The 72,089-nt window shown below is 37.2% G+C and overlaps 1 long non-coding RNA gene across 1 annotated transcript; it reads left to right on the forward strand.

Moving 5' to 3' along the window:
* The first annotated feature begins 7,028 nt into the window (after positions 1-7,028).
* On the forward strand, positions 7,029-43,901 carry LOC134477543 (uncharacterized). The gene is made up of 3 exons (XR_010049560.1): positions 7,029-7,261; positions 42,658-42,860; positions 43,432-43,901. It is a non-coding gene; the product is annotated as an uncharacterized LOC134477543 (long non-coding RNA).
* The last annotated feature ends 28,188 nt before the right edge of the window (positions 43,902-72,089 follow it).

A 72,089-nucleotide genomic window follows, 5' to 3' on the forward strand; every position in this document is an offset into this window, starting at 1 on the left:
TGTTGTTGCCCACCTGCTTCAGATTTCTAGGTGCTGAGATGACAGGTGTGCACCAGATTAAGATTATCTATGTGAGCCATTTAATTTTATGATTCTTCTGCTCTAGGTATACACAGAGAGCAACCACTCTACATGCCCTCACTGTGCAGAAAATTCAGTTTGCTTTGCACTTCGATGGTGATGCCTACGTTACTGTCTTTCCAATCTTGGAGAGTTTGTGTAGCCTACTTATTGGTTTAGGACTCATGAAAAATCAGCAGAGAATGTAGTGAAAATGTGAACATCAGGAGAGCAGATTGAAAGATCCACAGAAAAGGGTGATAAAGGAGGATCAGATTGAGAAACATGTGAAAGTCGTGAAAGACTTGAAGGGACATGGTGAATAATTCCAGATGAAGGAACTTTGTTTGTTTAAAGCTGGCTGTTGCTAACCAGCCTCATCAACATGGCGGAAGGGAAGAGGCATGAGGAGGGAGAGGTTGCTGAGGCACAGGGGCTGCTGTGAGTCCCGCCTCCCTGCCCTACAGTCCCCCTTGTGCCTCCTGCGATAGCAGCTTTAGTGGGGCTGTCTTGTCTTCTCCCCAGAGCGATTAGCAGGCCTTGCCTTGCACAGGAGGGATGAAAGGGAGCTGAGTCCCAGGGGAGTCTACGCTTCAAAAACACCTAGTGACAAACAGCCCTTGGAGGATGGCTGTGGGGAAATAGCGGAGAAGACTGAATTATTCTGATTTACCTTCTCCTGTTAATCGGGTCTCTTTGCAGCCACTGGAGATTTTCACAGAGGGAAATCAGCTGATTTCTCTCCTTTCATATGGAATGTAGTTTTTGACATCTCATTTTATATTCCTTATGTATCCTTAAAGGAATACTCCAGAGGTAAGACCTGCTTCTGGAAGGTGTGATGCTCAGAGTCTTCCAGGCATGATGAGTTTAGAGGGAGAAACAAATTCTTCCCTGATCAGGAGAACATAGCCCCTTCTTTTCTGGCTCCTACAAAAAGGTCTAGGGTCCAGAAGGCACATCAGATTCATTATCTTCTAATGATCTGTCCTCTGAGTCTGTCTCTACCAAGAAGATGGCTGATTTGTGCCTCACAAGGATTCCGCACAAAACTGATCTAAGGAGCCACGTGGTCATCTGAAGCTGCCCCCATGTTGGGGTGATGGCTTAGTGACTCTGTTCTCAGGGTGAGAGATTTATAATTCCACCGGTGACTGGGGCATTTGTTTCTGGAACATAAACGTGCTCCACAGTAATCTCTCAGTCCTTTTTGAATGCATTGTATTGGTGCAGTGTCTGTGTCAATGCCCTGCCACCATCTCTTACATATGGATAAGACCTTATTTTGATGGTATTGATCATAGAAGTAGAGGACAGAGTTTAGTGAGAAATGGGCTTGATTTAAGCTCCCCTACCCTTGAATTTTCACATTTTCTTGTTACTATTTATTTATTCACTCATTTGGTTCTTTATGTTTCCATTGGTAATTCTCTTGCAGTTAAGCTTAATGACTGATTAGGATAGAGAAAAAAGGAGACAATAAACAATTGATTCCCAACCTCCAAATTCATGAAGGTAATCAGAAGGTCTTTGATCTATATTTACTATATCAAACATGAAAAAAAATATACCTTTGGGGGAAAAAAGATAACAAGCTAAATAAAATGCATACTTTTCTTTTCTCTTGAAATTAAATCAGTCAAATGTAGCTATTCTAGTTATCTGACAATACCCACAGCTGTGACTGGCTTCCATATCATTGCTGTTTATTTTTCCATAGCACTTAGGTCTTTTACTATATTGTAATATTTACTTCTTTATCATGTTTGTAATATTGTGAAGTCTTCCTACTCTCAAATGGAAATAGTGGGGATAGGAGATTTTAAAACGTTCTGCTCACGGTTCCTACCCAGGCCTTTGGGACAGTGCAGGAAGTGCGATATTCATGACACAGAGCACTGGGTGGGTGAACAGGTATCTGCGGAAAGTTCAGTCGGTGATTTGGTGAGGATGCCCAACTGTGCTTCACTCCTTGTTCTCATCACACAATAGACACGTAGGATGAGTACAGTGGACCTGCAAATCCTCCTGTCTTCCTAGATTAACTGTGCTGTGTGACATGGCCCAGCAAAGCCACTTATGAAGATGGCAACATGTCAGAGAAAGACACAGGCTAGGTAATTTGGGCTGTTTCACGTACTCTGTGCGGGGTACCCAGGTAAGGTGCTTATGTCCCCTTGAAACTCAGTTTCTACATCTCTAGTGAATCCCAGTAATCTTAACTTTCCCAGGTCTTTGGGCAGCTAAGATGAAATAACACACACAACAAACATCTAGCTTGTCGACTGTCTTCTAACAAGCACTCAATGAATGTTAATTTCTCTCTTCTTGCTTTGATGAGCAACAAAACCAAGGGGTGAATAAGATAGAAATAATGCATTTTCATAGCAACAGCTCCTAGGAGATAAGTAAGATTTTTGGGGGGAGAGGTGATTTCTTGACAATTTCTTACTTCTGTGTACTTAAAGAAATGATATCATCACTAAAAATTGCCTTTGAGGACATTAAAGATTTTATCAGGGCAACTAGACAATTGATTATTAAATGACTGCAGCTGTTCTTTGCATTATTTGCATGCTATCCTCTCCTTGATAGGGTTATAAAAACTACCTGTGTTCCCAGAAGTGCAGAAGTGTTTAATATATTTTGTTCACAGATTGGACAGTGAACAGTGCCATTTTGTTACACTTTATGCACTGAGCTTCACCGAGGGAAGTTCCTCTTTATTACAACACATCCAACCCACTGGGCTGGTATCTGCCCCCACAGAGACCTGAGTGATGTTTGCACAGTGCAGACAGAAGTGGTTGCATTTCTGCACATTGGCAGTGCCTGGTCTCTGGAGTCACTCTTTCCATTTTTCTAAGGAAGCTCCTTGGGAGCCGGTGCCAAAGGACTGTCAGTGTATCCGGGCATCTTCCCAAATCTTAAACACAAGTGGAAAAACATAGGCTCTTCTGGGGATACAATGGACTAGATGACATTAAGCAAACTGCTTGGGAGCTGATGTGTAAAAGGGGCCTTCAGGAACCAGCTCGGGCATAAAGAGGGAACTCAGGAAGGGAATAGTCTCACAGTGACCCGGTTTTCCTTCGATGTTGTCTTGATCCCATTTCCAAAACAATCACCCAGAGAGCTTAAGAATTCATCGGTTTGGCTCTAGGCTTGCTAAATAAAATTTTGTATTTACACAAAACAAAAAGGAAACTCTCTCATGCCATGTATTTCAAAATGACTACAAGACATTGTATATATTTTCATTACAAAGAGGTGATAGATGTTTGAGGCAATGGACATGCCAAACACTCTGATTGGCTCATTACACAATGTGCACATGGGTAGAAACATCATGATGTATTCTATAACTATGGAGTTACGATGTGTCAATTAAAAACAAAATAAAATTTAAGAATACCACAATGACAACAATAACAAGCACAACTTCCTCAACAACCAATTCACACTGTTAACAGAAGAATCACTCAACTGTTACCCACCACTTTTTTTTTGACCAGAGTTATAAAAGCAAGAGTGTGTTGTAGAATTGTTTCCCCCAGACATGCATTACATCCTTAATTAGATGGAAAACAGTGCGCCTTTACACCTCCTTTGTTCGTCTTTGTAGACTGCCTTTTCACTCTCTGGTGAACTCTCATTATTATCAGAGGTCTCTGCTTGTCACTGATCTTTTATGTGAAAGCCTCTCCCAGCTGCCCTGGAGAGAACAAAGGACTCTCTCCATCACTTTTCATTTGTATTTCTGCACTTTTCAAAATATTTGCAATTATTTGTTTGCCTGTGTTTCTCCTCACTAAACAGCCAGCAATTCAAAGGGAGAGATGGCATCCTTTTATCCTCACGGCTCCTCCAGTGTCTAGCACCGAGGTTAGTGTCACTACTTACTGTTCAGATGGATGAATTGATGAATGATTGAGTTCTTGGGTGAATGTCTCATTAATTAGGGAAATAATTATTTTTCCTAAGAGGAAAGAGCTCCAAGAAAAGTACAGGGCTGCTTTTCCTACTGTAGCTTTTTTTTCTGGCTGCTGCTGTGTTCCTCCACCCACGCGCAGGCAGAGCACCAAGCGGTAGGCACAGAGAATAGCAGGGTCAAGAGAAGTTGTGCCAATCCAAAATCAGAAAATTTGCCTTCTGTCTGTGAGCTGGAGCTGGTTACCTGGGGAACCAGATTTATCTCTGCATCCTCAATACGGTACATCTCAATGAGGGCACTTTTAATAACCAATTGATGTGTAATTGCCTGTATAAATTATGTATCTCGTGTCCAGCTCTGGTGCATTGAGTGAATTATGGAGAAAACCTCCTCTCATGACTATTATGTGACTGCCATGATGCAATTGTAGGGTTCTTCAGAGAGTTTTAAAGGGGCCCAATTCACTTACTTCAGGCTTTTCAGACGTTCTTTGAAGGGAAGATGAAAAAGAAAAAAATAGTCACTGGAATCTGCACCACATAACAGAGAAGCAGAAATGGAGAACCATTGAATTTCAGTCTTAAAAAGACCTGAGAGGCCACCCAGTCCTCCTTCCTATGTGAAGTCTTAATTAACCCAAAACAAGACATGGAAGGGCTTGTTGGTCCCTGTTAAGTATCTTCAGTAGTGTGCAGTGGGGTTGTGGAGTGGAAGAAACAAGGTTTTTGTAGTCAGACAAATAGTAGTCAATTACTATGTGACAGAGACAGGAGAATTAATTTTTCTAGGATTCAGTTTCCTTTTGAAATGCAAGAGACTGCTTGTTTCATTGGGCTGCCATGATTATTAAGTGAAAAAAAGTATGAAATGAGAATAATAAAATAACAAATTCATGATAATTTTACTCCCCTCTCCCACCCATTCCTCCAGCTCTTCATTTGGGATTGGGACCCTTAGGAAGGGTGAGGTGACAGACACTTCTTGAGGAGGACCCAACATGGATGTCACCGCTACTGATGAGGAAGGATGGGAGCCCTTCCAGTTTCAAGAGAAGAGGGAGACAGCCCAGGGAGGCAGGCATGTGCAAAGCATGCCTTTCGATATTTGTATCCCTTCTTTTTGGAAAATTCTGGAAGGTAGAGTCAGGTGAGTTCAGGGGAGAGCTGAAGCCCAGAAAAGAAGTGCCCTCCTTGTGTACAGTGTGTGGGGAGCCTGTGCCTCCTTCCACAGCTTCATCTCATACCCTCACTGGACGTTAGAGAGCAAATGTAGTTAGAGAGCGAATGTAGAGATGCAGCCCATTTGAGTACAGAGAAGACTCGAATCCAACTGCCTGGGCCTCTGTCTCTGTAGGCAGCTGAATGTTTGGCAGGGAAATCAGAAGTGACTAATTTCAGGGCCCTTGGGATGGTCAGGGAGATACTGAGTCCAGCTGTGAGATGTCTCTATCACCACTCCAATGACTGATGTTTAGTGTAGACACCAGGCAAAATGCAGAATGTGGCCAAAGCTGATGGGGCCATCAGTGCCTGGTCAGCCACAGTGGTGTAATGGATCAAGACAGAGCCAGAAAACAGAACATAAAATCGCCAGTGGGACTCTTTAAATAGGAGAACTCTAGGTAGGCTTAGTGCACTTGATCAAGGCTACACACATAATATAAGTTATGAAGCCAGAACCCAACCTTAGATCTGGACTGCAGGTGCCTTGGACAGAACTTGTAGGCATAGGAGATTTCCCTAATGAATTAAAAGCCATCTATTTCCTGCTGGTTCAAAGGACATCACAGGAGACTGCCACTCTACATCGCTTGGACAGAAGACAGGCTCATTATCTTTCTCTTGTCCCTAAACCATGCTCCATTTCCTAAATGGCATGAAGACACCAAGTTGGACAGAAAACTTGTTTGATTAATCTCTTGGTGTGTGACATTATGTTAACTGGTACTGAAGGAAAATTCCATAAGGCCCATCCACGCTCTGCAAGAACTCAGAAATCAATAGTGTTGCAGTTAGAGATCACATGGAAAATTGAAACAAAACAGAGCAAACTTGGATGGAGAATATCCAATGACTAACTGAAGATGCATTTACCAAATAAAACCATCATGTGTGATAAGGTAGAGACTGACTGTGTAGCAGGGAAATCGATGATGAGAACCAGAGGGCGAAGGATAGGATACAGACAAAGTGTATGTTTGGGTGATAATCCGAAAGGATTGTTTGCTGGCTGTGGAAACTTGAGGAATTCTCTTCACTTCACTAAGCTGCAGTTTTCTCATGTATGAACAGGAGCACTTTTAGGATACTATGGGTTGTCTTATAGATTAAATGAAAAAAAAAAAAAAAAAAAAAAAAACCTGTCCGAATCTTGCACAGTGTGACCCCAGGAACCTGCTGATTATTGTTAATGTTGTTCCAAATGTTATTTTTCCTTAGACTTTTGTGGGCTCCATGAAGCCCATCAGTTCTTCCTTGACCCATCAGATACAAAAAGACATTCAAAGGAAGCCTGTGTTTCTTTATGGGCTCCTTTGAGGGAGACCAGATGTAGAAGAATCGTAATGCCAGGACTCAGTTCGTAGGCACTTGCAAACTGACCAAAACAACAGTTTTGTGGGAGACACTTGACTATGCCATAGGGCAGGGCTACACGACCCTTCCAGATCTGCAAATTTATCTCCTTATGTGCCACTTCCACAGTAACAGGGAATTTAATTTTCTCTACATAATGTCCTGCTTTGTTTGAAATAATGTTTCAATAATTTTCTGACTTACTTCTACTCTCTTTAAATAGGATTCCTAACGTAAGATACCAAGAATTAGTGAGAGGGGTAATTTGCTATGCCACGTTTCAATACAGTAATAATCTAATTTTATAACTAGTTAATTTGAAAGGAAACTGAATTCGGTGTTGCCTTAATTACAGTCATTCTAACTCTCAGATATTCATGTTTTATTCTAATTATCAGGATTTTAATATGAATAAACAAGTGATGGCATGGGCTCTTGATCTTTCATGCTTCAGGTCGAAATGGTCTTTCTTCTTGAATGGCTCTAACAGGTGAGTCACCAGCCAAGGAATCGTCTTCACACTGGGGCTGTTTCCAAAGACCACTCCATTCCCATGGTAACTTGCCGGGACATTGACTGCTCCCCGTAATACCCTAGACACAAGGAGGATGACTGAAAATTGTAAAATGAGTGAAGATATTTGAGCCACAGGTGCCGAAGTGGCTAGGGGTTTCCTGTACAACTGAATTTGGAGGTGAGTTGGAAATGGGCCTGGTAAATCCCTTAGAAGATAAAAGAGCTGATTAGCGACTTCTTGGCTCTGTCTTTCTCAATTAATTATTTATACTTTTACACCACTTCTTGGTTTCAAAATTCTTTAAGGACTTAGAACTAAAATGTAGTAAGTAATACAGAGTCTAGTTGGAATCTTTTCTCTTAATACCATCTGAATGGGTACTTATGAATATTAATAGCTTATTTTAATTGAATGCTAGTTATTTGCAGAGATTTTTGCACATAGTATCCCTAATTCCCATAAAAAATTATTTGAAGCAGATCGTACTAATCCTATTTTGTGGACAAAGAGACTGAAACCCATAATTATTAATGCACATGCCTTGTAGTTGCATATCTGATAAAGTATGAAGTTAGAATTAAAAACTAGAGCTCGGTCTTTCTCCTAGTTTTCAACTTGTGCTAAGTCTCCATGCAGCTGAATCTCCAGCAGGAAGCGGTTTAGGTTTATGGAGCTCTCAGAGAGGACCCTGGGCTTTGGGAGGGGCCTGCCCTGGTTAGTGAAGGCTGGAATAGACAGGCACAACAGCCCCTGCCACACACACGATGTTCTCTCTCCTTCATGCAAGCTGCTCTGAGGCAGGAGGAGGGCTCTTCCTCAAACAGCTGAGTCCAGGGGGAGCCACTGCCATAGCTGGCTCCTCAGTACAGCAGGCAACTGGCCTGCAGCAGGGGAGGGAAAAGTGTTGTTTAGAACAAGCTGGCTTACGTTTTTCTGTAAAAGACCAGTGGGGAAATATGGCTTTGTGGACGACACTCACACACTCTCCACCATTTTAGAAACAATAGGCGTGGGCAATATGGGTTTAGCTGTGTTAGAATAAAGCTTTCTATGTAAATGCTTAAAAGTTGGACTTCATGCAATTTTTATGTCACAACACTATTCTTCTTGTAACCCCTCCAACTCCCCGCTTATTTTAAATGTAAAATCATTTCTGTCTCACCACCATTTACTTAGCAGATGGCGGCCAGATTTGGCCTCCGACTACAGTTTGCTGACCCCTGTTTTTGAGCCAAATGATTTTTTAATCACCAATTTATACTAACAGTTAATTATTTTTAGTGCTTTTTTTTTTTTATACCACGGGCTATGCTATGCACTTGATTTTTTTCTAGGTTAGGATCTTTAAAGTTTAATTATAAAATAATTCCTAGATATAAAATTATATACCCAACATATATAAAAGATGTAATTTGTAATATTATAATGAGCAAATGGGCAAGCAGCATCAATTTAAGAATAAATTGTGAATACCTTTATGGCCACTGGTCTCCCCACCCTGTGCTCAACCTCAAAAAGGAGGTAAATTTTGTATCTCACAGAATTGTTTTTTTCTTTTATGGTATAATATAACACAAGTGCAGAAGAATAAACATATGCATAGTTTAATGTATAATTATACAACCAATATCTATTTCTTTAACAGGAAAGTTAATAAAAACAAAACAGTGCCAGCACTTTCCTCACAGTACTCCTCAATGAATACAATCCCATTCTGAAATTAGAGATTCTCTTAGCCTGTTCCCTTTTGGAATTATATTCTACTTGTGAATGCAACTCTTAAAAAGTACATATATATATATATATATATATATATATATATATATATATATATATATTTCATCATAGTATCATATTTGTTATGGATTAAATATAATATTTGTTATGGATTAAAAATTGGTGGCAATTTACCACCAGCTAAATTAAATCAGCATGGTGCTTGAGTGTAGATGGCCCACCTAAGGAAAGTTAAATAAAAAAAAGATTTGGAGAAGATGAAGCTAGGCATGTGGGTTCTCCTGAGTGTTGCTGTTTGGAGCCATTGGTTCACCTGGAGGAGCTCGTCATGCTGGCTTCCTGATATGAATTCAGTCATTATTATCGAAGGAGCTTAGGACCTTGTTGCTAAGACTGGCTGTGGTTCACTTTAGGGGAGCTCTGCTCCTTACATGGAGCATACATAGCTTCCTGGCTCCAGAGGGGAAGATGTGTGTTGTTTAATCTCCAGGAGAGGTTTGTCACGCTGGCTTTCTGGCATGTTCTTCACTGTTCTCATGGTTGGACAGAGCTTGGGACTTCCTTGTAGCTGAGTATATCTGTGGTACTTTTCAGGGCAGCCCTGGTCTTTATTCTGAGCATGACTTCTCAGCCCCAATGTAGAACCCTCAACCTAGTGGCGCATCTCCTTCATGTCATTTGCATAGACTTTCTGGTTTCCAGCACTGACTTTTGGGCCTTTCTAACACAGATCTGTAAAAGAGACTGGCATGAGTCCTTCTCATGAGCTCTAGATCTCCAGTTGGACTTGTGGGAGGCATTGTCATGCATTCTAGTTCTTCAGCTTAGACTCATGCAGGACATGGCTGTGGGATCCAGGCTCTTGGCTGAATATTCTGGGTCTTTAGTGTTGTGGACAGATTTCCTGCACTTTCTTGTGCTTAACTCTGGGTGACCATCATAAAATAATACTATAAATTCTGTGTCCTGATTGTAATCATTTTCCTCACAACTCTTGATTACAACAATATTATATGTATTATTTTCAGCCTGATTTCTTTCATGAAGTTCACGTTATCCTGAGATGTTTTGATTTGTGGCAATTTGGTGCTATCTTACTGTGGTTTAGCGCTAGTTTGCTGTGGTTTTAATTTGCATTTCCTCACTGCCTGTGAGATCAAGCACTTTTTCATAAGTTTCTTAATCATCTGGGTTCCTGCTTTTGTGAAATGCCAATGCATGTCTTTTACTCATTTTGCTTTGTATGTTCTGTTTTACTTTACTCTGGACATGTGTGCTGTCGGTTGTGTGAGGCAGACTTTGTGAACATGGAAACGGACTTCTGGAAGTGGGGGAGACAGAAGGGACAGGAGTGACAGGGGGAGCTCAGAAGGGTCAAGACGTGATCTGTGTATGTATCGATGCCCGTAAGGAACATATCCATTAGGTGTTGCTGACAACTACGAGTAAAGGTTAGAGAAAAACAAATCAATAAATACATTGAAAGAGATTCTCTGTTTTTATATTGATTTTTGTGCTATCTTTTAATGATACAATATAATTTCTTATTGATGCTGTTTTCTTTTTAATCAATAAAGTCTTTCCTTTCTTGAGATAATGAAGATTTCTCCTATGTTACCATTTAAAATCGTTATAATTTAATTTTTTTTGGATTAACTTCTTTAATTCACCTGTGAATGTCTTTTGCCTAAGACGAGATAATCTTCACCTCTCTCCTCTTCCTTTTTTCCTTCCTCCCTTGGAAATATCCAGCAGTTTTGTAAATATCTATTAAAAAGTGTATACTTTCCTAATGATTTAAAATGACAACTCTGTCAGAAGTGGCTGTCTTTTTTAATCCCTGGATCATTTTTCTAGGCATTTTATTCTGTTCCATTGGTCTGTTTGTCTACTTTACAATACTTCACTTTTGTTATTTAAATTAATATAACTCTAAAATAAACCTTCCTACCTAATAGAACTATGTGTTTTAGATTGGGAAAATGGTAGAAAAGAGATTGAAGATCAAAAACTAGAAACTAGCTTCTTTCCATGTTGATTTATGAACAAGGAATATTTCTCTACTTATGTGGGTGTACTTAAGATTTCTTTAATAAAGCTTTATAATTGTCTATAATATTTTCTACATAATTTCTTACATATAGATTCCTGAGTCACATTTTCTGCATCTTGTTTAAATTGTATGTTTAAATTTAATGTTCAAACTCACACATATAATGATAGGATTATTTCTTCATGTTAACTTATATTTAGCAATTATTTTTACCTCTAACATATATATAAATGCATAATGTATTTTCTGTGAGCACATTCACTTCATTTACAGAGAATGAAAGATTAGTTTTTCTTGTTCTATCCTTATATGATTTTTGGGCTGTTTTAAGTGATTGGTTCTACTTCCAGTAATATGTCACATAGAGATAGTGACAACTCAATTATTAATTACTTTTCTAGTATCAAAGAGAAAAGTTCTCATAGGCTTCAAAGATGGACAACAATATTTTCTGCCTCCTAGAATTCAGACATGTAGTCCACAGGCTTTTAGGGTGAATTTTTTAGAGGTCTGTTTCTGGAAATTTGATGGGATAAGCTTCTATATTTAGGCCATAGAGGATTGTAATGCTCACTTACTCTTTATTGAGATACAGTTGACATACTGCAGAGTTTATTTATTTAAAGAGTTCACTTCAATGATTTTAGCACATTGAAAAAAAGTTGTGCAACCATTCCCACAAGCCAATTATAGAACATTTTCTGTCTCTCCAGAAGAAACCTGGTACACAGCAGCAGTAATTACATATGTTTCCAACTACTCCCATCCTAGGGAACTGCTAATCTACTTTTTAAAAATAAATTTGTCCATGGAGATGTATCATAAAGATAGAATCACATGACATGTGTGTTTTGTGATTAGCAAGGTTTTTTTTTTTTTTTTTTTTTTTTTTTTAATTTTTTAATGTTTGGTTCCAGAGATCGAACTCATGACCTTGCAGCAAGTTTTGATTAGCGTAATGGTCTCAAAGTTTGTCTGTTCTGTAGCATGCTAGTACTACTGCATTTGTTTTTATTAGGGAATATTTGGGTTGTAAATCTGTGTGCTGATGGGTATAGCTTTTTTCTACTTTTGTTTATCATGGAATATTCTGCTGCAGACATCTGGATACACAGCTTAGTTGGTGTGTGTGTTTTTATTTCTCCTGGGGATATACCTGAGAGTGGGTTTTCCAAGTCATATGGTTACGCTATTTACCATTATGAAAACCCGCCAACATAGTTTGCAAAGTGGCTGTCCTGTCCTGTACTATTTTACATTCCCAACAGAAACACAAGAATTTTGAGTTTTCCACAGTTTTGCAGACACTCATTTCTGCCTATCTTTTCAGGTGTAGCTCTGCCAATGGACATGAAGAGGTATCATACTGAGGATTTGAGGTCCATTTTCCTAGAGGACTCACAAGTCTGAACCTTGCTTTATACTCTTGTTGGCCAATTGTTTATCTTTTTGGATGTGACTAGGCGAATCATTTACACATTTTAAAATTGAATCATTTGGATTTCTATTACAATAACTCTTTGCATATTCTAGACCAAATCCCTTATCAAATATATAACTTACAAATATTTTTTTAAAGTCTCTGGTTTGCCCTTTTGTTTTACTGAGGCTATTTTGCACAATAAGCCTTAACTTTTGTGTAGACTGATTTGTCTATTTATTCTTTTGTTGCTGTGCTTTCAACACACTAAAAAATCATCAAACCCAAGGTCACAAAGATTTATTTTTACACTTCATTACAATACTTAGTATACTTTAGCTCTCAGTTTGAGCCCTTTTATCTATTCTGAGTTGAGTTCTTTTTCTGTTTGTGGATATCCAATTTCCCCCACATCATTGAATAAAGAGACTATTCTTTCTCCACTAAATTATTTCACACCATTGTGGAAAGTTAATTGGCCACACATCTCAAGGTGTACTTCTCTATTGTCAAGTTGATTTAATTAATCTGTAAGTCTATCTCTATGCTAATTGTTGTCACACTGTCTGATTGATGTAGTTTTTTAAAAATAAATTTTGAAATTCAAAACATAGGTTCTTTAACTGTTCTTTTCCAACGATTATTTGGGTATTCAGGGTTTCTTGGACTTTCTCATAAATTTTAAGATGAGTCAATTTCTGCCAAGAAGGCAGCTGGTATTTAATAGGGATTATATTGAATCTGTTGGTTATTTGGGGGGATATTATTATTTTTGTAATATACTCTTATAATCTATGAACATAGGATACTTTTTCATTTACTAAGATCTTCCTTAAATTCTTCTAACAATATTTTACAGTTTTCAATGTATGATCTTCGGTTTTTGTTATACTTAAGTGTTTTAGTGATTGCAAGTATTATATTATTAAGTTTATATCCTTAATCTTCATTTTATTTTTTTCTAATGAATCTTTTAGTAGATTTATTCAGATATTCTATGCATTTGAAAATGCATAGCTTATTTACCTTTTCTGGGCTGGATACTATTTGTTTTTCCTGCCTAGTTACCCTAACTAAAACTTTCAGTCTGAAGATGATTACAAATAACAATTAAATAACACGCATCTTTTGTGAGGCACATTTCAAATACTGTACTATTTATTGTCAAAGAGAACCAGAAACCATACTTTCATCATTAAGTATGATATTAATTTTGAGTTTTCTTATTGATGCCTTAAAGCAACTTGGAGAAGTGTTTGTCCATTTCTATTTTGTTGAACATTTGAACAATGCATAACTGTTGAATATCTTAAAATCTTTTTCCACATCTACTGATGAACACAGAGGTTCTGGCTCATTATTGCCTAACCCTAATGTATCACATTAATTGCACACTGAATACTAAACCAACAAAGTATTCTGGGGACAAATATCACACGTTTAGACTGCATAATCCTTTTTATATTTTGCCACATCTTGCTTTGGAAATATTTTATTGAGTATTTTCTCAGTCATGCTGGTAAAGGATACCATACTACAGTTGTTTGTGAAATCACTGATCTTAGGAGAGTACAAGTCTTACAAATGTGGTGGTATGTACATATCTGTTCAGTTTAGTTTATCATGGTCTTCACTTTTTCTATTTTCTTGTCCATATTATGTTTAGTTGTTTTATCCACTACTGAAATTGAGATACTAGAGTCATCAAATATCATTATTATTCATTATCTCTTTCCTCTTTCTCTTATTTTTTTCTTTCAATTACACTGGTTTTGCTTCATTCATTTTTGACACTGTTGGTAAGAGTTAGTGTATTTATAAATGCTGATATTACTGATGAATTGAAATGTCCTACTCTATATTAATATTTCTTAGTTACAGTTTATTCTGTTTGCTGCTAGCCACTCACCTGCTGTTCACTGTGTTCTCTGACTGTTTGATAATATCTTTTCCCAAATATACTTTGACTCTGTCTTTGACTCCAAAGCATGCCTTTGGTATATAATTTGCCCTTGTTTTATAAATCCAATGTGGAAACATACATCTTCTGATTGAATTATTTGATCCACTCACAAGTAATTTTAATATTAATGAAGTCTGGTTTATGTCTGCCATTTTGCTTTTTGTTTTAAGTGTATGTTATTTTTTTTTCTTTTTGTCCTCTATATTTTCATTCAGTATACCATTGAGTATTGTGTAGTCCAACACTTCAATTCCTTTAACAATGTCAAATCACTTTTAGAATTATTTTCTTAATGGTTGCTCTCATGTATACAGAACACATTTTAAATTACCATAATTTCAAAGTCATACTTAGGTCTTCGGTATAGATCCATTTCTCTCCCACATTTTTCCTGTATTATTGTTACACATTAAATCTGAGTGTGTTACAAATACAATACATTCCTGTAATTGTTACTTTGTATATTCTTCTGCCCTTTAAAAAGACAGAACCAGGAAATGAAAACAAGTATAAATTTATAAAATTTGCTATATTAGTTTTATTTTTTAAAAATTTGCTCATTCCCTTAATTTCTTCCCGTGGAGTTAACTACTTCTATATAATTTTGTTTCTACTCACCTTTTTTGTGCTGTTGTTACAGAGTATCTTGCATTTGTATGTTTTATAAGCAAAAGAATACAGAACAATGCATTGTTTTTAAATCAATCAAAAGTGAAAAGGAGAAGAAATAAGCAATTATATTGTCATTAGTAGTTGCCTACATAATTATATATTTGCTGAACCTTTTTGTTATAATACATACATTTGAATTGCTGTCTGGTATCATTTTGTGTTCTGTGTGAAGAACTGCCTTATTTTTTTGTAAGGGTTTGTATCAGTAATTCTTTTAGTTTTAGTTTATCTGGGAGTTTTTTATTATTCTATTTTTAATTGAGATAAAAACGGTGGTGTTTTAACACATGTACACATTATTTAATGCTTAGGTGAGGAAAGGCATATCTATTGTTTTAATCATCACTTCTTTAAGTAAAAGCATTTGATAAAACTGCTCTTTTAGCCTTTTAAGTTATGCAGTAGTTTAAATATGGGTCCTACAATAAAAGTTTACTTTATCTATTGTCCCCGTCTGTACAACAGAACACTGGAAACTGTTTCTCATATCTCACTATAACTTAATGCACAATGACTGACCTAGTACACTTCACCCCGCCCTACCTCTACTCTCCCCAGCCTCTTGAAAATTCCATTTTACTATCAACTATGTCAACTTTTTAGGATTCCATATGTGAGATTCTGTGGTATTTTTCTTTCTGTGCCTGCATTTTTTTTTTCATTTAACATAATGACCTCTAGTTCCATTCATTTTCTTGTAAATGGCAGAATTTCTTTCTTTTTATGGATGAATAGTATTTTGTTGTGTATATACTGCATGTTCTCTATCTAGTCATCAATGAATGAACAGTTATGTTGCTTCTGTTTCTGAGTTGTAAATAACAGCTATGATAATAAACGTGGGAGCCTGGGTATGTCTGCAGCATACTGACTTGGTTTCCTTTGTTTACCTCACAATGTGATTGCGAGGAACAGATGGAAATCCATAGGATATTGGTAGTTTTTTGTATCATTTCCTCAATTTTTCATTCCTTTCTCACCTTTATTAATGATGTTTCTAGTATGTGTTTGCTGATGTGCTTTTGCCTCACATTTCAATAAAATTTCTTCATTTAAAAAACACTGATTTTATATTTTAGAACAGTTTTAGGTTCACAGAAAAAGTATTTAGGATGTACAGAGGGGCCCAAATACCCTTCTGTCACCCCTTCCTCAAATCCCTATTCATTTATTACTGGTATCCTACACAAGATTTATAAATTTGTTATGCTCAATTAACCTACATTGACATGCCAGTACTGCCCAAATCCTGTAGTTTGGGTACATTATAGTATCCAAAATAGTAGTACCCAATAGTACCCAATATAGTATACTAATTGTAGTACCCATATAGTACTCAAATCCTGTAGTTTGGGTAACACTCTTGCTGTACCTTTTATGGGGTTTGACAAAAGTGTAATAACATGTATTGCTTATTATACTATGGTACCAAATAGTTTTATAACCCTAAAATTCTCTGGGCTTTACTTATTTGCACCTTATCAATATCTACTAACATCTGGCAACTGCTGATCCTTATTTACTCTTTTCCTAACTTTGGCTTTCCCAGAATGCCATATAGTTGGACACAAAAAAATAGGTAGTCTTTCAGATGGCCTTTGTGTCACTTGGTAATATGCTGTTAAAGACTATGTCATTTCATGGCCTGATAGTTCATTTCATTGTAGTGTTTAGTAATAGTCCACAGCGTGAATTGCCACAGATTATTTATTCATTAACCCGCACAAAGACACCTTGCCTGCTTTCAAATTTTGGCAATTATGAATAAAGCTGCTATAAATATCCAGGTGTAGGTTTTTGTGTGGACAGAAGTTTTTAATCAATTCGGGTAGGTTCTAGGAAGCACAATTTATGGTCTTACAGCAAAAGTTTGCTTAATTTTGTAAGAAATTGCCAACCTATCTTTCAAAGTGTTTGTACCATTTTGCATTCCTATCCACAACTAATGAGAATTCTTCCTGTTACCTTCTTCCCGGCATTTTGTGTTGCCAGTATTTTGAATTTGGACCAATTTAATAGCTCTACAATGGTATCTTATTCTTTTAATGTGTAATTTCTTAATGGTACATATGTTAAGTATCTCTGCATCTGCATATATTCCATGTACACACATTCTTTGGAGATGTATTTGTCTAAGTCTTTTATCCATTTTAAAATTGAATGGTTAGTTTTCTTACTGTTGAGTTTTAAGAATTCATTGCATATTTTTCATAATGGTCTTTTATGAGCTAGGCCATTCATACATTTTCTCCCAGTCTTTGGCTTATCTCACTCTCTTACTAGGGTTTTCTGCAGAGCAGAAATCTTTAGTTTAATGAAATCCAGCATAACTATTATTTCTCCATAGATCATGCTTAAAAATTTTTCTGCCATATTCTTGGTCATTTAGATTTTGTCTATATTATCTTCTAGATGTTCTGTGGTTTTAAATGTAATACTTGAATCCACAATCCTCTTTGAATTGCTTTCTATGACGTTTATAAGGTCTTCTCTAGGTTCACAGAATGCAGATGTTTGCTCCAGCATCTTTTATTGAGGAGACTATCTTGCCTGTATCAAATCGCCTTTGTTCTTTTAGCAAGGATAAATTGACGATTTCTGCAGGTTTATCTTTGTGCTCTCTATTCTGTTACTTTATTTTTCTAGTATTTCACTGGTATTGTACTTCCTTGATCACTCTAAATTCATAGGAAGTTAAGAGTTCAGAAAGTACTAACTTTATATCTTTCTTCTTTGTTTTTCAGTATTTCTTGGAATTTTCAGTGTCTTTTGTCTCTCCATGTAAATTTAAAAAGCAGTTGGTCAGCAGTCACATGTTAATTTTCTGAGATTTTCATTTGGTTTGCATTGAATCTTTGTGAAGGTTGTGAAGAACTGACACATTAACAATTCTGTGGGTTGCTACCAATGAATACGGAATAACTCCTCAGTTATGTATTTCTTTTCCAGAGATTTATTTATTTTACCATATTCTTTGCCTGCTTTAGTAGTTTCTTTGATTGCATAATATTTTTTATCTACTTTCAAGTTTGTTGATTCTTTTTTATCTCATCTCTGAAGTGAGTTGTTTCAGTTTTTGTTAATAGCCTTTATTAAGTCCCTTGCATCATTTCTGATAGTCTCTGAATGCTTGGATGGCTGAACTCTAGGAAATTCTTTCTTAGCTGGCCCTGTATGAGCTGGTCTCCATGGGGCTCTTAAGACAAAACCTTTCACTTCTGTACCCATTGAGACTATGAGTCTATGAGTGATAGAGTCTTGGTGGTTCCTGAGATATCCTCAAGCCATCTTTCTTATTATTCTGATACAAAGTACTTGAGTTCTTTACAAGGCTGATATTATAAGCATGTTAATCCCAATTTAATAGATGCTTCCTTTTTGGCAAAACTGAATATTTATCATATAGGTTCTTTGCTCCTATTTCTCTCTGTAAATCAAGCTAAAGTTGCCCAAAGCATCTATGCCACAATTCAAATGTTCAGCTGCCTTTAGGTTTCTTTCATCATAGTAATCACCCCACCATTTTTACTCTCAGTCTCCTATGAACTGTCAGGATGTGGGAAAAATACAGACTTTTTTTTGCCTGAATTGAACACATATAGGTTCTAATCCAGCTGCCAGTGGAGTCCTTGTTGCCAACTGAAACCTCCTCAGCCTGGCCTTTATTGTGTACATTTTTATAAACATTTCTGTCCTTTGAGTTCCAACCAGAATCTTCCATAAGCTTTATTTTGTATCACATTAAACTTCTATTATTGGCATTTCCAAACTTTTCCATGCCCCCCAGCCAAACCACTTCTAAGATTCCTGAACCACATTGTCAGTCATAGATATGGCAGTGACTTCACCTCTATGTACAAATCTGCCTTTGTTACCATCTCATCCCTAGAACAGAATACCTGATGCCCACAACATCAAGACAGAGTTTATTTTGATTCATGATTTTAGTCCACATGCATAAGTAGCATCATAGGAGGGTCTAGAGGATGAAGAATTCTAACCTCACGATGGCAAGGAAGCAGAGAGAGAAGGGTCCCTGGGAGTTATCCATATCTGTCTTAGTTACTTTTTACTCGTTGCTGAGACAAAATACCTGATGCCCAAGTTGGGAAAGGAAAGGTTTATTTCTCACAGTTTTTGGAGGTTTCAATCCACACTCAGTTGGCTCCCTGGCAGGCGAGCATGGCTGGGCCGCCATTCATGGCAGCTGCAAACAGCAAACAGGAACCAGCAAAGAGCAAGACACACTTTCTTCCTGCCATTGCATCACATCCTGGCTCCACCCCTATGTGGGTGTAGCACTAACACCATCAATCCAAGCACTAAACAATGAACCAATCACAAATACACAATGCAAACTCATGAGGCCTGGGGGACACAGACATAAACCATGACATTCCACCCCTGGCCCCCAGGACTCATGTACATCATTTATACAAAAGACATTTAGTCCACCAAGCTTTGCCAAAGTCCTAAGTTTCAGCACTGCTGAACAGTCCAAGTCCCAAGTCTCCTCCAAGATCTATGGCAAACTCTTAACTGTAACCCCCTGTACAAATGAAACAAGGTTAAACATTTCTGAAATGCAAAGGCACAAGATAAACATTACCATTCCAAAAGTTACAAACAGGGGAATATAAAGTATTGGAAACAAAGCAAGTCCAACATCCAGCAGGGCAAACATTAAGTCCTAGAGTTCCACACTCAGCATCTGAAGCAATCTGGTTGCAAGCTCCAAAAGGCTTGGGTGATTCCACCCCCAGAGCACTTCCATCAATTTCAACTCCCTGCAGCATTTCTCTTAAATCTTCTCTGCTCGCTTTTTGCAGCTTCTCTTGGATCATCCACATTCCTGGCTTTTCCAAACTTCTGGGGTCTCCATTGCACCTTCGGCTTCACCCTTACATCTTCACAAATTGCCCTCTCAGGAGCACACTGATAGGCCTGCAAGGCCCTTTGCAATCGAGGTGGAAGCCATTTTACCCTCAGAATTCGTGCATTTTCCTTGCACCTAAAATCAGCACCTTGTGGACGCTGCCAAGGTTTGCTGCTAGCTGAAGCAGTAGCCAAGCTTTTCTCTCTCTTGGCTGTGGGGGTCAGTTGCCTGGATTGCAGGGCTCTGTTTACCTGATTGTGATGAAAAGCTTCTCTGTGTTGCCGCCATTCTGGAAACTCATGTGGCCTCTGTCGCCATTCTGGAACCTCACTTGGCCTCTGTCACCATTCTGGAGCATGGCACTGTGTAGTTTTTTTCTCTGAGCAAATTATTTCACCATTGCCGTGAGGCAGCAAAGGGTGGGGACCCGCTTCCTGGGATGCCCTGGGGCCATCTTTCTTAGCTCTCTGTTTCTCTTCAGGAACCAAAATCTGAACTGTATCTTTACAATCCACAGCCTTCCTGCAATTTTCCTTCTGGCCAAACTCACAGCATTGTGAATTTTCCTGCTGGGCTCTTTGCTCTTGATTTGAAACATATAGCTGGCTGAAAGCCCCCAACAATAGCCATGCCACAGCCTCAATGTTCGATTGCTTTTTAATTTCTTTTTCAAGATTAATCAGTCCATTGCCCTTTGTCTCAGTCTCAGGCAAAGTCTCTGGGCAGGAGCAAAATGCAGACAAACTTTCTGCCAAGCCATAACATACATCATGTGGAGTCCAACAACCAATGCAGTCCTTCCCAGCAGAAACCTCCCAAGCCTGGTCTTTACCATGAGGCTTTCTATCAGCCTTCTGGTCTCCTGAGCTCTGACCAGAATCTCCTCTACAGAACAGCCTAAGCTGCTCCAGCTCTATGAATCCAGGCGACATGTCCAAACCTTTCCAAACTCTGCCCACAAGCCATTTCCAAAGCCTCTTGAAAAACATGGCCAGGTATAGTCACAGCAAACGACCCCACTCCTTGGCACCAAATTTCTGTCTTAGCTACTTTATGCTCGTCGCTGAGACAAAATATCTGATGCCCAAGTTGGGAAAGGAAAGGTTTATTTCTTACAGTTTTTGGAGGTTTCAGTCCACACTCAGTTGGCTCCAAAACAGGCGGGCATGGCTGGGCTGCCTTTCATGGCGGCTGCAAACAGCAAAAAAGGAACCGGCAAAGAGCAAAACACACCTTCTTCCTGCCATTACATCACATCCTGGCTCCACCCCTATGTGGGTGTAGCACTAACACCATCAATCCAAGCACTAGACAATGAACCAATCACAAATACACAATGTAAACTCATGAGGCCTGGGGGACACAGACATAAACCATGACAATATCCAACCAAGCCCTGACTCCTAACAACGAGTCAGACATGTGCTCCGTAATCCAGTTATTCTTCCCAAGTTCACATCTAAACACATACATTCTATATGTAAATAATACAATGGCAGATTTGTATTCTTTTTTTTTTTTTTTTTGTCTTTTTCTTTTTTATCGGTACCAGGGATCGAACTCACAACTGCCTGCTTGCAAGGCAGTTGCTTATGCCACTGAGCTAAAACCCCAACCCCTGAAATATGTATTCTTTTAGCATATGAGAGGGGTCATGGCAAGTGTTTGCACATATGCATATGTGAGAAGGATTTGATTTAATGTTAGTTTCATTAGAATATTTATGTCTGCATTCATTATTAAGATAGAATCTCAGTTTTCTTATTAAATTTTGTCTATTGGATTTTGGTTTCAGGGTAATGCTTGCCACCTATTAGAAAATATCTGTCTTTTTCTACTATTTGGGATATTTTACATTTCATATCAAGCTGGAGCTTTTCTTATTTTAACATTATGTATAACTCATTGATAATACCATGTGATCCTGGGAGTTTCTTTACAGTGAAAATTTCAATATGGATAAAATTTCTGTAATGCTCACACAGGGGTTTAAATTTTTTATTTCTTCTTGAATCATTTTATATGAATTATGTTTTTTTCCAGGACTTTTAAAATTTAGTCTCCAATTACAAATACACTGACATGAAGTTTTTGAACAGTATATTAATAGGCTTTGAAATAATTGCAATTAATAGGATGTTATTTTGTTCTAATTTGTGATATGCTTGTATCTACATTATTTTTATCTAAACAACCTTGCAAGAAGTTTGTCAGTTTTATTAGTGTGTTTATACAAACAGTTTCTGGCCTTTTCTGTTTTCCATATATTTTATGTTTTATTAATTTCTGCTCTTATTTCTCATTTTCTGCCTCCCATGTTTTCTTGAAAATATTTTATTTTCATTTTTATAAATTCTTGATATAAATCAGTTAGTCTCAAGACAGTAAGCAATAACTCAGCAACTGCTGGTTTTATATAAATAAGTGTACAATCAAACAACACTAATCAACTTCTATTCGGTGGGTATTTTCCTATGACTTTTCTATCCACTTAACAAATGACACACAATTAATTGTCTATAATTTTATTTATAATTTATTTTATAATTTCTATTACTTAATAATTATAAATTTATGCTATACACATAGGAAAATAAGACTATAGCCCAATGCATTTTCTTTTTTTTTTTTTTTTTTTTTTTTTTTTTTTTTTTTGTCTTTTTCATTTTTATCGGTACCAGGGATCGAACTCACAGGCGCTTATGCCGCTGAGCTAAATCCCCAGCCCCAGCCCAATGCATTTTCATGGCATGACCACTTCTAGTGTCCTGGCACATCAAAGAAAATACATTACCATTATCTGGGCTCCCTCGGCTTCTTCTCCCACAGTCCTTTGCCCTCACATCAAAACAAAATAGAAAAACCCCACAAAACTGCTTTCTACTTCCAGCATTTGTTTATGTTTGACTTGTAAATATGGATTAATTTTAGTAAGTTCCAACACTCTAAATTATTTATTTATTGTTCTACATACTCCAACATTTCTATCTTCCCATAAGCTTAACAATTTTATTTTTACTGTTTTTAAATTTATTTAAAGAAAGAAAAACAAAACAGAAAAAAGGTAGAATAATACGGAATTCAAAAAAATTAGCACTAAGAAATCATTAGTTGATACATTATATATTGTCATCTTAGAAATAGTTGTTCAAGTTACAAAATCAAAGCATAAAAAAGTGGATAGACCCTGAAACGTTGATGGTGCAAAATTTTCTGTTCAATGATCCAACAAAAATTTAGCAATATGGTCATCTATCTTACACATTTGTGCATACATTTATATCCTTTAGAGCACTTGGCATAAGTGCCTGTCTTGCAAGTGCAGGGTTGTGAGTCTGATCCCTGGTACCAAAAAATAAAATAATATAATATAAAATAAAATAATTTTATTTTAATGTTGGCTATTATTTTCAAGTATATTTTAGAGGCTTCAAAGATAATTACTTTCCTGAAGAAACAGTTTATTCTCTTCTGCAGAGCATATGGAGGTTGTTATGATTTAAGTCTAAAATGTCCCTCAAAAGTTTGATGTGCCTGGAAGGTGACTGGATCATGGCAATGCTGTGTTCATCAGCAGATTCATTCAGTCATGAACAGTGGCTGAATCAGTTGCTGGGAGGTGGAGCCTGGTTGCAGGTGGGTCACTAGGGGCATGGCCTGGGAGTGTGTATTCTTTTCCTTGGCTCCTAGCTTTTTCTTTGCTGCCTTAGGGTGAACAACACTCCTCCATCAGGCCCTTGCATCATGCAGGTTCTGCCTCCCAGTGAGTGACTGTGGACTGAATCTTATGAAAATTATGAGACAAAATATACCTTTCCTCCTTTAAATTGTATCGAGGACTTTGTCTCAGCAGCAGAAAAGATGGTTGACACAGAGGGTGAAGCACACATTATGAATCTAGTTCATAATGAGTGCAACAGCAAGAAGAAATACCAAAACAACACCCAAGATTTGGAGGTAGATTTATTTTACATTGATGGGCACTGATTGGGATCACTCACAAAATATCGGGCCGTGATCTTTCCTGGTCTAGGGCTCAGAATTCCTTGTCTGTTGGGTATTAGGCTATGCAATGTGTATGATAGTGACCAGCTATGCAACACTACGATCAGCCATTTCTAAGGAACAAAAGAAACTGGAACAGGAACAGGAGCTGTTACCTGGGCAACCAAGAAACTGAAGTGTACTTGCTGGGGCAAGGAGAGGGCATTTTCTGTTACCTTTTCCCATTCTTTTGGTTTCCCCCAACAAATCTTTGCTGAGCATGCTACATGTGATCTTTTGAGATAAGGCCCAACTAAAAGCGGTAACATTAGGGTTGTCAGTGGTCCTAAGAGGGGCTATAGCCAAGGTCCCCAAGATTGTCTTATTACAGAATTTTTTCCTAAATTTCTTTTAGGAAGAGACATAATTTAGGCCTGCCTATTCTGTAACATTACTCTGGCAAGGTAGTGAGGGAGTTAATCTAATCTGGGAGGGTGTCCAATGTGCCTTGGACATGCATCAAATCTGGGTCAAGTATTTGATTATTTTAGGTCAATTGTCTATAGAGTTTAAGGCAAAAATGACAGTTAACAGTGGGCCAGGGAAGCAAGATTAGGGTAAACAGACATAAAAATCAAGCCACAAAACAACACAAAAATCAAGAGGAATAGGTATGGAACTGTGTCCTCAGGCTTCAACCATGTATGGACCGGTCAGTGTCCAGAGTGACCAGAGCAGGACTTTGAGTGCATTGTCACTTCAGAGTGAGCTGTCTGGTCCAGGCAAATTTTAAAGCAGATCTAAGGCTGAATTTCTGAAACTTGGAGAGGTAGTTAATATGCACCTGATTTATACATTTGTGCATTACAAGCTGTTTCTGTCTATATATGCTCAAATGGTGAGAATCCACTGTAATGCATGAGGTCAGAGCCAGTGACCCAGACACTGAAGCCTGAGCTGGCTTCAGGGGTATGGGTGCCAGAACTGCAGCTTGAGATTATAGAACAAATCATAGAAGGAAGTCTGGCTTCGATCTTCTGGGAGTAGTGGATCAGTCAGTTGGATCCCCAGAGCAGACTTAGGTCTATGGACTGGATTATTTTGTTTCATTTCTGGCAGATTTCCAAATAGCAGCAGGAAGTAGTTTGCTGTGTAGATCATCTTGCAGGAGAGTGTTGGCCAGAATAGTTTTGTCCAAGGTAACCACAGCATATCTAGCTTGTCAAACTTTATTCTTAACAGAGTTTCTTCCATCTGTAAACATAGTGTACTCAGCTTCTATCAGGCGGTCCATGTTTTAGAACAGTTCATCCCAGTACAGCATGTAACACCTGGACAGTTAGGTCTCAGTCTAAAGTAAGCTTGTCAGCTTTTTAATCAGAAGGGCAGTGGCTGTTAAAGTTTGAAGGCAAAGGGGAAAGGCAGCCCTTAGCGACCAAATCATAGGTAGGGAATTGGGCACTCCTAGTGGCCGACAGTGAGTAAATCATGATTGTTTTGTGAATTTAAGGATCCAGAGTTCATGGAAGCCAGAAGGCTGTGGGTGGCAGAAGACCTAGGCAACATATATGGAGGGCAATCATGGCGGCACTGGATGCTCAGAGATCTTGAATGAGCTTCACAGGCGGGAAAGATATGCAGAATTGTGGAGCGGAAAGGGACAGATAAAGTGGCTATCTCAAGTGCCCAAATATGTTATCAGAGCCTCCCTAAAAATAGTGCAAGTTTTCCCCATGTGACATCTGACTGCAGTGAGGGTCGTGGTGAGGCATTATGATTGATGACCAAGCTCAGAGGTGAGTCTTTAATTTATTCTTTTAGGAAAAAAGTTTTTAGAACTTCAGGATTTCAGTTATCAGTCTCAGACTGAAGCCGGGGCCCCTTGCTCTTGAGGAAGAGTCTGAGTTGGACATGTGGGGTTAAATGAGAGAGAGATTGACTGGTTTGGTGCAAATGAGACAGTTGCTTCTAATTTGAAGAAGATGTCTCTTCCCAGAAGTGGTATGAGGACTGGCTTATACAGGAATTCATGTTTGGTGAGATATCCTCCCAGGCTGACAGTTTGTGGTGGCGGAAGAGCCAAGAGGCAATAGTTTCAGCTACCTTGATAACTGTACTGTGGTCTCCCAGTGGTCTAGCTGAAGAAGGGAGCCTTCCTGATCTGGCATATTCTGAGCCTGTCAGATTGATAAAAGTGTTGGAATTTGATCCAGATTGAAGCTTCTGAGAGTTCTTATCTTTTTATTTATTTTTTAGTGTCCTTAGTCCTTATAACATAGCCCAAAGGAATAGTTATCTATCAGATTGGATTTTTTTTTTTTTTACAGACATCAGGTATCTTTTTATTAGGATTCTGGCTAACAGTAGTTAATGGACTTTTTGATCTCCCTTTTTGGTGTCTTTGAGAAGTGATCAACTAACTTGTTTCTAGGCAAGGTAAACCTTGAAAAGGCCATGCAACTCATTTGTCATGATGCACAGTCTAATTTTTCTCAGTCAAAATGTGAAAATCAGATGGAATTGCTGATAGTCACCTCCACTTTTCTGCAGTCAGGGACCATGGGTTTTGACTAATTAGTTCCCATCACTGACTTTCTAGGGCATGTCGTGTACCCTTCAACACTGGAGCAACAGAAAAAATATGGGTGCCTCTCTAAAACAGACCATTCAAATGCCCACCTGGTCATTCCCCTTGGGAGGCTTTAGGTGCTACTTAGCTAAGGAGGGTGGGTGGTCTCCATTATGCAGTATGTCAACCACAAAACCACTGGTGAGGGCTGAATCAGCCACCACAACCAGTGGTGGCTGATGCACAGATGGGACAGTGTTGATGCACAAATGGGACAGTCTGTTGCTTACACTTCCTGTTCCACTTACTCACACATTCATACACTCAGAGGTTGCACATTCTAACCTGCAGTCCCTTGAGAATGGCTTTAGCTAACAAGAGTTGAAAACAGGAGTTTCTTTTGCTTGAGTTGAATAGGACTGACTGACTAACTGAGGTGGCCCGGGGGTTTTACCAGAATCAGACAGGCAGGCAGAGAGACAGATTTTGTCTTCCTCTCTTTAGGGTCCAATGTGATTTTCTCAAGCAGGGTACCAGGAATTCTCTGCCAGACGTCTGAGGGGATGCAAGAAATCATGAAGGCATTCCTTCCCCTCAAGACCTGGAGAAGTCCTTGCTCTATTTTCAAGGCTCTATCTGGTGACAAAAGATGTCAGCATGGTCAGTCTTCCTGGCCCATGCACCAGATGCAATGGCAAAGAGAAACACTAAACCAACACTCAGGATTTTGAGACAGGTTTATTTTATGTTGATGGGCACTGGTTGGGATCACTCTCAAAATAGCTGGTTCTGATTTCTGATGGTCTAGGGCTTTTACATGATATAAGCAAGCAGAAATTATAGAAGCAGAATAATTGGTTAATTGGGGAGTGGTTTATATGATATGCATCATAGTGCCAGTTATGCATCACAGTGACCAGCCATTTCTAAGTGACGAAGCAACTGGAACAGGAAGAGGAACTATTACCTGGGCAATTAAGAAGCTGAAGTCTACTGGATGAAAATCACAAAAGTGGCTTCAGTTTTAATAATATTCAGTCTACCTATGGTTAACTCTATTTTTAAACACTCCAGAGATGTCACAAGCATCATTTAGAAAGATAGAAGTATACTTCCACCAATGATGACAGTAAATCACTCATGATTTCTTAAAACAAAGTTTGACACACACACACACACACACACACACACACACACACACCATCAGAAAATTTTCTGAGTTCTAAACAGTTTATGTACAAAGAAAAATAGTTTTCATTATTATTCATTAAAGAAAATTGATTTGTGAGAAAAAAACTAGGTAATAGAGAACTCCAATACTTATAAGAAGCTCACAAATTTTATTGACAGCCTTCTTACCAAATGGATGTGTGAGCGTGGGTGTGCACACATACACACATACACATATGTGCATGCACACACAGGCACACTTCCCTAATCTCTGATACTTCCCATCTGTCAAAGAGAATGAATCTTTCCAATCATTTTTAAAACCGTTCTGTTTCTGTGAAGCTTTAAGCTTGGACTCAGTGAAAGCTTGGCAGGAAGCATACGCTTCTTGTTCGAGCTCCTGAACACGACAGCTGTGCTTCTCTCACACAACTTGGGAAAATGTTCCCAGACTTAATCAACGGGCACAAGGCAGGAGAGGGGCTAAATACAGCCTGTGTCACAGAGCATCCATAAATGTGTCAGTTTCTCTCTTCTGGATCCTCTAGCCTGCCTCTTTTTAAAAACTCAGTCTCTATTTTTCCAATCTGTGTCACTCTTCTATCTGAAATTGTGTCTATTCTTATAACACATACTGCAGTGTCTTGTCCTCCCAGCCATACAGCAACTCAGAAAAGGTTCGCAGAGCTGATATCCACTTTTCTTTTATATCACTTATATTAAACATAAAAGCTTATATATATTCTTTTACATAGTTTTTCTTTCATTTGATGGTATTTCCATAATCCTTTTCAGTGTCTATGTCAGATGCACTTTATGAATATCATCTACAGTAGTATACATATTTGCTATTGAATATTAGCAATTAGTTGCTAGATATAGAGACAACATTAGGTGGTCTAACCTCCCCACCACAATATCAGTGATTTATATATTGTTACATGAATTGTTCAAACTGGTGTTATTATCTCTAAAGATAAGAAAGCTGATATTAAGTGACTTGCTTTGATTGCACAGTTAATAAAATTAATAATGGTAACTTGTCATTGACTTCAATATCACAGTCTCTTTGAGAAAGGGCTGAAACTTAAAAAAAAAAAGATAGCCATTGTGAAGATCATCAATTCATCTGATGATACCTTCTGTTCTCTTGTGACTTAAGTCCTTCCATTTCAAGGCAGTTTTCTTGCTACTTGGCTTCTTGTCCTGTGTAACTCTTACTGCTCTGAATTTTTGACTTACATTATTAAAAGTTCTTTTATCTGACTTTTTTCTTGATTTCAATCTGATTATAGAACATTAGATCATCATAGATGGTCTAATGCAGGATTTTTAACTATAAGACAGGTATGTGGAGTAAATTTCTTGTTATATCTTTTCAAATATCCATGACTTTTGAGTTTATTTGTCAAAGCACAAAGCGAACTCCATTGACTAATTAGTATAAGAAAAAGTGTCTTCATTTTGGGTTTCATCAAGGTATATGATGGAAATATTTAGTTTTTTAAAACAAGAAGGGACTTATTCCAAAGAAATGGTACCATATTCTCTATTATTATAAAATGAATTGGGTTGAAGTTGGAGATTTGTATTTACTGAGCTACACACTTATAAAGGAAGATGTTTCAATTAGATTATTCTTTAATAATACAATACAAAGTGAAAACATTACTTTGGAGAATGTTTTTGGAATAATTGCAAAACATCAGTGCAGTTTAACATTTCTTTTGTTTGGGCTTTATATAAGCAAAAGGATCCTTATACATATTTAATCATTTTAAATTTGTTTCTAATACACTATACTTTCTATCAGTCAGTTAATCGAACTACTAAAATGAAAATATCATTGAGGAGAGGCAATGAGACAAGTGTATAATTAAGTAAAATGTTTATAGAAGAATTCGCTGTAACTTAAATCTTGAATATAATAATAAGGGTAAAAATTCCCATTATAACTTAAATTGACTTATGCCCTCAATTTGAGCAGATGACTTTGTCAGTATCGAATTCCAGGGGATCATCGAATTTAGGGATAAGGGTGAGAACAAGAATTTCTATGTTTTTCTTACATCCCAGAAGCTCATCAGTATTAGCTTTTACCAGAAACTGACTTAACTCTTAGCCACTCCACATTTAGTCAACTTTTAATTTCAGAATGTCTCTAATTTGTAAGGCTTTTATGAACTCAAAATGGGTCAGGAAGCTTAAAGTCTTGGATCTAACGAGACCCTAGAGGTCACTAGGTTTAAAACTTCATCCCTGTAATACTTCTCTTAAATGAGTATCAGGCAAGAGAATTAGAACTCTCTGATGGAAGCTCCTTGATGTCCCATGACACACTGTCGATTTGGGATACTTTTTCTTCTTATGATGACTTATATTTTAGCCGAACTGTGTCTCCTATAATTTTCATCCACTGGCTTTTGGATCTCAGAAACATCTGTTCTTTCTCATTATTGCAGATAGTTGAGGCAATCTATTTGACCTTTATTTTTGATACTAATATCTAAGTAATATAGAAATATTTAAGCTAGTAGTTCAGATATTCATGTACATTATATTTTAATGCCTGGGTCCTTGCTGACTCTGTAGGGGTCGTCCCTCCCAGGATTAAGCAATTTTTAGAGATACTAAATACCTGCAAATTTCAGGACCAAAGGAAAGGAAAATGGAGCAATTCATTTGTAAAACTTAAACCTCTTAGCAAGGATTGTTGTTGCTGGTCCAGGATCAGCTCATGCTGGAAGAGTTGGTTGGAAATTCTTTTCTCTTTCAATCATGGGATGATTGCTCTCTGGATTATAATGGTCATTTTAGGAAAGAGATATGGCATATACAGTGGAGACACACTCTGTGATAATGTGAATAAGAGAAAGACACAGGTGGGTTTTGTAGGGCTACAGCTGCTTCAGCAAAAACAGTCATCACTGTGGCTGCAGCTATGGTTTAGGTATTAAGCATATTCTCTCTATATATGTCAGTTAAAATGCCTTCGATGTTTGTGAAAAAAAGATACCTAGGATTCACCTATTCACTCTTTTATCCAATCGAGACCCTTATATTTCTAAGAAACCATGACAGGTTTTAAAGATACTAGGAATCTGTATGTCAAAGATTCCTCCTTTCACTGGTAATTGATAAAAACCAAATTAGACTAATGAGATATACTTTTACAGTGATCATATTGACAAATATTAAAAATTCTGACAATATGAGCTGTTGGCCCAAATATGCCAGAAGTTCCTTAATGCCTGCTAAATTAACAACACTTTACTGCTCCCATTCAAAAGTTTTTGTAATTATTTCAATTAAATGCCCTTTATAACCCTGCTCACAACGTAGGTATCAGTATAGATGATCATTCAGCACTTTTCAAAAACATCCTTCATTTGAAGTTGTGCTTTTTTTCACTCTGCCAATCATAACTTAATCCTCCATTTAAATCTATTCAATGTCATATCATCAGTCCAGCATTTTTCTAAGCTTTGAAGTTTAGTATTCATATTGGTGTAATAATGACACTGATAAAAACATTTGCTCGGCAAGAGGACACTGTAGTTTCATCTAATTAATATCCACAAAATACCTGAGAAGATGCTATTGTTCTTTTTTTGGCTGAGAAAGACAAAGCAGGGTAGAGAAAGTTTCAGTGACAGCGCCAAATATATTATAGTGACAGGTTGCAAAGATTTTTAAACCATAAGATTTATTTTATTGCAGGTCTACTCTCTATCTATTTTACAGATTTAAAAAAATGGAGGCTTAGACATGTGAAATACTTACCCAAGATAATTTTATTATTCCAATCTTTATGCTCAATTTTTTCCATTTTTTATGAATGTTATTGGGAACTTAATATTTTCACAAAAGTTAAACCTCCATTGTCATCTTAGCTACTTGCATAATGATAACACCTCTGCTAGAATGTGGCAAACTCTTTGAGGCAAACTCTTTGCTTTTTGAGATTCTAACTTTGAGGGGTTAACTTACAGTCTTCCCAGAGTATACATGCAGTTAATATTTTGACATATATATTCCTACAGGTCAATTAATGACTCAGAGCTTCTATTATCTCATTTGATAAGTGAGGAAAATAAAAATATCTATCTTACTGTCTCAAAGGTATATTCAAGAATTTGGTGATATGTTTTTAAACATGTTATAGTAAGTGAATTCTTTGTACCATTGGTTTTAAAATGTTATTACAAAAACTACAAGGGAGACTTACTTTGCATCTACTTTTAAGCAATCTTTATCAAAGGCACCTGACAGGATAACTTTCAAAGCTCTTAATGAAGGCTTTTGCCTTCTAGACATTGCAAATCTGTAGAAGGCAGTGTCATTGAGAATGTTGCTTGGGGGTTAAATATTAAAGCAACCTTTGAGATCTGATGATGAACTGTGGAACACCTGCCTCCTACATCTGTGTGAATTAACAGCTACCTAGAAAGTAATGGTGAGCACTAATTTTTAGAAATGATCTCATATATATATATATATTGAGATAAATCTTCCTTAAGAATGATAAGCATTTCATGAAAAGGCAGGGATGGTACAATAAAAGTACAACCAGCCAGTTTTCATGCCAAGGGTCTTTTCCTAAAATAGATACCGTGTACAGAATGACAATCTCTTTGCTCCCCTCTTACTGGTGCTTTACAAAGGGCTCTTCCTGAATTTTAAGTTAGTAATTCAACTTCACAATTTGGCTTCAGGCAACCTTTTTTTTTTTTTAAGGAGGCAGAAGAAAAGATTTTTCCACACCACATTCCTTTACAGCCCTTATGGGATAGTTAAGCTATGGTGTCTGTAAATGGAACAGATCTATCATATTAAATATCATAGTTTTTTTTAAAAAAGTTACACATATTTATTTCCAAAACACTGATTGTTTTATGTTCAAAAGACCTAGATCCTTTTTTTAAAGCTGCTTAACACATACAAAGAAAAGTCATTAACTGAAGACTTTCTACTGTGCAGGGCACCCAGAACTTCCACTAAGGATATGTTTGCTCCTTACTGATCAATGTTTTCCAGTCTTCCCTGCTCTAACTTCCTGACACTTTCCTCAGCCTCTGATAAGCACAATTCCACCCTAAACATATATGACATCATCTTTTTTAGGTTCCCTATGAGTGAGATAATGTCTACTTCTCTTTCTGGGTCTGGCTTAGTTCATTGAATACAATGGCCTTTGTTCCCATCCACATGGCTGTAAATGGCAGAATATCTTTTGAGTTTACGGCTGAATAGTATCTGATAGCCGGTATGTGTCACGGTTTTTCCATCCATTGGTCAGGTGACGGATGGGCACCTAGGTTGTTTGCATCTCTTGGCGGTCATAAATAATACTGCAATCAGGTTGAAACTATAAGTGTCCCAGTGACCAGCTGATTTTATTTCCTTCAGATATAGTACCCTACGGGGTGACTACTGGATGATGTGCTTATACTTTTAATTGTTGGAGCAATCCCTATCCTGTTTTCTATACTGGATATACTAATCCACATTCTCATCAGCTGTGTGCCAAAGTTCCTTTTTTGCATATATTCATTAACACTTCTTGTCCTTTGTGTTTTTGATAAGAGCCATTCTCACTGGACTGAGGTGATATCTCCTTGTTTTCATTCATGGTTTGATTTGTACTTTGATTGCAATTGCATTTGTGGCTTACTTGATGATTACTGACTTTCAAAAGCTTTTCATGTACTGCTTGGTCATTTCTATGTTTTTTTTTTTTGAGAAATGTCTATTTGGTATATTATCCATTTTTAAATTGGTTTCTTTGGCTGTGATACTGTGATTATTTTAGTTCCTTAGTTTTAGTCACTTTTCAGATCTATGGTATGCAAATGTTTTCTCCCATATTGTAGACACTGCTTTACACTGATGGTTGTTTCTTTTGCTGAGTGGAAACATTTCATTTTGGTAGAAGTCTACTTGTGTCCTTTTCCGTGTGGCTCTTCTGCATTTGAGATGTTCTGTAGAGGAGGCCATAGCCCATTCCAGTGCCTTAAAGCACTGTACTGCTTTAGTCCTCTGTATTCATAGTTCTTAAACAAATTTTTAATCTATTTTTAATAGGATTTTTCTTTTTGTTTTTTGTTTTACTTTTCCTTTTTTTGATAATGGAAATCAAATTCAGGACCTTGAACTTGCCAGAGCTATATCCCTGACTCTTAGTAGGCTTGTGTGTGTGTGTGTGTGTGTGTGTGGCTGGGAAGATGTTGCGTCTGCTTTCATTGTATATGTGGATGCTCTATACTTATGGCACTGTTTACTGAAAAGAGTTTCCTTTCTCCAGTGTAGGTTCTTAGTGCATCTGCGGGAAGTTAGCTGACAGCATATGTGTAAGTGGGCTTCTTTGTTCTTTATTGAGTCTCTCTCCCTATATCCTGTTTCTATGACAATGTAATATTTTGATTACTATAGCTATGTCATACATTTTTGAAATCAGATTATGTAATGTCTTTTGTTTTGTTCTTTTTGCTCAATATTTCCTTGGATTTTGTGGTTCCATACATATTTTAGGATTTCTCGCTAGTTCTGTGAAGAATGTCACTTATATTCTGATAGGGATTGCATTAAGTCTGTGGATTGCTTTGAGTAGCATGGATAGTATTTTACCAATATTAATTTTTCTACTAAATGTATATCTTCTTCAGTTCCTTTCACCACAGTCTTATAGTTTTAATTGTAGATACCATTCACTCTTTTAGTTAAAGTTGTTGCTAGGTATTTTTTAATATTATGTTAGCCATTTAAATGAGATTATTTTCTCAGTTTTACTTTAGATCCCACTCTTTGACTTTATAGTTCACAACTTTATTGAATATATTTCTTAGTTTGGGTAGGTTTTTTGCAGAAGGAGAGTCCTTATGATTTGCAAATAGATGTAAGTTCTTATCATCTGAAAACAGTAACAATTTGATTTCTTTTCAAATTTAGAGGCTCTTTATTTCTTTTTCATGATTTTCTAGCTAGAACTTCCCATATTATGTTCAATAAAAGTGATGAAAGTGTCCATCTTTCTCTTACTGCAAATCTTAAAGAAAAATGTTAGTTTCTCCCCATTCACTATAATGCCAGCTATTGACTAACGTGTGATCTTCACTGTGTTTAGGTTTGACTCTCTGCACCTAATTTCTTCAGTGTTTTATTGGGAGAGAGATATTCAATTTATCTAATATATTTTCTGGAATGATTGAAATAATAATATTATTCTTTTCCTTCATTCCATTAATGTGTTTTATCCATGTATTGATTTTCATATGTTGCACTGTGCTTGGTTTCCAGAGATGCATCCCACATTTAATCATTAATAATCATGTTAATGTACTGCTGGATTTAGTTTGCCAGTATTTTATTGACAAATTTTGCATTGAAATCATTGACTTGGTCTATTATTTTCTTCTATTTTTTCCTTTCCTTTCCTTTCCTTTCCTTTCCTTTCCTTTCCTTTCCTTTCCTTTCCTTTCTTTTGTGGCTCAAAACTACTGTGACCAATTATGGAAAATTTTGCTTAGAAATGAAATCTTGGGCCATGTATTTTTCCAGGGGCTAGTGCTGTTCCACAGGCCTGGACACTGGCTTGGGAACAGAGGTCATTAGGATTTGCTGTATGTTAGGGTTCACAAGCTTGCACTGAGTTCCAAGGCAGGATCTTGTACTAACCACTTTGTTCCAACATGAATAAATGGGGTCTTTTTCTACACCATGTAGTCTGAGGTTGTGGCAGTCTTGGCCACCATGTTTGATTAAAAAACTGGGCAATGCCTGAGCTTCACATCCATAAGGACCTTTGAAGTTTCAGGAGTGAACTAGGTCCATGCAACAGCTCCCACTGAGTCTCCTGGTGACAAGGACCTGCACTGTTAGGGTAGGGAAATTTGTCCTCTGTCCACTCCAAAGCCAGAACTGATTCAGGGCAAGTCACCTGGCTTATGCAGTTCCAGCAGCTGAATCTGTACATATTGAAATTGGGACTCACAAAGATTTACCTGGTCATGGGGTTCACCGTGATGGTCCTAGTTCTAGGTTTCAAGTCTAAGGCACAGAGTTATTTTCCTCCACTTCACCCTGGTGGTAGAAATCTTCTTCCATCCTCTGGAGTGGAGGAGTAACATCAGCAGTCATTACATTGCTGCCTTCTTAAACACATTCTTTCCTTGCATTATTTAAAAGCAGGCCCTATGTTTTCTTACTATGCTTCCCCAACAGGAAGCTATTTTGGTGCGTGAACACTGTTCAGAATGATGCGTCTGTGGAGAGCTGGTTAATGGAGAACCTCCTCAGCCACTATCTCGCTCCAGCTCTCAAGTGATGCACTTTTAAATCACCCTCCATAATGGGAAATACTGATACGGGTATCTAGAATAAAAATGGAAAGTGTTGGCAGGGAAACAACTATCATAAACAAATGACAAACTCAAAAAATTATGCGGAAAGGCAAATTAAAATTTCCAAACTTCAAAAGGCTTTACAAGTAAGCAGAAAAAAAGGTGAACTTTCCAAAAGAAAACATGACCAGAAAACATGAATAGGCAGTTAATGGAAAAAATAAATGAAATCCGTAAACAGGTCTGTGCAAAAAGGGATTAGTTATTCATTTATTGTGGTTCCAGGAATTGAACCCAAGGCCTGTGTACTGAGCTGCATCCCAACCTTTTTACATGCTTGTTTATTGAAACATTTTCTGGCTAAATTGAGCGGGCTGGGTTCAGATTTGCAATCCTCCTGCCTCCTCTTCTCAGAATGCTTGTGTTACAGGTATGCTCCACTGTGGCAAGCTTATCGACTGTTTTTTTAGTAAATTCCTTTGCTGTTTTGTTACTCAAAGCTTTTCCTTTATTCTGGATCTATTCCTCTCACATCTCACACACACACACACACACACACACACACACACACACTGAATTCATAGCTGATGAATGCTCCATCTGTATAATGTCATCCATTCAGCGTACCTCAGCAAGTACCTTCACTTCACTCCTGTTAAGCTCCATTCTTAGCTCCCCTCATGAGCAATTTCCCATCTACACTTCTTTTTATGTTCATAATATCATTATCTTTAGAGGGAAAACAGAAATTGAAATGACAGTTTCATTTTTAAATTTAATTTAATTATGACACACCACTTAATGTGAGATTTACTTTGTAAATTTTCAGTGTGTTATGCAGTATCAGTAATTATATTTTACAGTAGTTCTCCAGCATTTATTCAGCTAGCTAACGATGAAATTATAGCTTTTGACTGTCCACCCCTCACTTTACCTCCAGTAATGGTTGATACAATGTATTGATTTGAGAACTGAGTTTAGAAACTTAAGCAGGTGATTCAGCAGGGTGCCAGGGTGCTCACTTTGTCAATATCCTGAGCCTGTTCAAGAGGAGGGAATGGAGATGGTGTGGATGGTTAGCCTGCTTACAATACCAGGGAGGAAAAGAGGCTTGCTGTCTCCAATCCCCACTTTGCTCTTCTTGCTTTACTGTCTTCTGCCATTTTGATCTTTGCCTCTGTGCCATGCTATTCTGCCTTGGAGTCAGCTGATTATGAGCTGAAACTTCCACAAACTGTGAGCTAAATAAAACTTTCCTTCCTTAATTTTGAGTGTTGGGTATGTTGTCTCAGCAGTGAAGGGAAGATAATCCAGACATTTTCCTTGTCAATCTCAATTCTGCTTTCTGTTTCGATGTGTTTGATTATTTTTGGAAACCTCATGTAGGTGAAATCATGCAGTTTTTATCTTTTTGTGACTGGCTTGTTTTACCAAAATGATCATCTTTATTCATGTCACAGAATGCAAGGCTTTCTTCTTTTTAAGTAGTGAGTAATATTTTATTGTACAAATATACAGTCCTTTGATCTGTTGTTGGACATTCATGATTTTTACCCATCTTGGTTACAGTAATGAGTATAGGTTGCTGATGTCTTTAAGATATTGATATCAATGTTTTTCATAAATAAACAGAAATGGGATTGGTCAGTCATTCTTTTACTTTGCTCATTATTTGTAATTTGAATTTTTCATATAAGAGAGACAATGTGGTTCAACTCTATGTGTGTGATTTAATATGTTCTCAAAGTTATCCATTTTCCTACAGATGAGTCAACTTTATCTTTCTTTAGGAGACAGTCATACTTTGTTGTATATAAATACCATATTTTCTTTATCCATTTATTGCTGATGAGCATATAGGCTGCTTCCACAATTTACCTATTGTGAATGGTGTTGCTGTAAACATTGTTAAGTTTTTGGCACAGCCCAGAGACAAACACGGAGGTAAGAAAAAGCCTTTATTTCTGGCCCAGGAGCGCTGCAGGAGATTGCAGGGACCCTCAAAAGAGACAAAGCTGGGCACTGTTTTTGTGGGATTGGTAAACAGGTGGAGACTATATGAGTTGACAGGTCATCCTATTGGGAGAGGAACTGGAGGACTTTTTGATACCTGAGTGGACAGTGTCAGGTGGGCGATTGGAGGACCTTTTGTACATGTGTGAAAAGGAGACAGAAAGTTTATTGTTTTGTGACCAGTGGACAAAGGAGTTAGTATAGGAGACATATGCTGTTGTTTAGGGGTCAGTGTCGTGGTGGGTGGACACTATGTAGAACCTGGTAGAGACCCATTGGGGCCGAACCCATCCATTGTTATGTATGGATCATTGTAATATGATATCTTTAATTCTTTGGGGATGATACCAGAAGAAGAGCTGAGCTGAATGGAATATTTGTTCTTGTTTTTTTGAGGAATCTCCCACCTGATTTCTATAGTACTTGTATTAGTTTGCATCCCCATAAACAATGTAGAAAGGTGTCTTTTTCCTTGCAGTCTTGCTGTGAATTTGCCTTTTCTCTCTGCAATTTGTTTTTTCACTGCGTTTTTTCCCCTGTGCAGAGACTTTTAGTTAGATATAGCCTAACTTTTCCAATTTGGCTTTTGTTGTCTGTGCTTTTATTGTCATAACAACAATACCACTGTTGAGACTAATGTCATAAATCTTTTCCCCTATGTTTTATTTTTTGAGTTCATGATTTCAGGTCATATGTTTGAGTCTATAACACCTTTTATGTTGGTTGTTAGTTATGGTATAAGAAAAGGCAGAATTTTATTCATTTGCTTGTAGATATCCAACTTTCTCATCTTTTATTAAAGAGATGATCTTCTTTACATTGCATATTGTTGGCTTTCTTGTTAATGTATAGTTGATTATGTACATGTGAAGTAATCTGGGCTTTTGATTCTTGGTTCATAGGTCTGTCTTCAGGTCAGTAAAATATTGTTTTAATTACTACTACAGGTCTTGAAATCAGGAAATATGATGTACGTAGTGTTCATTCTTTTGGCTGTTTTGGGTCCTTTGTGGTAAAAATGAAGCTTAGAATTTTTTCTATTTTGGAAAAAAATGTCTGAGGAATTTTGGCATGTATTATACAGAATCTGTAGATTGTTTTGAGTAGCATGGACATTTTAGCAAAGTTAAATCTTCCAATTTATGATCCCATGATGTATTCTTTAATTTCACTCATGAAAGTGTTGTAGGTGTCAGGGTACAAGTCTTTGATCTATTTAGTTAATCTTAATTGTAAGTGTCTTATTCTTTAACATTATTACAAATGAGATTTCCTCCCTTTTGAGAATGTTCATTGTTAGCAACTACAAATGCAACGGAGCTTTGTTTCCTACTTTTCTGTCTTACAACTTTACTGGATGTATTATTAGTTTCAGAAGATTTTCAGGGTTTTTGTTGTTGCTAACTATACACAAGATTACATACTCTGCAAACAACACTCTTACCTGTCCTTTCTTATGGGAATGACTTTCATTTGATTTTCTTCCCTAATTGCTGTGAGACTTCCACTGCTCCATTAACCAGGAGTGGCACTGCAGTCTGAACATTGTGTATCCCTCAGAGGATCATGGGTGGAAGCCTCTCTCTCTAGCAGGAGGGATTTTGTTCTTCAGGGGTAAGACTTTGGAGGAGATTTTGGGAACCCATTCTGTTTCTGTCTTTCTTCCTCTCCTGCCCACCTGCTACGAAATGACCAGGTCTCTTTAACTATGCATGCCTACTGTGATGTACAATGTCCCTGTAGGCCCAAAGCAACAAGGCCAGATAGCCATAAAGTGAGACCAGAAAAACTATGAGCCAAATGAGATTTATCTCAGGCATTTTCTCACAAAGGTGCCACCAGTGGGCATACTCACTTGACTCTTAGAGAATAAAATTTTTTATTTTATCCAATCACGAATATTTGTTAATGAAAGTGGTGCATTGAAGTAGCTTCCTTTTACTGTACTGTTTCTGCTTTCACTTCTGTTGGTTTGACTTACATTTATGTGCTCTGATGATGGGTGGATATATATTTAAGAGTTGTACCTTCCTGGTGAAATGACCTTTTTATCATATATAGTACTATGCTTTGTCCTCTGTGACGATTTTTTATTTAAATATTTTATTTAAATACCATCTGCCTGGAATATCTTTTCCATCCCTTAACTGTTGGTTTCTGTGTGTCTTTACATCTCAAGAGAGTTACTTATGTATAATATGCCATTTGTTCTTTTTTTCTCTTCAGCTTGTCTATACCTTTTGATTAGAATGATTAATCAATTTAAGTAATGGGGAATGACTTACTATCGATATTCAGTTAGGTGTTAAATTTCTTTCTTTCATTATTTGCTCCTTTTTTCCATTTTTGCTGTCTTCCTTGTGTTTCATTGGTTTTTAAGTGCAAATGGTAACAGAATGCTTTAAGAGCATTCTGCTCTTTCCATATATCTGCTATACGATGGATTATGGTAAGACTTCTATAATGTGTGTTATTAGATTCAGCTCCTAATGACAAGCTGAATCACATAAAACTCACTACACTTTAGTCACAATTTATAACTATTTATATTGTATTTTCATTGACATATATTCTTAATTATTCTTAATGTTATTGTCTTTTATTTTTTACTATAATTAAAAATAACTTACCATTTACAGTAATATAGTATTCTATATTTGTCTGTATATTTAGCTTTATCAATATAATTTATACCTTCATATGGTATTGGACCTTTGTTCAATATCCATTTGTTTCAACTTTGAGGGTTTCCTTTAGCACTTCTTTTAAGTCAAGTCTAAAGGTAATGAAAAACTTCAGCCTTTTTATTTAACCATTTTTTCTCTTATCTTAAAGTACTTTTTTTTGGTGTGGTATTTAAGGTTGGCAAAATTTTCTTTTAAATATTGTGAATATATTATTCTACTCTTATTTGAACTGGAAAGCTTCTGCAGAAGAATCTACAAATAGTCTCATGGCCACTTGTTGTATGTGACAAGTTATTCTTATTCTTGTCATTAGTCTCTTTATGTCTGAATTTTCACAATTTGATTATAATATGTCCTAGTGGGGATCTTTTTATTATCTTATTTGAAGCTTTTTTGGGAACAGGTGGATTGCTGTACCTGGACTAAAATTTTCTTTTTCAGATTTATGAATTTTAAAGCAATATTTCTTTGAGTAAGTGTTTCATCCTTTCTTTCTTATTTTTATTTCTAGAATAGCCAAAATGTTGGTCTAACTTGATAATGTCTCATTAGTTGCTTAAGTTTTTTCTGTCTCTTTTTGATCCATTGCCTGATAATTGAAAATGATATTTCTTTTGAATGAACTGCTTCTTTTTTTTTTTTTTTTTGATATATTGCACATCTTGACCTCAGCTTTGAGATCTTCAGGAAACTGAAAAGTTGTATTTCTTTTGTTGCAAGATTTCTGTGGGATTCTTAAAATTTTAACTAATGAAATTTATGCTCTGCCCATGTGTTGGTTTTCTGAGCTGACTTAAAATGACTATGATGGACACTTTGAATATTCTGGCAGGTAATTACTATGTCTCCTTCTTATCAGAGTTGATTTTTGGAGTTTTATTGTATTTGTTTGTTTAGATCATGTTTCTCTGTTTCTCCCAGTATTTATGGACTGTTTTTTTTTTTTTTCTTGTAGAAGATCCTCACTTACACACAACTGCAGAGAGATTGTACAGACCTCTCCAAACCTCATTCTAGTCTAAATCACTGTCTAGAGGATGCTTGGACCCATCAGTACTCCAAGGTGACACAGATGAGACAGAAGAGAGAGAAGGCACTCATTAGGCAATCCTCAGGAAATCCTGGAACACATGACATGGGATCCAATGTTCCCTCATGTCTAGCAGCTGGTTTTTCTTTTTTTCTCTCTCTTCTCTCCTTTCTTTGCCTACTTACTTTGTGGAAAGTCTAGGGAGCAGCTATGGGAGAGTCCTGGGTTAATTCAAATTATCATGTTTGTTCTCTGTAACATCTAGATATTTAGCATATGCCAGGCTTTATCTGTGCACTGAGATAGGCAAGACTGAAGCCAGGTCCTCAGGCAACACCCCCAAAATTTGAGTTATTGGATGAAGGAACCAACTCTTTCCTTCACATACAGAAGATAAGGAGAGCATATTTTGCCTGTTCACTCTGCTGAGCCATATTTTGCCTGTTCACTCTGGGGAGGAGCTGTGGCATGGGTCCCTGCTAGCTCAGGCTGCCATCTTTGTTCTCTGTGGCAGCCAAGGACCTAGCACATGCCAGGTTTCACTGGGTGATGGTTTTTTAAGTGGAAAAAATATTGAAAGTGCTTGATAGTGACATTTGTGCCAGCGAGGCAAGCCATGTTATAGTGAATACAATTAAGCCCTTTTATAATTGCACATCATGAAATTGATTATAGTTTAGAAATCAGTTTCTTAGGCAACATAGCATGCGCACTGTTTCTGAAAATATCTTCTAAAAATTGTTTAACACAAGAATGAGATTAGAAATTTTTGGGGGGGATGGAAAAAGATTATCCACATAATCCTATTTCCATAGTAGTGCAAAATTAATAAGAAAAAAAAAGAGGGACAAAAAGGAGGAAGAGAAAAAGAGACTTGAAAAAGAGGAAAAATTCAACATCAGAAAAGACATCTACCAAAGCTGATAAGTTAAGACAAAGTTCCACATTTTCATATGTTACTCTGCATATCTATTTTCTTAACTGGAAGACAATCTATTTCATACGCACGAGACTGGCTGGGAAACTTCAATGAGCAGTTTTTTATGGACCTGTCTTACAGATGCCTTCACACTGGGAAGCCATAGAAGAATGCTGGTTCCTGCTCAACAATCAGAAGAAACGGTCACTGTAAAATTAGTGTCAGAGTGGGCCCTGCCACCTTTGCAATTTAAAACAAGGCAACAGTGGACTGTGCCATTTTCCCAGTTATGAGCTCTCGGTTTGAGCTGATCAATTCCATGCAAAAAAGAGAGTGTCAGAGAGGTAAGCCTCAAATTCAGCTCTTAGTGCAATTTTTTCTTACTAAATTTAATGCTGGTGTATTGTGATCAGGAGCAAATTTACATTTGCTTTGTCCACTAAATGGAAAGGCAAAGACTACTCTGTGGTCTAAGCTATGAACCTACAGTACAATGCAGGGGTGTAGATGGTTTTAGAGTTCTCAGCCATTCAGCCTTTGCTGTCTTTGACACTTGAAAGTTTTTCTCTCACTTGATTATTTCTGGTTTTGAAAGAAAAGGTTTTTATATGTCTCTTGAACCTTCAGATTAAATTTGTGGGCATTAGAAATACTTTAATAAATTCTTCAAATAAAATTAGGAAGTCAAAGAAGTCATTTTTTCTTAAAATATCAAAGCTAAATTGAGTGGTATAAAATTAACATTTGAATAGAAATATTTTTAATTCTTGTATTAAATTTTCAAAATAAAAAAAATATTTTAATGTATATGAGCAGTATATTTGTCTAGATCGAGAATGTTCCCCAAAGCCTCATGTACTGATAGGCAGGCCTTTTGGAAGGTGACTGGGTCATGTTGACTGGATTCATCCACAGGTGTGTGCTATTGGAAGGTGGGAGCTGATGGGAAGAGGTGTGTCATGGGAAGAGATGTGTCACTGGGGTCATGACCTGGAAGAGTATATTCCAGTTTCCTGTTCCTCCACTTGCTCCTTCTTTGTGGACATCATGACTAGAGTGGTTTTTCTGGAGCACATTCTTCCACCATGGTATTTCTGTGTTTGAAACTATGGACTGTGGATGAAAACTTCTGAAGCAGTGAGTCAAAGTAAACTTCTCTTTAAATTGTAGATGGTGGATATCTTGTCTCAGATAAGACAAGTAACCAGGAAAGAATTGAGGACAGTAGAGATAACACCAGAGTATGTACTGTTTGTTCTAAAACTAATGCTTTTGAGGTCCTTCTATCCTCTGCTTCCTCACTTTGTTCTTCCATCAGAGACAATCAGTTTGTTGATTATTATTGTTTTATTCTCTTGGTTTTATATTTGTTTTTCTCTGTGTATTTACCGCATATTTATCTCTAATCACAAAATTGCCTGATAGAATATTTTTGATTTTTAAAGTGTATTTGTGTTCTCTATTTTGGGACATTAAACTCAGGACTTTATGCATATGTTCTGCCAATGATCTGCGTCTCTAGCTATTTTTAAATAGTATAAATGGAAGGTGGTATATTCAGTGACTTTATCTATTTATTACTCAACATCTGGATGCAGTTTATCTATGTTGCTGTAGGTAGTTGTAACTCATTCACTTTCCTGACTATAGTATTTTATTAAATAAATAACTAACTTTTCTATTCTTTTATTATTGGACCTTTGGGTTGTTTATAGATTTTTGTGACTCCAGTTTTTGACATTTCCTTTGTGTGGTGTATAAAGCTCCTCACCAGTCACTCCTTGTCTGTCCTTCCAATTTTATTTCACTGGGTTTTCCAACAATAGCTCCACTTCCCTGAGTTATTGATTTATCGCCTTGTTTTTGACCATGGAGTTCTTTTGCCTTAGAAAAAGCCCATGTCCAGCTCCTCTCCCCTGTGAACTCAGTTCAAGAGTTTTTTAATGTGACACCTTAGAAGCACTTTTGACCCTGACCTGAGGCTGATTGTTGTGTTTATTATAATGTAAATGATGACTGCTAAGCTCAGGAGAGAAGGACAGAAGTTATAAATTTCATCTCTGTATGACTGGGGCCAAACACGCCTGAAGCAGCTGAATATTCAGCAGTTCTGATTATGTTATTTTCATCACACTGCCTAACTATGTATCTAAAAAGTATCATTTTATAAAAGTACCTCATCATCGATACACAACTCATATATTCCATTATGCCCTTTAAATAAGTGATTTCCAATTTGTGAGTCCATGGAACACTTGCTCCACCTGCTCTCTGTTATTACTTCAAAAACTGTGACATCAGAATTAATCAGGATTATGGTACTGCTTTCAATAATACACACTTTAATTCACACAATCAGCACAGACAGGAACAAAAACACCTCCTGGATGATATTCACAGTCTGCCAGCAATATCCAGGTCATACTTTGAAAAATGTTATCTTAAATGAACTGAGAATTTAGTGTGGTCTTCACATAAGGCTCACACATTGAAATAGCTTTTCATTAACTGACACGTTGTTAAGAGAAAATTTTGGTAATTTCTTTTCGTTAGAAGTTTAGGATTTTGTAACATCAATGTACAGCATGAAACATCAATGATCTATTATTATAAATTATAATGATAGTCTAAATTTTAATTTTTAGGGTAACATCAGTTATGTCTACTCTGTCTTAATTTTTTTAATAAAATGTGTCATGAAAATGAACAAAATTATTTCAATGATAGCAGAATTATAAATTGAAGTTAAGACAGATTAATGTCAAAGCTTAGGCAACTTTCCTAACTGCTGGATGGGTGTTAAGTAAAGTATATCCTGCTGAACTACATTCCAGTTCAAACACTTTCATCTAACATTGCCATTGCCTAGAGATTGCCAGCGAAGGTGGAGGAATTATGTAATTTATCCATCTATATGGCCTCAAGTCCAGAATCTTGTGACTGCTTTGTTGGGCAAACAAAACAAGACTCCAAATGGCATATGAGGCATCTTACAACAAAGACAGGCAAAGGTCCAGCAATGTCTGCTGTCATCAGTGGATCTCTATGTGTATGTTCAGAGAGCAGAATTCTCCTTATACAACATTCCAGTAAATGAGGGAGGGCAGAACATTTTTCTTGTCTACTGTAATCCTTTATCACTTCAGAAAAGGTCAAAAGCAAGCCTTTGTAGTGAGAAAAGTGACAGGTACTAGTACTAGTAACAAAAGCAAGTAGTAAAATTCCTCCAAAGTGTGCTATCAAAATTACCTGAAAAGTCACTTTGTCTTTCTTATGTACTCCTGGTAACAGTGTGATGCTAGCATCTCACAGACCCAGAGTAGACGCTAAGGACACAGATTGACTCCTCTCCATCCCACATGAGCCGTGACCCTTCACAATTCTAGAGAATACAAAAATAGAATAAAATTTCCCTTTCTTCTACTGACTAAAGAGGAAAAGTAAAAATAGTGTAAAACATAGAAAAACATTTAAGTGTAAGAGGAAACAGTACATAGCTCAGAGTACTTGAAAGTAGTATAAGCATCAAGAAAAAATGATTTTTATAAGGAATAACAGCAATAAAAATATAAGATTTCTACCTGCTGTCCAGTGAAAAACAAGGTTTGACTTTTATGAAGTGTGGAAAGAAAGTGTGGAAAGAAGAATAGATTAAGATGAAATTAGGGTCTCTCAGGAGATGGCTGATGAGGTGAAAGGCTGGAAAAGAAACAGAAGATAGTAGCAAGAATACTCTTGTGCCAGATGAGATACAAAAGACTAACTGGTGATACCCTTCAAAATTGCACAGAACAAGAATAAATTTATGCAAAAGAGAAAAGGAGATTACAAATATAGGAGAAGAGAGCAGAGATGCAATTGAATAAAGTAACATGAAAAAAGTATTAGAAAAGTCAATAAAGAAGACTGAGGAAGAATTCCCACATTAAAGGGGAAAAAAGTCACAATTACAAAAAAATTCTTCACTTTGCTTAAATTTAATATAAGACCTTACTTAAATCTTTCTCAACTTGTTTCTATTTTAATGAGAACAATTTACAGGTTTATCTGGAATAATATCAACAAAACTTAAAAAAATCAAAGTGCATTAACTTCAGCTTACCATGTAACTTAGGGTGCATAAGATCAACACTGGTCTTTAAAGATTTTTAAAGATGAAGTAGCTGATATTGTGGGAGTTGTACATCCAGCCCTACTCTGCTTGGCGGATGAAGAGTGTGGGCAAACATGGGCACATATCTAAGGAAATTTCATAAATATTTATTCCCTTAAAATCAGAAAGATTCATTTAATATAAGATTTTATGTAGAGATAACTGATGAGAGGGGAGTCCTGAAGATGGCGGATAGATAACAGCAAGCAGCAGAGGCTCTCGGAGATAGTCAACTTAGATTCCAAAAACAATACAGTGTGGGGAGTCCCAAACAGAGGAAGATAGACCCTCCTGGTCCAGGAACAAATTGAGCTGAGAAAAACCAAATAAAAATACAGTCCTGGTGATACGATTGGAATAGCTACAGTCTCAGCACTGCTGCTTGAACTGCCTGCTTGGATTCACTGTTGCTGTGCTTGAACTGGTGCAGGTGGGATAGCCTACCAGGTTCAACTCACTGGAGAGGTGTTCACACCAAGGACAGGAGCTGGCAAACTGAATTGAGAGCAGAGCTGGCGGGGAACCCCTCATTGACCTGTGGTGAGTGAGCAGAATAAAATCTGTTCCATAGAGAAGGGGGAGCTCCAACAGATGACATTCTGGGACGGGGCAGACTGGCCAGAACAAGGAGCAGTGGGGACTTCAGCTGGCTATTCCCTTTTCAAGCAGGATTGGTGGGGTGAACTCGACCTGGGTAATGCCGCGGACTAAGGCCCAGTAGGCTAGTCCAAATCAAATCCCTATGCCTGGCAGTTCACCTTAATGCAGTGAAGCCTTCAGCAGGTTGACTGACCTAGAGGGGTGGGTCCATCATAGCCTGCCTGGTCTGTGTCTCCTTAATACACTGCAATGGGCAGGAACACCTAGGCGCCACGATTCAAAGAAACTGTAACAACAAACAAAGAAACGAGGCCTCCTATATACACTTGTATGGAAGGAACAAAAAGTATGGGAAGAGGGAGCAACAAGAAAGGGTCCTGAGAACACTGATCCAGGAAAGGTAAATGCAAAGGAGAATGAGGACAGCAAACATGCAGTATTAGACAAGGCACCAATAGACATAAAAGGGTATCTTTGGACCTCATAGATAAGTTAAAAAGTGAAATATTTAACCAAGCAAAGTAAGATATAAGTAGAACAGTTAAAAAAATGCTAAGCACCTCCCAAGAAAAAACAGATGGAAGAATGGAAGAACAACAAAAAAAAGCGGGGGAGAATTGTTTGATGGAGAAAATAGAGAAAACATAGAATACATGAAGCAGGTTCAAAGAGATTACCAGGAAATTAAAAACTCCACTGAAAGCTGGAAAAACTGCTTGACAGTAACTAAGGATAGATTATCTGAACTGGAGGACAGGTTTGCAATGTGGGAACATGAAAGGAAAAACTTCTTAAGAATAACAAAGAAACAAGCAGTAACAATACAAAGGCTACAAGATGACAAGAGGATCTATAACTTAAGAATAAAGAATGTGAATGAAGAAGCAGGGGTACAAACAAAAGAACTGCAAAGGCTATTTGCAGAAATAATTAAGGAAAACTTTCCAAACCTAGGAAAAGGAAAAGATACTCAGATATACGAGGCATACAGAACTCCAGCCACCTACAACCAAAACAGAACTACACCCAGGCATACAATAAGACTGCAGAAATCCAATATAAGAACAGAATATTAAAAGCCATCGGAGACAAGAAACAGATCACTTACAAGGGAACACTCATCAAAATTATGTCAGACTTCTTGGCACAAACCATCAAACTGAGAAGAGTGTGGGGCAAAATAATCCAAGCCTTGAAAGAAAATAACCTCCAGCCAAGGTTGATCTACCCTGCACAACTGTCCCTAGAAATTAATGGAGAAACAAGGTGCTTCCAAGATAAAGAGGAACTGGAGGAATTTGCAACCACCAATCCAACTCTACATAGAATACTCCAAGACATTCTAAAGAGAGAGAAAAGCACCAAGATTTCAAGAACAGTGGCAGAGAGGCCCCAATGAATGGAACAAAAAGCAAAATGAAGAAGACAAACAGACAACTAATGACAGAAAAAGAGCACAACAGAAACGAGGCAGAGAAGGTTGGATATAATTTCTAACATAGATGGCCTAGATACACTAACTTAAGGGAAAAAAGAGAGAATCACAGGCAGAGTGGATCAAGAGGTAGGGTCCACCGAGATGCTCTTTATAGGGAATATAATTAACCTGAAGAATATGAACCAAAATCAAATATGAGAAAACAGAACTCGATGTGATAGGGAACCAGAGAGTAATAGGGGCAAATAGACGAGTACTTATGGATAGGCTGAAAAGACAGGCTTCAATAAGAAGAAATACAACTAGAGATCAAGTCCAGGAGTGAGGTAGTTCAGAAACACTTGGGTAAATAGCAGGTTGCCCCCTAATATAAAATGAAGAGTGCTGGGGAGACCCAAAAATACAAGTGCATCCTGGGGGAGTTAAAGGGGAGGAAGAATCTTTAAAAAAGACAGCAGAAGATATTGCTAATAGTGTATCAGGAATTAAAGCCCATATTACTCACACCACTCTGCTTGGATGGAACTTGCTCCATCCCAGGTTGTATATAAACACTGGATCTGAGGGCACAGAGAGCTGTCCCTAAGATATCAAAATATAGCACAGTGGTCATCTTTAATTTCCTATTAACTTAATCCATCCTTGTATGACTTATACTGTTGTATCTTGACTGATCTTAGTTAAATCTGATTTGTTTGATTGCTGTTTACTATTGACAGATTTTACTCAAAACTGATCAGTTGATGGTATCAAGTCAGAGAGTGTAGACAACTATACTGAAAATGACAATACTTCACACAATACCCATTCTGATTTGACTACTACCTGTTTTTATAGCTCTCCACTATCAACAGAGTTGTATTTCTATTAATTTTGCAATGAACCAATATATTCAATTATACTTTATCTGATAATATAGCCAATTCTGTTATCATAACAAGAGTTAGCACAGTAACCATTATAGAACTCCTTGTACAGCAGTTTTACATGTTTTTTTAGTTTTATGTGTCTATAGAAATATGTTTTGTTCTGTCCTGTTGTGTTCTGTTTCTCCGTCTAATATAGAAAGGTTAGAAATACATGTTAAGTAAGACTCATGCTTGCGTAAAACCTGTAAACAGTTTATGAGAACTGATCTTATGACAGATGATGAAGTGAACAAATACTTTGAAGGAAAAAAAAGGAGCACTGCAGTACCCAGTGCTGATTCTGGAGTGTCATGATGTGAAATCCAGTAATACTATTAAGCTTTGTTTAGAATGATTTTAATCTGCTATGTTTTGTTTGGTCTCAACATAAATGAAGGTATGGATAAATGCACACAAGTCTAAGTGTATGGGATTGATAGCCATATTACTTAGTTTTTGTTGGATAGCTGAACAGAACTGTTTGCAGTCTCGCTGGTTGAATTCCCATTTATATGCTCCACTTTTGTATCTTGAACAATTATTTGTGGGGGGACAATATGTAAACATTAACTAGTGATTTATTACTGTTTATTTTTTTTCTTTGAAAGTACCATTTCTGCCCATTTTCTGTTTTGTTTTGTCTTTCTTTAAATAAAAAAAAAGAAATAACTGATGAATGTGTAATAACAAAAGTAAGCATAAAATAAACTTTACATTGGAATAAGAGAATTATATGGTAGCTGGAATGACAAATTCAATCACTGCATCAGGATTTAATTCACACATGGTGCCCATTCCACTTGGAGATGTCTCAGGGATCTGAAGTTATTTGTCACAGATAGTGAAGGGATTTGTCATTAAATGTTATTTGATAAGGTTTCAAGCACTGACTCAAGAAAGCATAAAGAAAGTGCACAATCAAAATGATTTTATCACAAAAGCCAGATCTTTTGTTATGCAAAAATGCCAAAAACTAAAGAGACAAGTATCTCTGAGGTAAAAATTTTTCACAACCTTTGAAAGACAAAAAGAAATTTCTTTAATTTGTGTGAAGATCATATTTTCAGAAGGCAAAAAATGTTAACAACAACAAAAAAAGGGCAAAGTGCATAGACAGGGCATTCATAAGAAAAAATAAATTGTTGAATAGGATTTCTAATCTCTGAGAGGTTAAAAAGGAGAAAGGAGAAGAAGAAAATACTATACTATACTTTAAATTTGTATAATAGACATAATTAACAGTATTCCCTTCAAATACTATTTTTGAATAATAACATGTAGATTTATATTCTCTCAAACATTTAAATGTTTGTAAATTAAGTCTAAGACTGAAATTCTTCTGGGTTTAATAAAACATTGTACAAAATGAAAACACGATAATATGATGACAAAACTTCAATGAACAATAGATTGTTCATTGGAAGACACAGATTGATGTTTTTATCTTGTTTCTAGTCTGGTCCCTGATTACATTCCTAATTCTGTTTTTCAATTTTGATTTATCTCTGGGATTTTTCCTCTACTCCCCTAACCTAAAAGATAGGTTGAGCATCTCAGAGCAGCTGAAGGTTGGTAAATGAAGATCTGAAGACTACAAGTCAAGGAAACAAAATACGCATGTGCCTTCCAGGGTGTGTCTACATTTACCGAGGTAAGCTCAAATATCTTCTGCTTTCTTTTTATTGGTTTTGAAAAACTTTACAATTTATGCAGGGCTAAACATAGCCTTATGAAGGAAAAGATAGCCAAACTTGCCATATATATATTTGACATTTTACTGATTAAAACAATGCCTTATAGCTGGGTAATGAATAAACAGAAGAGATGTCTCAAAAAGAAAGCCTGGAAATATATTCATATATACAAGAAAATTGATAGACAAAGATTTAACACTATTAATCAGTGGGGAGTTTAATGTAAGTAGTTTTGGGCAAAATTATGATATATCTGAAATAATTTCAAACAATTTAAAGACATAGGTATCAGAAGGAAGCCATAACACATGAAAGGGAAATTTAATTCAATAATTTTCAGTCCCTGAAGTAGGGGAGGATTTCTTAGGGTGCAGAAAGAACATCTCTTAATAAAATATAGAATAATGTGCATCACATATGAAAGTTTAAAGCATCTCTACAGGAAGGACACCTTAAACAAACAAATAAGAAAACCGAATCTGTCTAGAACACATTTGAAATGCATATAATCAATAAAGAATTCATGTTAAGAATGTATAATGCACAAATCACAAAAAGAAAGCAAAATAAAAGTCAAAGCATGCATACAAACAGATCTTGAATAACCAATAAAAGTGTGGAACACTAGTTGAAAATTACAAAAAATTCTTCTCTTCTTCTCATTAAGATACATGAAGCCATTATATATATATATATATATATATATATATATATATATGAATAAGGTTAATTTATTATTACAATTAAGTCACTTTAATTAATAAAACTACCAATTTATTATATGCTTTACAGAATTAGAAATAACATTGAGAAAAAGTCAAGTAAGACATATTAGTCACACAAATGTAAAAAAAGCTTCACATTTTAATATCTTTTGGCCTTCAAAATGGAAAAAATGCATCTACTGCTGGAGAGTTTGCAGTGATTGAAATATTCACACGTCTTTCAAATGTTATTTATAAAATGTTCTGCAAAGAGTGTATTGCCAAGAATGTGGCAATATTCTAGATTTCACATTTGCAAACTCAGAAATTGCATTTCTATTAATCTATCCAAAATATAAAACTAAGAAATCTGTTGAGAAATCTCACACAATAGTATAAGGACAAAAATAAATAGGAAAACAAATGGCAAAAATAAAAAATAAAATATTCCATTCACAAAATTGACTAATATTACCTATCAAAACATTTAACTTAGAATCTGTACAAAATATATTTTCTCCAACTTTTCCCAGTAAGCATAGGATAGGTTACATTTGAAATTAAAAACACAAACATCTTGCTTATATTCAGGAAACTCAGATTTTGATCTTGTCAGTATATCATTGACTGTCTTACTGTCTATCTCTGCTTTTATCAGTGAAAATAAAATAATATATACTTTTTTCTTCATATTTTTTAAACACAATTTAAACTAAATTTCTCTTTCCTCTAAGTCTTGAGATCTTCTTGATACATGTCAAAATAAAATTGAAATTGAATGTTTTTTATGTGATTAAAATAGTCATGAAGAAAAACAAATAATTCCTTAACAATATATTCACTTTAGTATTATGTTGGCCTTAACAAACTCTTGGGAGATAAATAGAATGTGAAATAATTTTATGTAAATAATCATGCTCTATGTAAAATGTAAAGGAATCCAGCATGGGGAGAATTGGACAGACTTATGGTCATTGAATGGGTGAAGTCTGTGTTCCTTGATTGGGAAGAGAGTCATGAGCAGTCTTCTGCCAACTCATTCACTCACTCACTCATTCATTCATTCATTCATTCATTCATTCACTTATTGTCCAAAAGCCATGATATATGTTCAACATCTCTGAAACTTGAACATCCATAAGTAGAGTTAATCCTCTAACTTCTTAAACCTAAAACTCAAGGTCATGCACCATGGAGATCTGCAAATATTAAGAAACTCAGATTGTGGTGGGCAATGGGCAGGTTTGAGGGTAGACAGAAACACTGTGCCTTCATTGTTAAATTCAGAACATTTTTAAGTAGTGTTATGGATTAAGAACTGGTGGTCAACTTGACGCCAGTTGGATTACATCAGCATGGCATTGAGCAAAGATGCTCCACCTGAGGAAAGTTGCCAGCATAAATAGGTGGAGAAGAAGGGAGGTGTTGAGGAGTCAAGGCATTATTGCATTATTGCACTGAGGCATTGTGGGTTCTCCTACATGTTGCTGTTTGAGCTTTTGGTTCTCCTGGAGAAAATTTGGTCCTCACATGGAGTATTGCTTCCTGGGTACGGAGGGGAAGACGTGTTCCACTTGGTCTCCAGGATGAACTTGTCACTCTGTCTTCCTGGCATGTACTCAACTGTGCTTGTCATTGTAGGAGCTCGGGGCCTCCGTGTCACTGAGGATGGCTGTGGTGCTTTTCAGGACAGCCCTGGTCTTTGTTGTGAGTGTGACTTCTCGGCTGCAGCATAGAACCCTCATCCCACCAGCACAGCTCCTTCACCCTGCTGGAATAGACTTTCTGGCTTCCACTACTAACCTTTGGGCCTTCCCAGCACGAATCTGTAAAAGAGATGGGTGTGAGTCCTTCTTGTGGTCTCTGGACCTCCAGTTGGACTCGTGGGAAGCATTGTCATGAGCTCTGAGTTTTCATCTGGACTCATGTGGGACATTGCTATGGGATTTAAGCCCTTGGCTAAACATTCTATGTTTTTGGTGCTGTGGATAGATTTCCTGCATTTTCTTGTGTTAACTCCCAGTGACCATTATAAAAACAATATTATAAACTCCATGTCCTGATTTTAATTGTTCTCTGTGCACAACCCCTGACTACAACAAGTAGCGAATGATAAAGGAAAAGATTATAATGATGACTTACAACAACAAAAATATCTGTAGTTCAGTTTCTACATGGATTAGAGACAGTGGTCAAATGGTAACTACATGATTTGAATTTTTGAAATGTGTGTAAAGGACAGTTCATGATCAGGGCACATAACTATTAGATCTTATTTTCTGGAATAAATCAGAATTAAATATTTTTTGCTTTGTATTTGGTGTGTGTATGTGTGTGTGTGTGTGTGTGTGTGTGTGTGTGTGTGCACGTGTGCACTTGCTTCATGCTTTGTCAACTATGTCTCTTCCTATTCTACTTCTGCCATTTTTCTACTATGGTTTAGCACTTAAATTTGTGAAGGCTGATGGTGGCGAAACACAGAATATACATCTTAAATATACCCAGTAGAGGTTTGAAGAAGACTAAAATTATTGTATGTGGGCCTTTAGGGAAACTGTCAAACAACATCACCTTGACAGAAATAAAAACACTCTATCCAGGCTACCACCTTTAGGGCAATGCCAAGCCAATCATTGGACTGATTTAGTAATCACACACTTTTAATACCAGAAGCATACATTCTAGATTCTCGCACCTCGGAAAAAGCCCTACCTCTGACCACACGAGGCTTTGGGGAACATCTAGACATAGACAACAACAGACGACCTGAACTGTATGTATGTCGTTTTCATCACATAACCAGTGCAGTGATTGGTTTGGCATTGCCCTAAAGCTGGTAGCCCGGGTAGAGTATAACAGGGGCAGAAAGAGGCTGCTGAGATTCCTCGCTTGCTTACTGCACTCTGCCCTCTGTGAACTGTTTCACCTGTGTGATGTCCCTTTTCCAGGCCACCCTGCCTTGGAACCAGCCAATCACGGACTAAGACTCCTACTTTCCTTCTTTAATTCTGGGTGTTTTTTGTCTCAACCATGAAAAAATTAACTAAAACATCAACCAAGACATTTTGTGTGAACTCGTGCCACTATACATGTAATGACTGCTACAGGAATTGTAAAACATTTTATGTCAGTTACAATTCCAGATAAAGCACACATTGTCCTTTCCTTTCTCTTCATTTTTCTTTTATTTCTTCTCCTGATAAATAATGAAGGTCTTCATACTCTACTTCTGAAAGTAACAGGAAACTAGAAAAGGTATGTGTGAGTCTTTCAAGGTGAGAAGGGGCTAAATGATTTCCTGAAGGCCACTTATGTAAACATGCATGGATTCAGATGTAATGACTGTAGATCCTAAACACTAATTAATTCATAATACATTATTGACAATGTATAACAAGTAAGCTGCCATCACAGTAACTTGGAGGTTACAGAAATATGGAAGATTTTGGTTCTTATCCTTACAAGATAGAGAAACTAAATAATATGTAATTATGATGTATGTAGGCATCATTCTACATAACAATTAGGTAAAATTATAAATGATAGAACTAAATATTCCTAGTTAACGTTAGTCTGACACAAACTGATATACATTTTACAGCTCAGAATGCAGTGCTTTCTTAATATAAACCAGATTCAAATTCACTTTTCCTCAAATGCTATTTACTTATGGAGAAGCTTTCATTGTTTTCACAACTATGCACACACTGACTCATTGATAGAAATCAAACATTCTGGATTGGAAAATCTAACAATCACAAGCCCATAGTGTTGACCTCTCCTGCAGCCAGACCTTTAGAAAAGAACTCCCTGAATGTCTTTGTGCACTCCCGTTTAACTGGAGCAATCTTGGAGACACATGCAACTTTCTGTTCCTTCCTTAGGCATTGAAATCACAAAAGTGACTACATCATTTTTTTCTTACTTTTTAAAATTTTATTTAAAAGGAAAAAGAGATAAAACAAAACAAAACAAAGTGGTATAAGGGTACAAGTAATACAGACTACAAAAAAAAAAAAAACAGTAAGAAATCACCAGTTAATAGATTACACATTATCATCTTAGAGATAGTTGCTCAAGTCACAGTATCAAAGCATACAAAGTGGGCATTCAAACAGTGAGACTGCAAACAGTTATGTTCAATGATCCAACCAAAAACATTAATGTGGTCATCTATTTAACACCCCTAAACACACTTGCAGTTGTATCCTTTAGAGCACTTTTTTCCTTCTCTTTTTTACAACAAAATTTACACATTTTGGGTTTTATTACTTTTTAGTTCTTATTACCTTTTTTGGAAGAGAATAAAGTCAAATATGGCAAAACAAAGCTGTCAGTCAAAACCAAGGATAGACAGTACATGATGTAAAAACAGAGTACAAGGTTATCAACAATGGTTACCATAATGCCTCTTGTTTCCTTAAAAAAGAATTGTGTTTCTCATTAGGTATTATAAAGTTGAACTAAACAGTAGAGAATAAGACCAATAAAACCGAAACATTGTAAACATTACAGGACTTCCAAAGCAGATAATAGTCAAACCAGAATAGGCATCTTAGTGAATCTTATTGCCTTCTAAGTAGTTGCCTATATCCTCAAACTTGATACTATCATACAGAATGGAACAGAGTCTAATCAGTCAAAACAAGATAGTGAGAGTATTATAGGACTTCAAATCGTTAATAGTAAATCAAAAAAGTTACTATAATATATCCTGCTAATTTTTAAAAAAAATTTTCCCCTTAATTAAAAAATCATAAAAAATAACTAAATAATTTTTTAATGAATAAGGGAGAGATTGAGATAAAAGAGGACATAACAACCTAACAATACAGGTCAAAGCATGACTGTTTTAGCAACCTAGTGCTTCACCACCAAATAACCCGACTTCATCTTTTTTTTTAAAGTGACAGTATAATCTCTCTTTATAGAGTGAACAAAAAGAGGAATGGAATCAGAAGCAGAAAAAATTAGAATGACTTTTACATGATTATAAATTTTATGTCAGATTAATCATGAGACTAAGATACGGTCATGGGACGAAATCAGGGGCAAAATTTGGAACTGGCACAAGCCAGGATTTCTCAAAATTTAGTGTGTGTGATAATTCATTAATATCTTACTAAAACTCAGGTTCCTGAGTTCCTCCTCAGAAATTTGCCTTGTGAAGTAGTCCTCTTCATACCAATGTAGGTAACATTGTCTTTGCAGGATACTGTTTAAAGGATGAAAGGCTGATTCTCATCTGTCATATGATGAATGTCTTGGTTGGTAGTTTCAGCTACCATATTAGAAAGAAAAGTGGATAATACCTCAACCTATTACTTTACCCTAGTAGCTCTTGAGAACAGTTAGTCTGTAGTGGTTACGTCCAATTCAGTTGGTCTTCTGTAAGTTGACATGGGGACACTGGAGGAGTGGGCACAGGTCATATTTATAATTTCCTTTACCCTCATTCTCACTTTGGACAAAATGGTTTTAAAAGTTTGTGTACCAAATGTATTTGCATAGGCAAAATGTTAGTTTGTAATTTTGAAATCAATTCCCTCCAATTTTCCATAGCTTGCTGATGCGCAGAGTTCCGTTATAAAGAACTAGTTTTTAATTTTGTTTTCGATTTCTATAATCAAGGTTTGAAAACTTTAGAATTCAAATACCCAAGGAAGGAATTTGTACTCCATTCTGGTTTAATGTACCTGGGATCAAAACGGATATCTGTCAAACTGCACAGGGGGTGATTATCCTCTAATGGACAGGGTTCTCTCACTAGAAGGAGGGTGAGATAATTACCAGGAAGAAAGAAATGAGACACTGACAGACCCAAAGTCAGGAAAATTTCATACATTTTCCTTACAGCAGTACACGAAACTTACTCTCGCACTGAGTAAGAGGGGCTACTTTGGGGTTGAGCTATTAAAGGAACAAGGATACAGGGTTGTTTTCTTATCATAGCACAAAAGGAACCCTCAGGTGGATCTGAAGCACAAATTCTCAAGATATTGGAGCAGATATGATCCTAGCTAAGGTCACGTAAAAATGCTGATGGAAAGACTCCAAGCCAAAAATTCAAAAACAGGGCTAAAATAAACCTCAAGATGCTGCTTGACTCAGAACTGGAGCAAGGGAGTGCAGGAGAATTCACAAAACACTTGGGGCAGGCTTGTATCAAGACCCAGTTCAGTGTTTTGGTCTCTCAAACTAGTTTGCACCAAAGCTTTTTTGTATGGTTGTGTTTACTTCACATTGATTTTTCTATATATTATGATTATTTTGATCCTTGAAAAGGAGGATAGCACCTTCTATCCTAGATTTCAAGGATACAATAGATTTTTTAAAAACTCACCAGTTTCTTAACAGCTTTTAAGAGATGTGGAACGGAGAGTCCACAATATTAAATGTGGTACACACAGATGAATACATGAACCAAAAATATTTAGTACATTTTAGAGAAATTTGTATACTTTGCTGTATCACTCTGGGTTGTTCAAATCTTCCTTTCTTTCATTTGGTCTTAACGATACAGTTATACACAGCCTCAGAGGCCACGGGATAATACGATGTCACCTGTCAGAAACCCAGGCAAATAAGCAAACAAGCACAGGGTTGGCATTTTTAGATCAGCTTTGAATTTATAAACCTATTAAATACGTACTATTTTTACTGCTGCTTAAACAGAACCCATGATGAGAGTCCCAAAGAAAAGGAGTATTTCTGCATGTCTTCAAACTGAACAACAGACTTATTTCTAAGCAATCTGTTCAGAAGTATGTTCCCTCTCCACTCAGTCAAGAAATGCAGACCACTTAGACACATTCTGTTTCTTTTCATAGAAGTTAATTTGTCCAAGGCAGGAAAGGGTTGTCTGCAAAGGCCTGCTTTTATCAACACAAAAATACCGTCTAATGGACAAATGAAATATAGCTTACCCAGAAAATGTCTAGGATTACCGTGTGGGAAATCGCACCTATGTTCTAAGATCAATGGGAATCTGAAACGCTTTGTTAAAGCTTTGCTTTTAATCCTTAAGAAATGCAGGGATTTTACTGCCTGTGGTTCGATTGTGACGCTCTTTTTTTCCTCCCTCATCCATAAGTGCTGTTATGATCAAAATGGTGAAGGTCCTCAGGGATGGGGCAGGATCTCTCCATTTATCTAATGTTCTGGAGCTTAGGCCAAGCCTGAGCTTCTCTTTTCAGGAACAAGAATTTCCAGAGGGACTAGTTAGCTGACTTTGCTGTTAAGGGTCATTTCATCTTGTAAATTGAGGCTCCCTTTCAGTTCAGGATTTTCATCATCAATTTCAAAGTAAAAGTAATAGCTCTATGGCTTCCCTTAGCACCTGTTTTCAGAGAATCGTGTATGGCAGTGGTGACAAGGACTGAAACATTATAGGTCACAGAACGTGTATGAGGAATTTCTAAAAGTAGCTGGAAAAATGTTCCATCTACTCCCTTGACTTCTTAGATTTTACTATTGGGCATACCAATTGTAAGTTAAATATTTCATTCATTTCTAACTACAGTGATCAGTAGCACCCAAAATGGTGAAACATAGCATGAATTTACAGAGTAATCCAAACTTAAAAGTTGCCAAAGAAGTATCATTTAGAACTCTCGTGGTTATGATGACTTCCAGCATGGCCATCTCTCTCTGAATGTTGAGGCGAAGGTGTGGCTTTGCCTGAGGAGTGGTAGTAGACGTGAAGACTGTTTTGTACTATCTGTTCCCTTAAGATTTATTACCCTGTGACTCTGCTGGGATTTGTATTTGTCAGCTCCCCTGTCACTGGAACAAAATACCCAACATGCAAAATTTAAAGAAAGAAAGGTTTACCTTGGTTCATGGTTCGAGGTTTCAGTTAATTGTCAGCTGGCTCCGAGGAAGGAACATTAAGACAAAACAGCATGGTGGAGGAACAGCTCAGTTTATAGCAAGTGGCAAGCAAAGAACATGGGAAGAGCTGCTGTCAGATGTAGGACCCCAAAAGCCCCACCTCCACTGATCTCCCCTCTTCCAACTGGGCCCCGGTCCTAAGAGCTCACTCTGCTGTGAACATCAGTGAATTAATGTACCGATGAGCACAGGGCCTCCATGGTCTAATTGCCTCTCTGTGAGTCTCTTAATCTAATCAAGTTAACAATTAAGATGAACTGGTGTAAGATTCAGTGACTTATATAACTGAGACTTAAAGTGAAAAATAGGGAAAATCTGCAAAGCTAGGGCCCAGCCCTTTTTCTCTTTCCTCCTGTCTGCAGTGCGCAGGACAGAGGCCACTCTGGCTGCGACAAACACCTTTAACACCAGAGGCAGATGCTGACCATGGCAGAAGCTGGTTAGCCCTCCTCTAACACGTAGATGAAGAGTTTAATGGCCACAGCCACACACACAGGGAATACCAAGTTGCCCTATCAATGTGTCAGGAAGCAAAGGTATTACCAGGAAGCCAGATAAGGAATTTCTTTCCTAGTCCAAGAATGGGGTGGAAAAATCATTAGACCAAGACTTTGTGCTTCTTACAATTATTTGTCTCGGTGTAAACATACACACACTCACTCATCCCCTGTACAAGTTTCTGAGGATGGCGCTTCACCAGTAAAGAGGCCGTGACTACTTGTCACACGCTTATGAGAGTCCTGAGTGGTCCCCAGCCCCAAATGATAACCTGGGATTTCATTCCTTGGCCTCATCTCTTCTTATAGACTGCATTCTTATTTTCCTTCATTAAGTAGTTCTTATTTTTTCATTGATTATTCAGTTAATAATGATTCATTTGGATCTATTATTTGCAAGACGGGCTAGTGGTTGAAGGGCATGAAGTTATGCTTTCCTGGATGCATCATCTTGACTGAACACTATGATACAGGTCCAGGTTAGGACATGGAAAATTCTATGTGTCTTCTAAGAAGTGGAGAGAAGTTACCGTGGAAGCCACGGGGATGGGTGTGGGGGTGATATTAGAATGAATATCCAAAAGGAGATGTGTTTCCAGGCTCCAGGGGTACTATACTTAAGGTGTAGTGAGAGTAAATACTCTTTTAAATGACAGGTGGGTCATTCAGAAAGTGTTGACTGAACATTCAAATAGCTACAGAACCAAAATTATAATTTCTTCACAATTATTTTTCTCTCAGACTGAAAATTATGGATCAAATCCAAGGAAATCAAACAAAGTAGTTTCAAATATATTATAATTTGGGCTAAATGAACACAGATTAATATACAAAGAAGGCATTTGTCAAACTGTGATTTATTTTCTAATTTACTGTTACAGTGCATTCAGGAAAATAACACTGAGTGAGCATATTCTATGAGTGATCATTACAGGCCTCTTTTACCCTTTACATCAGTCTGATTGAAAGTATCCTCAACACATGAACTTCACAGTGAATGACATATCACATGGTACACAGTGAGCATGTTTGAACTTATCTATTTATCCATTTTTACCTAACTGAGCGCTTGTGGTACGCTAAGCATGATTCTGAGCTTTGGTGATTCAGAGGTAAGAAAGAGACCGAAAAGTCTCTTCCCTGAAAGAATATTTTCCATTAAAAACTGACAAACACTAAATTGACATACATGTATCCTAATACTGTTGTTCATGTTAAAAGAAAAATACTTTAAGATAATTATACAAGAGGGCTCCTTTGAAACGAGTTCTATAGAAGTAAACTTTTTGGAAAGATCTGAGTGAAAGAAAGAAGAAGCCTCGTGAAGATTTGGCAGGAATCTTATTTACATAATGCAGAAGAAATAACAAAATGCAAAAGCAATCATATCGGACTCTATAGGCTATACTTTTAGGGTTTTGTTTTTTGTGTAAGTGTAGAAAAAAAGTTTTGGAGCATTTGTTACTGTTTTTAAGTATAAATGATCACTTTTTGTCATTAGTGACCAGACTCTAGCAGGAGAAAAGGAGAAATAGGAAACTCTTATGGAAATCTGGGGCGGGGGGCGGGGGGGAATACTGTGGCTCAGGATGGGGCAAATTGGTGATGTCTGAGAAAAGTATTCTGGTTGCTTTTGGGAAATCGGAAGCTTGAATTAATAGGACTTGCTTATATGCTATAAAATGGGAATAAGGAAAAGAGTTTTTTTTTAAGTTTGAATTTTGAAAAATTAAGTTTCAGGTAAGAATGTAGTTATATGCCTGGAAGTCTAGGGAGAAACTAGTGATAGACACTGATCTGGAAGCAGCTTAAAGCCATGGAGCTAGATGAAATTACTCATGGAAAAAGGTTAGACAAGGAAACGGGAAAAAAATACACACACACACACACACACACACACACACACACACACACGATAGCTAAGATCACTATACTATTAATTCTATTTATTTTTGGAAAGGAATAGTTCATATTCATATGATTAGATCTATTTTGCATGTCTATATCTGTTAATGTAAGCAATCTTTTTGAAGGCAACAATATGCAATATCATAACCATTATTAATTCCTATCCTCTTATTTTGAAAACCTATAATGTTATCGTTTCAGATTTGTTATTGTTGCTTATTTGTGTATTTTGCTTTTCTTTTCTGGGTCTTTTTTTCTCTTAGATAAAAAAAGAATAAATGAGGAATGCCAACACTTTTAGAGGTCAGAAAGGGAAGGAGGAACTGCAGAAGAAGACACTGTGTCAGGAACAAGGTAAGGAACACCAGAGTCGGGAACACTGAAGAAGAGGAGAATTGAAAACGGACCCTGGACTTCAGAATGGAGATTAGAACATGAACTTGGAAAGAGTTACAGTGATGTTGACAGAGGGACAAGGAAACAAGTGTAGGAAGCCAAAAGACATTGTGGATGAGGAAATGAAAGTGGTGAGTATGAGCCTCTCTTCTGAGAGCTTTCTATAAAGACCTTAAAGGTTCCAGACAGTTACTGTAAGAGTGGGTATGCTTTCTCAGGTGAACTAGATCACCACCTAAAACAGTGTGTGACTGGGGATGACCGCTGAGACCCCACGGAGAGGAACCTTGGTGATCCAGAAGGGGAGGGGATGGCCGTGGGAGCGAAGTCCTGAGGAAGGCTCAAGGAGATGGGGAAGGGTTTTCAAGTGGTGGATTTTGCTCTTCTGAGCAACAGAGAGTGCAGCCCTTGTAACGTAGAGGGAGGCAGAGAGAGGGTGCAGCTGGAAGATCAGTTGATGAGTCTTATGGTGGAGAAATGAAGTCCTCTTCTTATTCAATGTTTAATTGAAGGAAATACTGAAACATTTGCTCTAGAGAGAGCCAAGGAAGGAAATGAGCATAAGCAATACAGTCAGAGCAAATGCTCCCAAGCACATGGCAGGCCTGTGTGAAGCCCAGATCCGCAGTTCCTGAAAAACAGGGGAGCAGATGGGACCAGCCCAGCCATCCTCTGGAGTGCAGTGGCGGGATACCAGGGGAGCTCTTTTTAAGTAAAGGCTGATGCAGAGCCCGAGGCTGATTCACCATCTGCCAACGTGCTCTGCTGTGACAAGCAAAGGGAAATCTTTCTAGGTCTTTGGAGGACAAGATGCTGTCCTCAGAAAATGAGCTTGTGTCTATGCTCTTGAACCCACAGGCCCTCTGTCCAGAGCTCAAGGTAGTGCGTTTTAAGAAACACAGTAGGAGAAAGGCTTGATGGAGTTGAGTTCTAGCCTCCTGGTTTTTTTCTCCAAATGTGGGATTTCAGACACAATAAAAAACCCTTCTGAACTTTTGATTATTATAAAATATGAGGAGACAGGATCAACAAACTGCTTTAAACACTCCACAGGGAGGGCATCAGTGTTACTCAGCCAACAGCCCTGGTTTTACAGCTAGCCTTTTTTCCCTTAAAACATTTTTAGTTGACATATAATAACCGTGTATATTAGTGGTAGGAGTGTATCCTTTGATACATGTGTACAATATGAAATGATCAGATTAGAATCCCTGGCACAACTATCACTTCAAGTGGTTATCATTTCTTTGTGTTGGAACATTCCACATCCTCCTCACATCAGTTGTGAAACATACAATTAACTGTTGTCACCTTTATTTGCGCAGCTGTGGCATGGGGGTTAGAAGATATTTCTCCTATCCTTTCCAACCATGTCAATCATTTTCTCTTCCTTTCCCATACTAGTCTTCCTAGCTGACTGTGACAACCATTCTACTCTATCCTTCTGCGAGGGAGCCCTTTTTAATTTCTGTAAGAACATACAACCACCTATATTCTTGCCAGTTCTTAGCGCAGTCAATGTTGGAAACTAGTTTGTAAAATAGATGGACCTGTTTCAGGAGGCAGCTAAATCAAAGCATGCAGAATAGCACTGACAGGGTCAGAATTCATCTCTAAACCATGCAAAAGCCAAACAAAACCAAAAGGAACCAGGTAGTACAGATTGCACATTTCAGAGGAAGTTTCTTGAAATGAGAGAGGCATATCCCAGGTTTGTCACCAGGAAGGCCTTCCTGCCTACTGAGAACTGAAAGGTATATAAAATCTCCCGGGGAAGTAGCTGAAGTGTGCATCCCTGTATTCACTGATTTTGGCAGAAGCTTCTGGAAAATGAGAAATCATGGACAAATTAAATTTTCAACCGAAAACATCACCGTATTGAAACTCTGGGTCATTTTATGCTGACATCATATTCTTTACTGTTGCAAATTGTCTCAGTTATCTAAGGGGAGGTGAAGGATGGAGAAAGCATATTAAAAACTGGCATTTGAAGGTCATCTTTGCCAGCAAATTGGCTTATTTACCATGTATCCAAAATTATTTCATTTGTTTCATGTTGAGCCAGAACCTACCCTCTTTGTTACAGCAAAAGTGGTACAGTTCTGGGTCCGAAGCTCACACTTCCAAGTACTTCAACGTCAAAATGAAGAAAGGGCAGATAAAACAGAAGCCAGCATTGTTTAAGTTTCTCTGGTCAAAATATTGAGAGCTTTCCATGAGAAAATATATAAAACTTAATTTTCCTCAAGTATTTAGGAAAATTTTCTCTTGTTCTATGTTATTTTTCAACTCTCTGTTATAAATTTCTTTTGAAGGCAAGCGAAGTGTTGGAGAAGGATCAATAATGTTGTGCTTACAGCATTTTATTGATCTTCTTTTCTCTCTTCTTTTTAATTTTTATTTGTCCAAAGGTAAAAAAAAATGTAGGAAACAGGTTAAAAGGAAGAAGTCGTGATTTTTCTTTACCGTCCTTTTTTCCTTTCTAAATTGTAGTTCAAAGAAAAACTCTCTTGACAAAGCAATTCCTGAGAGTGGGAATCAAAGTCTTCCTTGCCTTGTTGGTGAAAGCAGTCACCTGATAGTTGCGCCCAAAGAACAGCCTTTCATTCCAGACGCAACCAGGGCTTTCTGACTTCAGAACAGTCTGAGAGGAAAGAAAATTCAGCATGGACTTTCCCCCTGTTTTCTATGCTATTTAATGCTCCAACACTCCTAAGAAGTTCAAGACATGAGGATCCAATTAATGCATTATTAAGGAAGTCTGTGTGAATGTCCCTGAGATTTTTGAGAAGAAATGAATTACTGAAAGAAGTTTGCTATAGTGGATTTAGCATTTACTAATATCCTTATATATAAATCCCTAAAAGCACCAAACATATTTCAAAATTTTATCATAATAAAATCCCCATCGATCATTTCAAAATCCTGGGACAGACTCACACTCACAAAGCCAAAGAAATAGCTAATTCTCCTTTACCGACTTAAATTTTTCCTAACAGAATAGTTTCTTAGGGCCTTCTATACACCATCCACTGTGTATACATCCACATAGTGTATGCAGATTCTTTGTGTGCATTGGTACCTCAGTGAGCAAGACAGGTTTCTTATGGAACTTTCATTCTAGCAAGGAAGACAGGTGATAAATACACGGAGGAAATAAAGCTTAAGAATATAGTGTCAGAATGTACATTTTATCTAATGTGATTTCATTCTTAATATTTTGTAGTTATCAAGTATTTTGTACAAAACATAAAAATGCAAGTCAGTGAATTGGAATGGATGTTGTGCTATCCTTCTCCTCTTCCTGTCATTCAGCCTCAGTGTAGTTTTTACTGCAGAGGTGCTCACGAGGTTTGTTTAATTGATGGGTAGACCAGAAGTACCAAGGAGAATCCCTGGTGCTTTGTCTTCATTATGGTAGTGGCTCCCATCAGTACAGTGGGTCTTCAGGGCATCTCTCTCCACACAAGAATAGACTAGAGTGCTGGTTTCTTCTGTCACAGAAGCCCACTATTTTTTGAAGGATCATAATGACACTTTTTGTAAGAGGTGGTATAATGCACAGAAAGAAAAAAGAAAATATATATGTTCAAGGGAAGCAAACCTCACTGGCTGTTGCTTTAGAATATGTCTGGATATACACATACTCATGTTTATAGAAGCACAAATCATAATAGCTAAATTATGGACATGGCCCATATGTTCCTCAATAACTGAGTGGAAAAATAAAATGTATTTATACACAATTGTCTCTTTTGCCATAAAGTTAGACAAACTTGGTCATTTGTAGGATACCTTGAGATCATAATGTTAAGTGAACTAAATCAGACATGCAAGCTTAAATATTACATGGTTTCTCTTATATGGGAAACCAAACTATATAAATAAACAGCAAAATAAAAGACAGATAATAGGAAGTAGAGTAATAAATTTTAAATCAGAAAGGAGTCAAGACATGGATGGAGGAGAAAAAGAAGGGAGGGGAAGGAGGTAAAAAAAAAACAAGATGTGTTAATCATGGCACACAGAGAATGTAAACATTGCCATGTCATACACCATAATAAACTAGAAAACTATTTATTGGGCCACAGTTTGTTGGTCTATGAGATGCTCATTTTATTATTTTGCTATAAAAATAATATATACAAATATAAGTAAAGTTATGAGATAATTTGCAACATGAAGTAAACATTCAGCAAGAGGATTTCCCCCTTTTGTCTGTTGTAAAGGAAAGAAAAAAAACCAACTTATTAAAAAGAGGAAAACATACAGTCCTTTTTACCCTCATAGGTTAACCTCTTCTTTCCCTGATGCACCATGTACATTGCCAAACTTCAATAGCTTTGCAATGACTTTTTGGTCCATTTCTCTTCCTTCTCTCTAGAAATTAATTTCTTTCCCCCATCTTTATAAAAAAGAAATCTTAACCATCCTTATGAATAGCTTGTATGTACTGTATGACCACAGTTTCATTCCTTACTTTAATAAATGGGTGTGACTATCCAGATCTTTATTAATCCTTGAAATACTCCATTTACATAATTAGTAAACTTTACACTGAATGAAATTCCAGGAAGTACGTATATCTGCCTGACTTTTACCACTGTGAGTTGGTCTCATAAGCACAGAAGTGAGTGGTTTCCTGATTAACACAATATCACTTAATATACTGATAAAAAAGTAGGATAACTTGGTTCATTAAATTCTGCTTACTCTCATAATCTTAATATCTGTGTGAAAGAAATTAAGATTAACATACCAGTGACAAATCCCAGTTTTTCTTTCAAACATTATCTTCACTAGATAGTTCTATGCAAAAATATTGCGTAACATTATTGATCAGTGAACTGATGGCAGGAGCTATTTTGAGCTATATAAGTCCTGGATCCTCCCCTCCACTGGACAGGATTTACTTACAACAGAAATTCAAGTGTAACCTTCTTCTCAGAGCACCACTTCAATCTTAGTTACTTTCTCATTTTTGGGACAAAATACTCTATACCCACAATTTGAAGAAGGAGAGATGTATTTTGGTTCACACATTCAATCTACAGTAGATTATCTTCAAAGCAGTAATAACAAAATGGCACAGGGGCATGGCAGAGAAAAGTTGCTGGTGTCATGGTTGCCAGGAAGCACAGAGAGAAAGAACAGGCTGAGGACAAGAATGCATCATGCATATTCTCACCTTCACGGACCCGTCTCCAAAACCAGACTCTATCTCCTACACCAAAGTTTAGTGGATTGATCTGGTCATGAGTATTGTGCTTTCACGATCTAATTGCCTTCAAAATCCCCACACTGAGCAATGAAACACTGAGGAGATTGTTTAGATATTAGCACATACATTTTACCCATAGATCCCCAAAGATCAAGTCAGTCTTATGTAAAATCCATTTAGTCCATCTCTAACAGTTGCTGAAATTTTAACTATTCCTCCATGGCTTAAAGTCAAGAGTCTTTGAGACTCAAAGCAAAATTGTATCTGGAAACCTCTGAAACAATAAAAAAGGAAATCAAATACTTTCTAACCCATGATGACATAGGGTGGAACATTTCCACTCCAAAAGGGCAGAATAGGGGATGAGATACAAAATTAAACCAAAGCAAGACTGAAACCCAGTAGGGTAAACATTAAATTTTATAGCTCCATGGCTAGAACTAGACAAGTTGTGGTGTGTTAAGAGTTCCAAAATGCTTGGGTAGTCTCAGAGGTACAGAATTCCTGGCTGCAGTCCACTTGGTGTCTCTTGAACTCTTCCACGGACTTTCTGTAGCTTTCCTTAGCAAATGTTCCACAGTTTTGGCTTCTCCAAGTTTCTGAGGTCTCTGTCTTACCTTTGGCTTCACTCTCACTGCTTCATGCCCTACCTTCTGAGGGGCTATGAATGGCTGCCCAACTCTTCCTTTGAAATCTTGGTGGCAGCGTCTCAGTTCCACCACTCTAACACTCTGCATGCATGCAAAGCCAGCATCATGTAGATGATACCATGCTCTACCATCTAACTGAGCAGTAGCCAACCCCACTTGGACCATTGTTGCAGTGGCCTCTGAGTGTCCTGGTGACTGAATTTGGAGGGAAGTTCCTCTCTGGGGCCCTCAATGTGTAGAACACTCTGGCGCTTCTCTTTTAAACAAAAACTTTATAGTTTTATACTCTTGAACTTTGGAAAGACAGTGTCTTGCTGCATCTTGAGATGTTTTCCAGCTATCTTTCCTAATATTTCAAAGCATTTAGCTTCTTTTAAATGCAAATCTTTTAACAGCTACACCCAGCATGTCCCAAACTATACATGCACTTTGTTTCTGGTGAAATTGCCAACTTTTGAATCATTCAGCTCTATCATTGGTTCTTGATTCTTACTGTAGAATTAGCTGAAAGTAGCCAGCAGTATTCAGACAACTACTTTGAGCTATCTTGAAATTTCTAGAATAGTCTATCACTATTAATTTTAATGTCCTACAAAGTTTCATGGCATGGGCAAAATGTAGACATTATTTGCCACTGTATAAGACATTATTTGTGTGTATAAGACACATCAGCTGTAACTCAGTGCCACTGGAGTTCTGGTTCCCAGCAGAAATTTCCTGAGCCTGATCTTTTCAGTCTGCATTACTGTCAGAATTCTGATTTTCTGAGCTCTGACTAAAATCTTCCATTAGATTAAGTTTGCAGCACCCTAGGGCTTCTCTGGACAGCTTCTTCAAACTTTTCCAAATGCACTTCACAAGCCAGTTCAAAACACTTCTGAACTACAAGGTCAGGTATAGTGACAGCAACAACCCTATTGTCAATACTAAAATCTATCTTAGGCACTTTCCATATCACGGAGCCAAAATACCCAACACTTAAAACTTAAAGAGGAGAGGTTTATTTGGACTCACAGTTTCAGTGCATTCATTCTATGGTGGGCTGGCTCCAGGCCCAAAACAGCATGGTGGAAGGACCCAGAAGGAAACTTGGTCACATCCTGGCCATCAGGAAGCAGCGTGAGAAGGAAGAATCTAGGGTTAGAATACACACAAGCCCTGTGACCAGCCCTTAACTCTGCCTCCTAACAATACATTTAGCTACTCTACTCATCTGTGGTGACTATAACACCGCCATGATGCAACCACCTCCCATACACATGAGAGTTTGGGAAAATTAGATCTAAACCATACCAATTTCTTAGCTCTCTTTCTTGGTTGCAAGAATACCATGTGAGACTCTGAGTTTGTGTGCATTAAGCCACATGTTTCAGCTCTGGTTTCAACAGAAAAACCAGCAGCAGGACTCTAGTGGTTGATTGATTGTGTCAACTTGAGACAGTTAGAAGCTAACTAAATGGGTTTAGCAATTCTACACCCAAGGATGTAGAAGAAGACCCACCCTAGGGTGAGTTATCACCTCGAGGTATAAAAGGAGAGGAGGAAGGACAAATCCATGCCATTCTTGGGAAAAGCTCCAGTCTTCGCCTTCAGTTTGGACCTCACCTCCTGGCTTCCAGTACAGCGTAGACTCTTCAGCTTTTCATCACAGAGCCTTTGGCCTTCTGTCGCGGACCCATCAGCCTGCTGCTGTGGACTTGCACAAGACACTAGGGTGAACTTCAGAGATCTTGGATTGAACCCTTCGGCCTCCAGTGCATAGACACCCTCTGCACGCTTCCTCATTGGACTCTGAGACTGACTATTTGTAAGCCAATCTTGTTGTTTCTGTATATTCCGGGTTATATCTGTTCTCTCTAATAAGACCCTGACCAATACAAGGACTGTCTTCATGTGGAGAAGAAATTTTATAGACGATGATGAGGCTCAGAGATGGGGAATGAGTTCACTTAGGATGATACAGTGTGACTTGGTTGTAATTTCACGTCAGCACTTTCTGACTGGGAAGTCCACGTCGAAGAGCACTTGCTACGGCACTGTGCCAAGCACTAAGCCCCAGATAACCTTTCATGTAAATCATTTCTCTGATGGCTAGAGGTTGGGCTTAATGAAGACATACCTTGTGTAAGTAAATCTGAGACTTAGTGTTTAGTGAGTACAGTTGGTACTCACTGGTGAGCAGGGTGAAAGTATAGGCTGAATCACAGAGACCCAAAGTTCTGGCTAGAAAGTGAGGTTTCTGGACGTAGCTAAGATACATTTTTATATAGATCTCTCTCTACTCAGTGACTTCCACACTCTCTTAGCGAAGGTGATGCTTTTCTCTGAATCTGATTTCCCTAATTATGCAATGCCAGAAGTAAGATCTACTTCAATTTATTACACATATTAGTAAGAATGTGTAAAAATACTCCACACAATCATTGGTATCCACTGTTAGCCCATCAAGTGACTCATTTCTGTTGTCATCTTCATCACTGATATGAAATATCATTGATATGAAATACTCTAGATTGAAACTTGGATGAGAAAGTGGATTTTCAGGGTTTGGGGTAAATTTTCTTCAAGGGCTTCCTCCCTATACAGCTGACCCTCTGTGTATATCTACAGAAAACCTGATTACAGCAAGAAACCCTAGATTCCATCTTTTAGTTGTTATCTTAAAACTTGGGAGCAGCTTGATAAGAAATGCTTCTAAAAGAAGTCAGCTGAGAGAAAAAAGGAAGCTGTCACTCTATCTTAAGGAAAAATCCACCATTTTAAGTCTTTTAAAGTATGGATTTCTTTTTAACCATAGTGCCTTAACAATATCCTATCAGGTATTCTAATACTATATGGTTAGAAATGAATTCTTTCCACCTGCATACATTTTTTCTACATTGTTAACATGTTTTGTGTCTGAGTCACTTCCTCAGTGTTCTACAGATTTTTAAAAACGGGTGTTTGTGCTCCTTTAATTTCATTTTCATTTTTACTGCTGCCTAAATAGAGAAGCTTAGTTTTATTCTTGATCCTGTATTTTCTCCCATCAGATATGATCAGAAACAGACATATTCACTGATGTAATTTATTTATATATACCAAATATAGTTCTCAGAAGTAGGGATGCAGATGACCAAGAAAAACAGACTCTATCCTCTAAAATCTTGCATTCTGGTAGTATCTATTTATGAGTACATAAATCTAGCTTATCTTAACTTTTAAGACATAAGAGCATCTCTTATTTTCACATAAAATTATTCTTTTCATATTAAAAACTAATGAATTAAGATACAACACAATTCGAATTTATTTTTTGAGTACCTTACTATTCAAAAACCTCTTGGGTAACATAACTGTTTCAAAAATGTAGCCCTTAACTATCAGTAATATGAATTCTAATTGGGCAGAACACATTGTAACCGTAGTGGTAAACAATATCCCATTCAAATGATAATTTGAACAATGCTAAGAAAAGTTGTCATGGGGGCTGGACATCTTTGGAGGCTCATTATCCAGAGACTTTCTGTGA

The sequence above is a fragment of the Cavia porcellus genome, unplaced genomic scaffold (genome assembly GCF_034190915.1).
Source record: "Cavia porcellus strain 051 isolate PalLab524CR breed Dunkin Hartley unplaced genomic scaffold, mCavPor4.1 scaffold_9, whole genome shotgun sequence".
Taxonomy (NCBI): domain Eukaryota; kingdom Metazoa; phylum Chordata; class Mammalia; order Rodentia; family Caviidae; genus Cavia; species Cavia porcellus.